Source organism: Electrona antarctica (assembly GCF_951216825.1).
Source record: "Electrona antarctica genome assembly, chromosome: 20".
NCBI lineage: Eukaryota > Metazoa > Chordata > Actinopteri > Myctophiformes > Myctophidae > Electrona > Electrona antarctica.
Window position 1 is genome coordinate 21,445,760 of NC_136801.1, and position 72,089 is coordinate 21,517,848.

Sequence of the window (72,089 nt, forward strand, 5' to 3'; positions counted from 1 at the left end):
ACACTTGGAGCTTGTAGATACACGGAATGACAATAAACATTTCACAGAATATATACCACTTTGAATTAAAACAATTGGTTGTGCTTGTGCATAGGCTGAGTATATGGCACAAATGAAACTATAGCCTAGATGTATTTTGGGGATGTGGAGGACTTTGGTGTTGCGCTGTTGTGAGGTGGTGAGGCCACGGTGAGTGGTGAGCGGAGATCTGCAAACTCAACATGCTGTATATATAATAATATAAATGAGGCTGACTAAATTTGCAAATAAAAGCCCATGGGCGTTTATACGGACGAGGGTGGTTATTTGGACGAGGCAATTATTACGCAAAATGGTGTCAGAACCTGGGCTGTTATTTTGTAGTGGGCGGCTATTTGAGTAAGGGCTGTTATTTTGAAATATACGGTAGTATCCATTTGAATTCGGCACGGTAATGACATGGTGTGAAAATAGGGAGGGAGAGGGGGGGGGGGGGGGGGGACTTGGTTGGTGCGTCTTGGAAAGTCTGATGAAAGCTAGGTTAGGTGCGTCTTCTCTTGAATCTATGAAAGGTTTTGTTCCCTGCGTCTGGCCCTGCATGACCTTGGGGGAAGACAACATGTGTACAGGCAGAGTCCAGAGTCCAATGTTTAGGTGTCCACTCGTGGTGAACCCAGATGTCATGTCACACATCAGAAGTGAGTAAATGACATTGACAAGGGAAGCGGTGAGAGCATTGTCTACATCAGGGGTCCTCAACTAGAAATGCTGAAGGTCCACTAATATTTTTTTAAAAGACTAAGGTCCGGTCCCATGAGCGCGACGCGGGCCGAAAAGTTTGATTAATTAATTAATTAATTTGATCAATTCATTAATTAATTTAATTAATTAATTAATTTGATTAATAAATTAAGATTAATTTGTATTATTGCTCTTGTATTGCTATTGGAGACACTGGGGGGACCTGGGGACTTCAGTGCAATGTACTTACATATGTTGCGACCTTCGGTCGCAACATATGTAAGTGTATGTAAGTACATTGCAAGGAATGAGTGCATTCGCCATGTACTTGAAGGAAGCCTAATCCAATCACTCTTAGATTTTCTCCAGTTTATCCCTGAGTTTAAGTTTACCCTATTGTTGTAGGATTTTTGGTTTATTTAGCCTTATTGGGGTTAATTCACCCCATGGCTCCATTTCAAAAAAGAAAAATGTACATGTGTTTCTCTTTTGTTTCCTGGGTCCGGTGTCTAATGGCCCATTTGGTGTCAGTGACACCTCTTTGCTTCTTGTTCCAGGTTGGTTTGGAATGTGCTAATGTGTCCCCTATTCAAAGTCTGATTTCCATTGAGTGTTGGCTTTGTCTATGTGTCTGTGGAGTTTTGGTACAAAATCAAAACAACTTGTCTAATATTTTGGCATGTTTAAACCTCCAGGAAAATCCGTGTTGAGGTTCTTGATCCACTGTCTTTCATTAAAACGTCTTTGTCCTACTGTCCAGTTGGGATTGTGTTGAAGTCCAGACACTTTTAGATCTGCAATGCCATGTGCCATGAAATGTTGGACAATCCTTGTAGTTGTCTTTTTTGCATTGTTAATATTGTACCTGTGTTGTCTCAGCCTTGCAGCTATTGTTTTACTCGTTTCTCCGACATATTGTAAGCCACATTTTTCACATGTGATTAAATAAATACAGTTGCTGGTGCTGGCTGTTATCTGTTGTTTAATCTCCAGCACGCGTTTTGTAGTTCTATTTTTAACTATTTGTTTGGGTTTGAAGTATTCTGGTCTCTGGCGTGCTGGTGTGTTGATTCCTTTTAGCTTGCTCTGTACCAGATAGTCTTTAAGATTTTTGTTTTTTCTGTAGGCTGATATAATTTTATATTCCTTTAGAAGATCATCTGTTCGGTTCTCAAAATTCCTTTTTAATCTGTTGTTGGCTAGTCTGCTCTGTGTTGAATAACTGGTTACTAGGGCTATTTTTGGGCCTTGATCCCGTACTCTTACCTCTAAGAAGGTATTGTGAGCTTTCCGTAGGAATGTGGAGGCACTGGGTAGACACTGGGGAGGCACTCGGGGAGACACTGGGGAGGCACTCAGGGAGACACTGGGGAGGCACACAGGGGGACACTGGGGGGACCTGGGGACTTCAGTGCAATGTACTTACATATGTTGCGACCGAAGGTCGCAACATATGTAAGTGTATGTAAGTACAGTACAAGGAATGAGTGCATTCGCCATGTACTTGAAGGAAGCCTAATCCAATCACTCTTAGATTTTCTCCAGTTTATCCCTGAGTTTAAGTTTACCCTATTGTTGTAGGATTTTTGGTTTATTTAGCCTTATTGGGGTTAATTCACCCCATGGCTCCATTTCAAAAAAGAAAAATTTACATTTATATTTCAAGATGTCCCTGTCATGTGTTTCTCTTTTGTTTCCTGGGCCCGGTGTCTAATGGCCCATTTGGTGACACCTCTTTGCTTCTTGTCCCAGGTTGGTTTGGTGTGTTGAAGTCCAGACACTTTTTGTGGGCAACCTAAAATATAATAATAATACTAATAATGTGCTGCGGGGGGGGGGGGGGGGGGGGGGGGTGCGATGCGATGTGAAATGATGCGTAGCGCTTCATTGTACCAAATGCGTCTTTGAACTGTACCTAAGCGATCTGAAAGTAAAATATTCAATCAATTGGCATGTTTCACTTTCAATCATTCTGTATCTGTGTATCTGTAGGACTGCAGCCTGCAGGCTATCAGAAATGACTTTGGACAGATGGAAAAAACTTTAGTTAAACTTGCAGAGTGACAGATTACTTTACCTGGGTTACATCTGTGGTGTATTTTGACACCCAACTAACCCTAAACTCACCAAAGTAGAGAGATAAATGAACACTCTAGACTAAAGCAAACTGTAGTCATCAGATCGAAGAGAAACAGGCAGAGAGGTGAACTGGAATCCCTCAGAGTAGTATTTATTGCAGAAGTACAAATACAACAGAGTCTAGAACAGAGCTTCCCCTCAGACCCTGAGCATGGAGCCCAGGGCCCCTTATGACTGACCACCGCGGCCAGCCCAGACTAGTGATTCTTACATTGACAACATGACAAGATATAGTACAGAATTGAATTCAGAGGTGGAGTCAAGATTTACATATATCTCAACAAATGGCCTTTGGTTAGCAGATGGCTGTCTCACTGTGTGTTTTGATTCACACCTAAGAACGAGCTTCAAACAGTATAGAACAAAGCCTAGCCACAGGTACTTCCCTGAGAAATCCTGAAGTGATTGCTTCTCAGACTCCAAACTCTTCTGACCAGACAGTGTGTCTGCACTTCTCAAATTAGCAGTCAAATAAACAGTGACCTAAATGTATAGTATAATTATTGACAGAATATTGCAAATATGGCTATGGACTATATTTTACGAGACCACATTCCCCCCTTTAGACCGTGAGCCAGGGGGGTTGGTCGGTACCATCGGGCCGACTAAGGCTCATAGTGATTTTTGTGAAGGTATACATGTCTAGAGTTAGAAAATATGTGATAGCATTGCACCAGTGGTAGCTTTATCAGTGCTATCATGCATTTTATTTTATAACACTAGGCGAAAATGACATGGTCAATATGAAAAACATATAGTAATACACCGCCAAAAAAAATGATGAGAAAAGGTTTTTCCAATTGGTTCTGGTACATCTAGACATGCTTAAGAATATACTGAAAATCTAGGAGGAATATATACATATGTTCCGGAAAGGCGCCATTTTCAAGATGTAATCCAATATGGCTGCCAGGAGCTTAAAATGGCTACATAAAACTAGTACTAATTAATCATCATTTGGGGTTTTAGGGCTAAAGGAATGTGGCTGAATCAGTGAAAGTGAAATTATCATCAGGTAATTATGTATTGCCAAATCCAAGATGGTGTCCATACCAAACCCAAAGTGATGTTCTATTGTTGAATAGAGGAAAGAAGCACTGCCGTGGTCCTTGTAATGATGATGGATACTGCATTTGGTCATGATGAGGCAGGCATCATTATGTCCCTGATGCAGGGTGATACGCATGCTCAGTGAATAAACTGATGTGCTTGTCTTGTTGGTGTATTGGGGTGTATCGGGTGGACCTATAGTATAAAGTACAGAGCATTAGAATGGGACAGTCCTGTGCAACCTCATATCCAAGTGGAATGTGGCAGACCACCAAGCTCAACTTGAAAGTTAATTTGGCTGATGTCACACAATTTGGATGGGACATCCACATTTTGCTAAGGGTGATCTGACACCTGATGAAATGTTCAAGCTACAAATGAGAAATGTTGATAAAGAGGATTTTAACGATGAGGTAGACCAGGATTTGGGAAAGATAATGCTGCCAGTCAGGAGGGCTAGGGCCATGTGGTGGGTTGATTTTATGATCCTGATTATGAGTTGAAGCTTACAGATATTGAATGTAGTTGCAAAAGATAAATATTATCATAGTGTGTTAAAGGAGCATTCAGTGATTTGGAAAAAAAACCTGGTCCGCCCCGGTAACAAGATGTTCACATGCACGCACTACAGTGGGGGGACACGCGACAGGCCAACAGCACGCGCACTAAGGCCCGCCCCGCTCGATCCTGATTGGAGGAAGGACCCTCTCATCCTGATTGGATGAAGGCTTTGCCACCCAAAGCCCAAACTGAAACTAGGGGTTTTTGACCCCAGGGGCTCACTGGGGACAGGGAGGAACTTCTTATATGGTCAGCACACTTTATAGTAGGGAGGATTATCCAAAAAATAAGAAAAAATAAGTGATATTTGAATTAAGTGAAATCACTGAATATACCTTTAACTCATCCATCGCCACTAGGGGGCGCCAAAAGGCCCTGACCGCCACTATATATCTTTTATTTTATTTTATATATATATATTTTTTTTTTTTTTTAAAGTCTAAAAAAAAATAATAAAAAAAAGTTTTTTTTTTTTTTTTTTTTTTTTACCATGTTATAAAACACGAAAAACACGTCCTTGGCGCTCCAGGACATCATGAAAAAGAAGTTAAATAAGTCCTTGGCGATGGTTAAGGCTCATTCATAGTCTGGATTTCCAGTGGTGGGGTGACCACCGCTCCGGTGGTGAGGTGACCACCGGAGCTGAAATAATGTTGAGCGGTGGTGAGTAAAAACAGAGAGAAGGGCTGGGGCGGTGGCGGTGGTTTTGTCTTCACCGCGGCTTGTGACATTATGTTGTAGTTCGGTGGTCACCTCACCACCGAAAATCCAGACTATGAATGAGCCTTTATACTATTATTACAAATACCAGTTCTTGTGATGTTTTTGACAGGTTTTTTTAAGTGAATCATGAACGCTCATCAAGTTGTTTCTATTTGTTGTTCTCCCATAGGTCAAATTTAGCCTTGACCTGACCTCAACATGTGAAATTGACCTGATATTTAAAAAAATAGCTTCAGGAATGCATCTTACTTATACAACAGAAAAGTGGCATTAACCCTTTCGGGAGCGTTCCTCCGTTAACATCCTCTGTGTTATACACACCGACACTCTACACTCTTTGCGCAGTGAAATCCTTACAAAAAAAACACTGCAACTGGCGTACAGTACAGTACAGTACAGTACAGTACAGTACAGTACAGTACAGTACAGTACAGTACAGTACAGTACAGTACAGTACAGAACCGTAGAGTAGAGTAGAGTAGAGTACCATGCAGTAGAGTACAGTACTGTACAGTAGAGTACAGTACCATACAGTAGAGTACAGTAGAGTACAGAGGAGCACAGTACAGTACAGTACAGTACAGTACAGAACCGTAGAGTAGAGTACCATGCAGTAGAGTACAGTACTGTACAGTAGAGTACAGTACCATACAGTAGAGTACAGTAGAGTACAGAGGAGCACAGTACAGTACAGTACAGTACAGTACAGTACAGTACAGTACAGTACAGTACAGTACAGTACAGTACAGTACAGTACAGAACCGTAGAGTAGAGTAGAGTACCATGCAGTAGAGTACAGTACTGTACAGTAGAGTACAGTACCATACAGTAGAGTACAGTAGAGTACAGAGGAGCACAGTACAGTACAGTACAGTACAGTACAGTACAGTACAGTACAGTACAGTACAGTACAGTACAGTACAGTACAGAACCGTAGAGTAGAGTAGAGTAGAGTACCATGCAGTAGAGTACAGTACTGTACAGTAGAGTACAGTACCATACAGTAGAGTACAGTAGAGTACAGAGGAGCACAGTACAGTACAGTACAGTACAGTACAGTACAGTACAGTACAGTACAGTACAGTACAGTACAGTACAGTACAGTACAGTACCATACAGTAGAGTACAGTAGAGTACAGTACAGTACAGTACAGTAGAGTACCATACAGTAGAGTGCAGTGCAGTGCAGTGCAGTACAGTACAGTACAGTACAGTACAGTACAGTACAGTACAGTACAGTACAGTACAGTACAGTACAGTACAGTAGCGCAGATCAGTAGAGTACAGTACAGTAGAGCAGTACAGTAGAGCAGTACAGTACAGTACAGAAGAGTACAGCATGAGTATGCCCCCCTTGGCGACATGTGCAAGCTAGGATGAGCTGGCCGAAGGCCCGTGAAATTATAGTTCTATACATACAGTATGAAAATGCAATGAGCTAAAATTGTTCTATGTCCCCAAATACAAATCAAAACAAACAAAAAACAACATTATTAGGTTTAGTATTGAACAGACTAAAAGGTAATATTAAGGTACTGTATGTATTGGTGAACGGAAAGTTATCGTATGCATTACTTACACTGTACACTTGCACTATATTTAGGTTATTGAATTTCATAAAAGATAAAACATTTCCTTAGAATTTAGTTTATTGAATTTCATAAAACATTTCCTTAGAATTTATGTTAGGAACCTTTGTGCTACATCTTTCATGAAAACAGAAGTACGTCTCATGTTGTCTCTCCTGTAATAGATAATTACAATATTTCTAGATATGCTAATTTTAACAACTTTTCAGAGAAATATATTGTCTGAGCTGTATCCCAACCATTCTTCAAAGATAAATGATCAATAATGAGAGAGAACCATCAGTTTGAAGTAGAATACTTCATTCGGATTTTGAAAATTGTGTTTTGGCATGTGGTTATAAACGGAGTGATAACACACAGAAAGCTACCACCACTGCAATGCTATCACATATTTTCTAATTCTAGACATGTATACCTTCCCAAAAATCACTATGAGGCTTAGTCGGCCCAATGGTACCGATGACCCCAGATTTGGGGTCCTGGCTCACGGCCTACTTATGACAATCACAAGATTGGCATACAAAAAAATACATATAGTCCATATTCAACTGTAGTACGCCCCCCTTTGACTCCATCACAGCCTACCGAACATCAGGAAAAACAACAACAAATGACAACATTACACAAAGTTCCCAAAATGATTACAACTGGTTCAAATTACATGTTTACGTTCTTCTAAATGATTCTTCTTCTACTTACAATTTCATCAATGTACACCTAGCATCACTTTTCGACACATTAAAACACTCACAATACCGCTATCTGTAACTTTAAATCATTTTTTAAACGAATTTCACATAACCTTATCGATCAATGATAGAAATGAAACTTTACACATACTGACATTAAATGATTCCCGTTACAGTAAGTTACAAATACAATTTCGTATCAGTGGAGAATTCATAAATGATTTCCATTACAGTAAGTTACAAATACAATTTCGTATCAGTGGAGAATTCTCTTTGCGTTATTTCAAACTCTTATGGCTAAAAATGTTACAGCTCCTTCAAAGGCTTGGTAAGCGCGATGCGGGGAAGGGAGGGAACAGACAGTTGTCTCGGTAAGCAATTCCGATCCCAGCCAGAGGCCACCTCCTGCTTCAAGTCCCTGACTTACCTCACAGTTCAACTTAACCAGGGTACGGGTTACTCCCTTAACTTAACTGCAGTTCCCCAACCAGCCAGGGGGCTGAGAACGCTAACTCCCTCACGTTTAAAGGCAAAAGCATTTTAAACCCTAGAGAACCACAAAGAGTCAAATTAAACCCTCTTTAAACACTGTCGGCACTACACGACTGCCAATTGCCCTGCAATTTAATCACTATCCTGACTTTAAACACTGTCGGCACTAAACGGCTGCCAATCGCCCTGTAATTAAACACTAGACACACTTTTTGAATACAGATAAAGACTAAATGAATCTCTCCATCCGTTATTAATAAACTTCTTATAATGTCGCACTTTTCATTGTCTCACCTCATGTCCGTACAGCCATGCTTGGGTCAAACAGAAGCTGCATGAAAGTTGCTGTTGAACTCGCGCACCGCCGTCGCTCTGCTTCCATTGTCCCATCCAACACAGCACCCATTCTCCCCCCTTCCAGACATTATATGAATATGAAACATCACATAAATGACTGGAAAGAAAAACATGAACGCATGTGTAGCTACAGGCCTCGTCGAAACAAAGAAACGCCGCAAAACGAGCTTGCAGATCCGCTGCTTCTGAAGAATGAAATGAACGTGGTCGCCGTTCGTCCGTGACCACCTCCGCTGATGAATTGAGCCATGCGCTGATCGCTCCCCGCTCGCCGTCCCCCGCGCCGAGTTGATGATCGAAGGCCCCTCCGTGTGGCTGTCCGCTCCGTCGAATGCACCGCTGCCCTCCGGCCGGCTGAAAAGTGACGCACGTCGCCGCTGCGCAACACTCCTCATCGGTGGTCCGCCGTCATCATCATCGGTCCGCTGCTCGGTGAAGGCCTTGAAGATCAATCGCCTCCCACGGGTTGGAGATCCGCTGCTCCCCGCCGAGACGTGAAGAGAAGCACGTTTCCCGTCGACGCGTCCGTCGCCGAGTCCAGGTCTGCACTCCGCCGTCCGTCGGAGATCCGGAGCGCACCGCTTGCGCCGTTTTCCCCCATCTTCGCCGAAGAGAAGACCACTTCTTCTCGCTGTAGACGAACGCCGTGTCGCCGAAAAAACAAACAAACCACCGCTTGCCGAAAAACAGACCAACCTCCAACCGCCAAAATTAGACTGAATTTGTCCAAAAGTCCCCGCTGGTTCTCTTCTGCCTGGCGCTGTCGCACCAAAGACACCGGGTTTCGGTCAACATCTATGTGGTGTATTTTGACACCCAACTAACCCTAAACTCACCAAAGTAGAGAGATAAATGAACACTCTAGACTAAAGCAAACTGTAGTCATCAGATCGAAGAGAAACAGGCAGAGAGGTGAACTGGAATCCCTCAGAGTAGTATTTATTGCAGAAGTACAAATACAACAGAGTCTAGAACAGAGCTTCCCCTCAGACCCTGAGCATGGAGCCCAGGGCCCCTTATGACTGACCACCGCGGCCAGCCCAGACTAGTGATTCTTACATTGACAACATGACAAGATATAGTACAGAATTGAATTCAGAGGTGGAGTCAAGATTTACATACATCTCAACAAATGGCCTTTGGTTAGCAGATGGCTGTCTCACTGTGTGTTTTGATTCACACCTAAGAACGAGCTTCAAACAGTATAGAACAAAGCCTAGCCACAGGTACTTCCCTGAGAAATCCTGAAGTGATTGCTTCTCAGACTCCAAACTCTTCTGACCAGACAGTGTGTCTGCACTTCTCAAATTAGCAGTCAAATAAACAGTGACCTAAATGTATAGTATAATTATTGACAGAATATTGCAAATATGGCTATGGACTATATTTTACGAGACCACACATCTTCTGATAGTGCTGACATGACATAATAATCCCATCTAGTGTTTCATTAGCGTGACGGAACGTGACAGAATAGGCTACAGCTGAGCTATGTTGTGCTGCTGACAGGCAGCGCATGAACACAAACACACACGTTGAAACAAGGTGGTAAAAATACCAAGAAGGAGTGGACAGTGATGTCACTGTTATGCAACACGGAAGTAGTATGGACTTGAAGCTGTTTATAAACCAGCAGTCAGTGACATCACTGACGAATCCTTGGTGTTATGTTACTCTTCCTGCGACCGATAGCCCCTGAAACCAGGCTTTCACCGTCGTCCTGACTCTTTTATTTCTCTTTTTCTTCCCCTTCATGGGCCCCATGGGGGCGCTGGGCCCTGCACCGTCGATATTTACGCCACTGGATCTGTCTCAGAGACCCAAACTTGAAGACATTAGTAATTCATTGCTTGAACAACTGTGAAAACAAGATAAACTCACAACACCTCACATCATGACGAGTTTGAAGAGCTGCTATTTTCATTATTCTTTTGAACATTTCTGGAAAATCTTTTGAAAAATCTTTGATTTTAACTATCGCATTATGAAACTTGCAAATGACGCTCATTTACAAACGACAGGAGCTGTGTGGTTGTAGTTTGACACTTCAATCAGGTTGTGGTCAGGGTCACGGACGTACAGTGAGGTGATGGCTCCCACAGCTCCACTCATTTCAACTGGACCTTCCTCTATATGCACCCCGCAATCCTGAAGACAAGAATGTGGTGCAGCGCTTAATCAAACTAATTGACAATAAAAATTATCGATAATAAATGAATCAATACTTTTTCGAAGGCATTTGTTTAAAGGGATCCATGTGATATGTCTTTGTTAAAATAGTGTTAAAAATACCTAAAAATACCTTATATTCCCATAGTAATTTATATCGTGTTTGTTCAGTAACAGAGGTCTCTCCATCTCTCTAAAAACCTAATGAAATGAAAGGGCATTGTTCTGAAACCCAGGGTCATCACAGACACATTTTTATGGGTCACACAAATAACCTTTTATGAAAGGGCATTGTTCTGAAACCCAGGGTCATCACAGACACATTTTTATGGGTCACACAAATAACCTTTTTTATTTTGTGTGTTTACATCACACATTTTTCAAAAGCTTTGGGATAAAGGAGCATTCAGTGATTTGGGTGATTTGGAAAACCCCCCGGTCCGTCCCGGTAACAAGATGTGCACATGCATGCACTACAGTGGGGGGACACATGACAGGCCAACAGCACACACACCAAGGCCCACCCCGCTCGATCATGATTGGCGGAATGCCCCTCTCTATCCTGATTGGATGAAGGCTGGGCCACCTAGCCAAAAACAAAACCTAAGGTTTTTTGACCCCCAGGGGTTAACTGGGGACAGGGAGGAATTAACTCCTTATATGGTCAGCACACTCTATAGTAGGAAGGATTATCACAACCAAACAAAAAAAGTGAAAGTGAAATCACTGAATATACCTTTAAGTAGGTACATGTGGTGATACAGTGTTGACCAAAGTTGTATAAGCTACTGTAGTCACTATTCATTGATTCACCAAAATAACAAAATCCATTTGAAAATATATATCACTGTTCTCAGGTCGAATATTGATATGCGATTAAAATGTGATTAATTTAGATTAATGAATTACAAGCCTCTAATTCGATTAACATATTTAACCCAGCCCTATTTTTCACCTGGGAGCATTTTGATTAAATCAGTGTATTTTCTCTATCTACAGAAGAAACATGAAGCCAAACAAATAATGTACTGCATGTATTGTATTTCTATTACAATAGGAATACAGTTATTAATTTCGCAATTTGAGTGGTGCTTTTTTTTACTTTTTTTCCCCGGGACTGTATAAATTTACTTTGGGACGGTTCAAATTGTATTTTGGGACGGTTCCGGGACATTGGTGAAAAAATCACACCCGTGTGAACCGAGTGGTGTAAGGTCTTATATAGCCTGTCTGACGTAATGAAATCATGTCTGACGTAATGAAATCACACCCGGGTGAACAGGGTGAACATAGCAACCATGCTAATTTTTTCTGCACAGAAAAAAAACCCTGTTCACCCGGGTGAACAGGGTGAACATAGCAACCATGCTCATTTTTTCTGCACAGACTAACAAAGCCAGTTGTAGGAGTGGTTTACACCACTCAAAAAAAGTTAGTCTGGAGCCCTGATGGGGCCACGACCTACATGTCCTTTGTGAATGTGTGATCTAAATAAGGGCACCAAAACTGTGCCCTTATTTAGATATGTTGAAAAAAAAACAGGTATAGTTTTAAGGTCTTCATATCTGTCATCGTCCCATATCAGCACCCCATTCATTCAACATCCATCCCAGTGCATGTATATAATGGCATGTTTCATGTACATTTGCAACATTGTAGGTGAGGTGACCGGCCGCTATATTCTTTTTCTTTTTTTTTCTTTCTTTTTTCTCCTTGTGGTTATTTCCAAGCTTTTTGTGGGTGAGTTCATTATTCATTACTTTTATTTTTATTTAATTATTAATAATTATTTTTTAAAATCATTTCAATGTACTTTTTTAATCACAGGGCTAATTTTTAGGATAATGGATTATACTCTAGCCAAAATATAGTCATACATTAATTTAGGAAAAATACTGCAGCACATGGATCAACCTAAAAGCAGTCATTTAAGAAGTAATCATTTGTTTAAGTAATAAAGTAAGTACTGTACAAGTTCGGTATTCACAATTTACTTGAGTAAAAGTATAAAATAATTGACATCAAGATGTACTTAAAGTAGGCTACCAAAGTAAAAGTACAGAGTTTGTATATTGTCTATTTTCAAACTGCCAAAGTGGTTTTGTAACAATAGAAACTAACTATTGTTACACCACCACTGCTACCCAGGGCTGGGATGCTGCATTCTTATTGAATTCTTTCAAGCCAATATTAAACATTTTAAAGGCAATTACAGGACAGTAAAACCCAAAACTCTGTTTGATGTAAATGTCACATGACTCAGAAGACCATTTCTAATTTGGTGAATTGAAAAGTAATGTTTCTGCAACAAACAATGGCATTCGTAGAATCTGTGGCACCAATATGGGTGGAAGTGAAATCACTTTTGTCTCTGTCTCTGTGCATGCAATGTTAGAAGCTGATTGTTCCAGTAGTGTCCGGGATTAGCTGCACAAAGACACACACGGACAGGGGTGGAAACATAGACATAATTAAACATACATGAACTGTACATATAAGCATGTTATTAGTTGCACTGTGTACATGTTGATGTGTGTGATATGCAGTTTGCGAGAAAGTGCTATATAAGCAGAACCTTTACTGTAAGGTAAAGCAGACACAATCTCAGATATAGGCATGTAACTAATGCCACAAATTATGTCAGTCTTGTTTTAGAAAAGATGGAAGAAAACAATAATGTAGTGGACATGAACCAAATGGAGACCCAAACTGAACCAAACAGCATAAACCAAATGGAGGTCAAGATCCAAACTGACCAGAGCACCATACAGATTTCAGACAACTCCAGAGAGGCTGCAGAAAAGGTACAGATTCTGGCAGATTCTTTTCTTTTTATCCCACAATTTTGTAACCCATTTCTTCACCCGGTGCTGATTTGCCTAAACTGTAGTCCTGGCCTGGGCTCACCTGACGGGGTGGAAGGAACACCAGTTCCTTTCCCTTCCATCAGGCGCCCTGGCTGATTAGGTGGAGGCAGAATAGAGACCAGATTTATTGCATGTTTTTTGCGAGGGTACCTAGGGGACACGGAGAGACCATGCAAACTCCCCACAGCCCTTTCGCCAACCCCACCTATGGTATTGGCGCTGATGACGTGGAGGAGAGAACACGCCCACCATGACCCGCAGCGTCCCCAGTGGGAATCAAACCCTGGACCATTCTAGCTGTGAGGCGGGCGACTGCGCCACCGTGCCCCTTACAGTATCCTGACTTGAACCCCTTAAAAAATCTCTAGTGGTAATTGAAGAAACCGGTTGCAAAACTCAAACACAGGAATAATAATGACCTGAAGTCATTGTACATCAACGTAGGACTAGGATTCCTCAGGGTTGTGGCCAGAAGCTGATGTCTGGCTCTGCATCATGTTTGCAGCAGGTCATACAATGCTCTAAGTGCTAAAAAGGATTTAAAAAAATAATAATGTTTAGACTGCAGTAGTCATTGAATGTGGCATTTCTGTTGAATTTGTTTCATTTGTTTGATCTCCATGTGTTATTATTTTTTTCCAAATTAATTTAAAGGTGCTTGATAAAACAACAAACAAACCACGGAATTCTTGGGAAAAAGGTTTCCACTAGTAACGTCACGTTAGTCAATAAGCTTAACATGCCTGACCACTGGTGTGTCTCCTAGAAGCAGAACCACACAGTAACTCTGTGGGTGGCAGCCTTCATTTCTACCATGGGCTCAGCATTTCTCAGCGGTTATTACCTCACAGTGGTCGCCAGTTCATCTAAGGTGAGCCTATGTTTTTTATTATTATTTCCTGCATGGATTCTACCTACCATGTAGTTGGTTTAAAACGTAGGACACACTGTCACACACAGGACTATACTTGCTGGAGTAATCCACAACATAATGGCCAGAATCCAAATGCCTCTGCAATCGTGGGGTTGCAGGTAGCAAGCTATAGCCCCATATGTGACTTCAGTCCCTACGCTCATTCTGTAGCTCTGAGATGAAGTCACACCGGGAAAGCCTTCAGCCGCGTTGCAGAAACGGTGCATGGTTTCCACTGTGAACGTTGCTTACCCTTTTCTGCACATCAAAAAGTAAAGGTCTGTACAGGAGCTAAACTAATTTTACTTTACAGGCGCACAAGAAAATCCAAATTTCAGGTTGAAACGAGCGTTTAGACTGCGTATTTAGTCAGCCGGTTCCATGTTTTTCAAGGAAGTTGAAAAGCATTAGCGCCTCCCCGACGCCTCTCCTGGTCGAATGTGGAATTAGATTTTCCAACTGCCTTCAGTTCAGTCGACATGCACATGCACAACTTCCTTGAAAAACATGGAAGCGGCTGACTAAACAAGTGATTTAAACACTCGTTTCAACTGGTAACTTGGATTTTCTTGTCTGTAAAGTTAAATTGGATGTATGGGTTGTCAAGGCCAGAACGTATGTTTATGGCGTTCCTGCATAACATCCGGGTTTGATGATGATGTCACGTGCATAACCTCTATTACACACATAAAAACGTTTCCTGTGTCCTAAACATCATTAAAATAAGCTCTGGTTGCAAAATGGGTGAAGTGGCCCTTTAAAGGCTATGCGTAGTAGCAGCCACAGCCCTGCATAGCCGAGATGGACAGTGGTGTACTTCTGTGATGACTTGTAGATGTCTTATATGTTGTCGATTTGATTAAGTTTTCTCTTGTTGCAGTATGTACATGAGTTCTATAATACCACCTGGATAGAACGATATGGAGAGCACATTGGAGCTGACACTATAACCCTAATCTGGTCCATAACGGTCTCTATATACTGTATCGGAGGTGCAACTGGAACTATCATTGGCTCTGTATTAGTCGAACGCCTTGGAAGGTACTGCACACGATCCATTAATGCTCATTATTGGATGGTGAACATCTCTCTCTCTCGATCCAGTTCTAATGCCATACAATGTTGTTTCCCTTTCTATTCAGGAGGAACACCTTGTTGGTAAATAATTGCGTCACCCTGGCAGCTGTTCTGTTTATGGGTGTGTCTGAGAGGGCAGGTTCTTTCGAGATGCTCGCCATTGGTCGTTTTATCTCGGGGCTAAGTACAGGTGAGTGTATACCTACCACCCACCTGCATTTATTGGATCTGAACTGCAACAAACCCTGGGAGCACATCCTCCACTAAACACATTCCCCTGCCTTTATACTTCATCCGTGGCTACAGTAACATGATCAGTGCCAGTTGGCTTAGGAAGTCAATCCCCAGATATTTTTCACATTTTGTAAATTCATAATCTCATATCCACTGTCCCATATCCCGGACATATGTGGGCCTCTTGGCTGCTTTTTACAAATGATATAGTGTCCTTTACATCACGATGACATTGACGATGATGATGATGATTTTATCGTATGTCATTATGCATTTCAGGTACTTCAAACATTGCCATAATGATGTACCTGATTGAGATTTCTCCAAAACATATACGGGGTTCTGTTTGTTTGACACGGCCCATCATTATTGATTTGGGCATAGTCCTTGGACAGGTGCTGGGCCTTCCAGAGATCCTTGGGCAGGTCAGTGTTGTGAGGGATTGGTACATTTGAAGCAGTGCCATGCACTGCTTCCAATTTTGAGGGGCAAGGTGTTCAAGTGAAAAAAGGGCACCTTGTGCGGAGCGTGGAACCTCCGGCTGGTTTCACCTGCAACACCGTGAGATTGATAGATTTTGGGGCATAAATAATATATTTGCAGCTTTTAAATACATAATTGGTCGATGTCTCCATGTGCCACATACTGTACTCTGTACAAAACAAAAATGAAACTTTCTGTCCAGAGGGCAAAAGAGCAGGTGCTCTTACACTACCTTGTGTCTATCTGTGCACAACCCTGACTGGAAGCATAATAGGTATAGGTAAGCTAAGGTAAATGTATTTATAAAGCACCTTTGAAAACATATGTTTGTGCTGTATAATAAATAAAATGAATAAAGCAAGAACATCATAGATCTAAAATAACCTACAACATTACGTGTTACAGAGCAGCAATAAAATATAAATACACAGTACATAGATATTATAAACAATATTACAAACCAAAATGTTTGTGAAACAAATGGGTTTTTAGCAGCTTTTTAAATGAATCGACTGACTCTGCCCTCCTTAGGGACAGAGGTCATTCTATAGAGTAGGGTTTACGAACGAACACAAAAACGATCAATCACCTTTTGTTCTCAGCTTCGTTTTAGGAACATTGAGAAGGTCCCTGCCTGAAGACCTAAGTGATCTCACGTTGACCTTGGGGGACAGTAGTTCAGTTAAATAAAGTGGGGTCAGTCCATGAAGAGCTTTATAAGTGATTAACATATTTTTTAAAACAATTCTGCAGTCTGTTGGAAGCCAATGTAAAGCAGCATGCACTGGAGTGATATGAGACCTTCTAAAAGTATTTGTTATTAAGTCTAGCAGCCACATTTTCAACCACCTGGAGGCGGTGAATTGAGGAGCGACTCAGGGTAGTAAATAAAAAATAATATGCATTAATTGAAAAGTCATGAAGTAGCTATTTATTTATGTTTCAGACTGAAATGAGAGTTATGTGCGTGTAAAGGTTAGTCACTCACCATGCAACTCCTTGGGTCCAAACGGTTGCAAGGAGTTAACACTAAAACCGTCTTGTCCCTTTGGTGTGGTTTGGGCCATTGAATTCCATGTGTTGAATCACTAGGGTCAACGTTGGTCAACGTGCAACAAGACATATCACACTGCAGGGACAACGCTAAAACCGTCTTGACCCTTTGGTGTGGTTAGGGCTTAACGGTCATACGAAGCAGATGCCATGTGTTTTATTTTATTTCAGTCAGACAACTCACAATTATATTTAACCAATATTTATTACAAAATGAGAATACAAGTGTGCATATGGTATTGATCTTGGCGTTCGGCTCTGCTGCATTTTCTCCCTGCTCGGCACGATTAAACACCATCATAAAACATCAAGAGAAGGGAGATAGATACAATAGAAAACCCCATGGGGAACATAAATAACAGAGCCCACCGGTGGTGCTGGGAGCAAACATCACAACAACCAAGGAAGCTCTGAGAAGGAAGTGAAGTGGTCACGTGACTGGGCTGCGCCATGACACTTTCATGGGAGCCAAACTACCCGGAAGTTTGGCAGAATGCACTGGAGTCAAAAGAGAGCTCAGTGACCAGCTCATGAACAAACATTATTTATGAACAATTGAGACCTTTTGTAAAGTAATCACTTCTGGAAAATAACAGAAGACATGTAACACATTATTGTCTGCTGTGTTGTTATTCGATGTGTAGGCCTACGCTGTGTAATTTTTATAGAGGTATGGTATCTAAAGAGCACGAAGTACCTTTCTGAACGCACCAAGTATCGCAAGACTTCCCACCATTTCCTGTCTGGCAGCCAAATCTCGCGATACTTACGGAGCCAGAAACAATACCTGCTGCTGTTTAGATCCTCAGATAAAATTATATACTGTGCACTCTGTGCACATCGAAAAGTAAGTGATTAGAAAACAACCTGTGATATGTCTTCTGTTATGTATTTTCCAGAAGTGATTACTTTACAAAAGGTCTCAATTGTTCATGAATAATGTTTGTTATGAGCTGGTCCAGCCAGCTCCATTCACTGCAATGTATTCATTGCACTTCCGGTGTGAGTTTGGCTCCCATGAAAGTGTCCATGAAAGTGTCATGGCGCAGCCCAGTCACGTGACCACTTCCCTTCCTTCTCAGAGCTTCCTTGGACGAAGGCAGGAAGAGCATGCAGTCTAGTGAGCTTAAGTAGCCCGCCCAATTGGTCACATTAGCGAATGACGTGTGGGTATTGCACACACTTGTACACCCACATAGTAATGTAGCATATTAACCTCTTGAGTATATGTATGCGCCCTTGAGCACGGCATGAAACCCCTCGAGTATATCTGACTGAACTAACTCCGCAAGCTATGTATCATTTAATTAAATGTACCTCAATTTTGTTTTGTTTTTGGCTATAGGAGTCCAGGTGGATCTACCTGTATGTTTTGATCTTACTGCCTGCTGTTCTGCAGCTGTTGTTGCTTCCCATCTTTCCTGAAAGCCCTCGATATCTGCTGATTCAAAAGAACGATGAGGCTGGAGCTAAGAAAGGTTGTTCAGAGTCAGACTGTATGATGGAAGCATTTGAAAATATATTAAAATATAAATATATTAAAATGATATTAAATCATCAAAATATATTAAAGTACTATGGCAATTATACTGATTTCAACATGAAATTTCACAAAAACCTAAAAACAGATATTATGGGGAGGCAAAATTGTCCCAATCGGCCAATTCCTGAGACATGTGAGAATGGTCCAGTGTCCCATGGTGGGAGTATGGGATTTTATTTACCCTCTATATCACTGCCTATGGACCGATTCCGTAACGGGTCTCATGGTACTTTATACCTCATACTTTAATGCTTAGTATGACTTGAGGTATAAAGTACAGCAGCCTTGTGTTCCTTATAGACATTTCAAAAAGTATTTATTTAAAGACGTTTACGCCGCGGAAAAAGCCAACTCGAGTCGTGACAACTCATGACAACAAACACCATTTTTTGGGCCGAACAAATAATTAGAAAGAAGAAAAAAACGGTAGGTTACAACACTTTTTTTTGTTGTTTTTCTTCTTTGTAATTATTTGTTTGGTCCAAAATATTGTGTTTGTTGTCATGAGTTGTCACGACTCGAGTTGGCTTTGTCCACGGCGTAACCGTCTTTAAATAAATACTAATAGAAATGTCTATGGGAAAAATGCATTGGGGGCGGGACTGCGACGCTCTATATGGCTCTGGTCTCAGCCACCGCGGTAGATATTTTGACATTCCGTTATTTATTTATTTTTATGTTGCCACTGCTGTTGGAGCAGCCATAAACTACACAGGTTCATCCCGATGTTCTGGGCATCTTTGTAATGTTAGTGTTAGTAAAAAGTAGGTAAAATAGGCAGACTAACATCAGTCACTTTTCCATTCACTGTAGTAGAAGCTTGGTGCGGGGAAACCGCAGATGTGTCGTCTCCGCCTACAGGAAATACGTAGGCTGCGACCATGAGACCCGTTACGGAATCGCTCCATAGAAAAACAAGCGTGTGGGCAGTCTATGTCTATGAGGTCATTGAGCATCAAAGCTACCCAAGGACCCACCCACCTCAGACATCAGCAACATTATGAAAAGCACATAAACATAATTGTCCGGGTGAAAATCATCCGTGTTTTAGTGTTCCAGGGTTAAATTCATTCCTGACGGATGGCTTCACATTATGTGTGTGTCGCAGCACTCCAGATGTTCCGAAGGGAGGAAGATGTGTCTGAGGAATTGGAGGAGATCAAGGCTGAGGAGCAACACGAGAGAGACGTCAAGACTGTCTCTGTCAATAAGATCCTCAGAAACCCACATGTTCGCTGGCAGATCATTGTTACCTGCTTCATCGCATTCTCCGAATATTTCTGTGGGACAAATGCTGTATGGTAACATTGTTGTACATCATATTATCACTGTCAGGAATAAACCTCGTATCTCCATAGTTCAGTCAATTAAAAATTTGAATATTTTCACCTACTGTATACCAGGTTTAAAGTGGTTAACTGTGTGGGTTTTTAGAAATATTGAACTAATGAAAGATATTAACAAGCTTGTGAATATACAGTATAGCCTACCTACATTGGATCTGTTACTATTTCATCATTTATCAATTTAAATGTTTTAATTTCATACAGTTTTGCATAACCAGGTTTCTTCCCGACAGCAACAAATCCATAGTCACCATATTGATGTATAATATGCATGTGTTTTCTGTCTTTTTCTTGTCTTTACAGCTGTATTACTACAGTAACAGGCTGTTCACAGCTCTGGGCTTTGATGTTGAATTGATACCCTATGTTGCCCTTAGCTTAGGTGCTATAGAGCTTATAACTATCACGATTGTGGTAAGTACGATAATTTTATTTTATTTAAAGGATAAGGCAGTTTTTCAATATTTGGGTCCACCAGCGTAATCCACAGTTGTCAAAACTTTACAATGGCTAAATATACAAGCTGTATTGCATTAAAGATCATGCTATATCAATTCATGTGATTGTCTACTGACAACTTTGGTTGCATACTGTCGTAAACTTAGACCATAATTTGCATGTAATGACTGTATGTTTTGATATTGCATGTACTAAGTTATTTAAATGTCACCGTACTTATAACAAAGCACCACTCAGGTTCAGATCAGGGAGAATGTTCCTCCCAATCATGCCCCTCCGCCCAGTAGGACTATGGAGTTCCTAACCGGAGTGATTCTCAGTTCCTTAGAGAGGCGGGTGGTGAAATTCATGGTTAGATCGAGAGACATGGCTTGTGTTATGGCTCAGCTAAGTTCAGCTAATCAAGGCCTACATGTGACATAAAGAGCTGGACCTGGTCACAAATGTTGAACAACTTTAATTTAAATCATCCATTGATGCTGACAACTCTTTGCTTGATGCTATTAGTTAGTTAGAGTGCTTTGACGTTTGTCTTCCATCCTGTTGATCTGTCTCTGTTCAGGGGACGGTGATTGAACTTACTGGAAGAAGAATCCTCCTCATCGTGGGATATGGTGGAATGGCTGTGTTCTATATTCTGTTAACAGTGACGCTCGTTTTACAAGTACACTTTTTTATTTGTACATAAGCAGTGGTATAGTTTTGGTACTTTGTATATCGCCACTGTCTGGCAGAAACCAAAAATGTTCCTTTAAATTTGTAAATCAATGCTATTGATTGAACATCCTTAATGTCCATGTGGGTTGGTCAAAAGAATATTGGAGCAATGAAGAGCATTAAAAAGCGCTTCTGACAAAACTAACTCCACTCCAGAACTTACTATTTAATCAATGTCTACTGTGAATTTCCTACAGGACAAAGCATCATGGATGCCCTACCTCAGTTTTGCCTCTGTATTGGCTGCTATTGTCTTTGACAGTATTGGTCCAGGTAATTAATACATTACTTAATATGTTGGCCTATGTGTTGAACTGTAAGTCCTAGAATTTAAATTGAATTAAATTAAATTAATGTCCTCCCTCATTGGGCCATCAAGACCTACCTACCTATACAGGTCACATATGGTTTTCCTTCAAAATATTTGTTTATTCATCATCATCATACATGATCTCTGGGGTCATGATAAAAACTTAGTAAACTTCCTTTTGTTTTTCCACCATTGTTTTAGCTATACTTGGCTTCCCAACTTTGAGGGATTTGGCTATATTATTAAAACAGGAATCTTGAACATACAGTTTTGACTTAATTATTGTACCTGTTCGAGTGATGTATTGAGGGGCCTCAATAGAGTTCCCCACCAGAATTGCTTTCTCTTCTGCCTTATAGCGCCTATACTGCACAATACAAATGTGAAAAGTATGACATAGAATCATACTGTACTAATGTATGTTGACTAGGCCTATAATTCCTAGGGTTCTCATGGCTACAAGCCATGACTTGTGTGAGGGTAACCACATCTGTGTGTCTGTGTGTGTGTGTGTGTGTGTGTGTGTGTGTGTGTGTGTGTGTGTGTGTGTGTGTGTGTGTGTGTGTGTGTGTGCGTGTGTGTCCGCCCCAGGTGCAGTTTCTTCTACTGTGGTCAGTGAATTGTTTGAATACTCCTTCAGATCTTCTGCCCTGATGATTTATGACATTGTAAAGTGGATGTCCAACTTCATCCTTGGAATGATATTCCCTTACCTTCAGGTAATTAAATGACCAAATGTCCCATATCTTGACTGACTTATTAGTTATTACTGACTTTTTTTTCCCTTCTTTTTGTATGTTTACTCTACAGAATGCCCTGCAAGACTATGTGTTTCTGTTCTTTATGGTGATCTGTGCAGCGTCTGCCATCTTCCTCTTCTTTGTTCTCCCAGAGACCAAAGCCAAAACCTTCATAGAAATCAGCCGAAGTTTCTATAAGTTAAACAAGACTCCAGTCATTCTGACTGAATGATTGGTGTCAGCCATACCCAGAAAGATATCTCCAATTCTAATCTAATTTGGTTACACTGGTGGCTTATGTTGTATTTTTGTTTGTTCAAAATCAAATATTTTTTGACTGGTGCTTGCCCCTCCAATGCCTCACTTTTTAAATTACATCATATGGAAGCCAAGTCTATGGACTTTTAATGTTTGTTTAGGACACATTATATTTATATGTGGCCAATATACATCTCGTGACTGGTTTCGTATTATACTGTAGCACATGCATTCATGTCTTGTAATGTATTGGCATTGAATCTGCAATGAATGAAAGTGACTCTGCCACATACGTGCATGCTTCATTTCAACATTAAAATGCGCCCTGCAATTCACACGAGTGTGATTTTTACATTATAATTGATAAGCAGTCATCATGGACATGCATGGGAATGTACAGCAGTTGAGAATGGCAGTGATACCATTACCACTTGAGGACCTCCTCTTTTACTAGATTCATTGGTGAATGCATTTCAACAAGTGATTTTTACTTGTATGTGTTAAACATTGAGAGCCCACGCAATACTGCCCAAAATCACTTTCACCTAGGAAATCCATTCACATTTTTTATAATTCAGCTGACTGTGGAGACACATGCTGGAACTTTTTACTTTGAAATGTTTTATAGTTTCTGAGTTATTTAATTTAAACGCCAAATGCATTCTCAATGGCGAAAACACAAACTTTGGCACCACGTGTTAAAAGTGTTTAGATTTTTCTGATTTTTTTTAATAAAAAAAAAAAAATATATATATATATATATATTTTGAAAGACGTCCACAGACGTCTTGGGCTATGCACGTGCGGTAATACCCAGGACGTCCACAGACGTTTTGGGCACAGATTGTCCATTGTTAATCGCAAATTAATCACATATTTTTATCCATTCTAAATATACCTTAATTCAGTGGTTTTCAACCCTTTTCATATCAATATTTATTCTGCATTTGAGCCACGGGCCGCCATTTGATGAGATTGTTGTTGTATTGAGTTGTACTTGAAATGTACTGTAATTCTGCAAACTGTTAATAAATCAATCAATCAATTTAGCCTTGCAGACCCAAACTAAAGAATATGTCCACATTTGCATGCTGTATTGATGTTGGTAAATTAACTTAAGTAATGCAGATGTTTAACAATAATTCAACTGTTGAGAGTGTAAAATGGAACCATGGTATAATTTGACATGCTCAATATTTAAAAAATCTACAAGGGTCAATTTGGTTACCAACTCTCCATCATTTAGCTGGGGATCAGCTGTTTTTAATATCTTTGTAAAATGTCAGTTGTGTATAAACTACTTCAGACATAATGCAAAGTTGTAATGCTGGAATCTAATCATCAACTGCTTTCCTGAATGTTTGAACCCAATAAAAGCAGTTGTAGATTTTGGGACCATTTTCCCTCAAAACTAAAAGTAGCTGGCTAACCATTGTGAGGCTAAGTTGACAATCAAAGGCCCATGGGCATGCTAGGTGTTAATGTAAATCGCTCTGGATTAAGAGCGTCTGCTAAATGCCTAAATTGTAAATTGTCTCTGCTAACGAAAAAAAGAGCTACAACAATAAACTAAAGTTTTTTCCAACCCTGTCTCCTCTTGCATTATGTTATGTTCCTTCACCCTAGACGAAGGTGCGTAACAGGTGCGCCGATGCGTATGTCCGTAGCTGCGTATGACGTAATGATTAATTTGTGCTTGATATGGCATTGGTTTCAGATTACATACATGTATACATAGGGGCATTACCTTTAATCCTCCCGACACTGAAACATATCATTATTACGTCACCATCGAGGGCCAGTTATACCCTGGCATTGGTACATATCTTCATCACGTCATATGCAGCTACGGGACCTACGCATCAAACGACCCAAGTAACTACTAATGTGATGGTATCTGATGGATTAGTCAACAGTATCAGAGGCTTCGTTGAATATATTGACTTCCAGAACAACAGTGACTATGCTACAGTAATACTTGTTAAATTCGAAGACAAAGATGTTGGAGTTAATGCAAAGTCTAATAGTAGCTACAAAACAAATTATCCAGAAGCAGTTCCAATCTATAGACACGAAACCATCATTTACCATGGAGGCAGAAGAACAACAAATAGGTTTCAATTCCCATTGACATTAGCTTGGGGATTAACTATTCATAAAGTTCAAGGTTTAACTATAACCCAAATACACATATATCATGTAGCCTATATCATGTGGAACCGGTACGATGGTAACTCCAGACAGCCTGAGCAAGGCTAGGAATCACCCCTTCTCCCTCCCCCTGGTGAGATAATGCTATGCTGTGATGTATGTATGTATTGCAAACATGGCGTTATACCATTTCACAAATACACATTCTTACTGCAGAACACACGCATCGCACCCACATCATAACACAATCCTGTTCACATACTCCATGACAATATTGCCATAAATAGTTTGATACTGAGATACACAACGGTTATATAGGTCATATAAAGTCATGCAGTTTAGGACCCAGGCTAACTGCTAAGGTCTATCAATGGAAGGCCTATAGCCACGTTGACTAATAAGAAGCACACATAAAGTACACAGGTCGGTCCCATGACTCTACACATAACACAGGTAAACATATATTATATCTCATGACTCCACACATAACACCTGACATACAGTTGACAAACAAGACAGCACACATACAGTACACAGGTTTATCGCGGGACTTCACACACACACACACACACACACACACACCCCCACACACTCGCATACATGCACATACAAGCACGCACATACACATTTCACTACTACACGCACCCCAAGGAACCAAATCAATCTGTTCAGCAGAACACAAACCTTGTGCCTTCTACCTCGTGCATCTCATGGTATGGGCACAGCACTTGTATATATACTGTCATGTCTTGTCTGTACTTGGCTTTCAGAGGATCTACTGCTGTTGGTCACAATTTGTTAATCTTTGGTTAAATTGGTTGTCCTTAAATAAACACTAAATTCGAAATAAGGACGACGCCTTGGACTCCCTCTTCATAATTAATTGCTTGGTCTACTCCTATATTATCAACATCCACGAGATTACAATGGACATGTCAATGTGTTCGGGTGTCAATCAAACCAACTGCGTGCTGTCAAGTGGAAACATCATACTCATAGTAGCCAATTTGAATGCAATCTGATACTGATACAGTCAGATATATTGCTGTCAGGTGAAAACCTTGTATGACCAAAACCATTCCTTTACAAAATATATAATAATCAAAAATACATAAAATAGCCTATCTACAAGCTCACACTGCATCCTATTCATATCTTCACACGTTGGGAGCTTGTAGATCTGCTAGTTTTTTTTTTACTGTGGACCACCGCCGCAAATATAAAAGCTGCTGGTAATATGACGAATGTCATCATTTCTTGTTTATTATAGTATTTCCAGTAGTTTTAATTCTACTCCATTACATCTCAGAGGAAAATATTGTACTTACTATTTGAAAACTTTAGTTTCTATTTACTTTGTAGATCTTTATTGTTACAAAACCACTTTGGCAGTTTGAAAATAGACAATATACAAACTCTGTACTTTTACTTTGGTAGCCTACTTTAAGTACATCTTGATGTCAATTCTTTTGTACTTTTACTCTGATTACTACTGATTACTTCTTAAATTACTGCTTTTAGGTTGAGCCATGTGCTGCAGTATTTTTCTCGCAGTTTTTTCCTAAATTAATGTATGACTATATTTTGGCTAGAGTATAATCCATTATCCTAAAAATTAGCCCTGTGATTAAAAAAGTACATTGAAATTATTTTAAAAAATAATTATTAATAATTAAATCAAAATAAAAGTAATGAATAATGAACTCACCCACAAGCTTGGAAATAACCACAAGGAGATAAATGAAAGAAGAAAAAAATATATATAGCGGCCGGTCACCTCACCTACAATGTTGCAAATGTACATGAAACATTCCATTATATACATGCACTGGGATGGATGTGGAATGAATGGGGTGCTGATATGGGACGATGAGATATGAAGACCTTAACACTACCTGATGAGTGATGACGTGTTTTTTTTCAACAGATCTAAATAAGGGCACAGTTTTTGGTGCCCTTATTTAGATCACACATTCACAAAGGACATGTAGGTCCAACGTCCCGGAACCGTCCCAAAATACAATTTGAACCGTCCCGAAGTAAATTTATACAGTCCCGGGGAAAAAAAGTAAAAAAAGCACCACTCAAATTGCGAAATTAATAACTGTATTCCTATTGTAATAGAAATACAATACATGCAGTACATTATTTTTTTGGCTTCATGTTTCTTCTGTAGATGTAAATACACTGATTTAATCAAAATTCTCCCAGATGAAAAATAGGGCTGGGTTAAAAATGTTAATCGAATTAGAGGCTTTGTAATTAATTCATCTAAATTAATCACATTTTAATCGCATATCAATATTCGACCTGAGAACAGTGATATATATTTTCAAATGGATTTTGTTATTTTGGTGAATCAATGAATAGTGACTACAGTAGCTTATACAACTTTGGTGGTAGGCTGCTTGATCAAGACCAACAGTAGTATAGGTAGTCTATGAATACTCAAATGTCTATTACATGGGTGGCATGAGAAAACAAATACAAAACTTTATTAGGGGGAACACTAAAGGCTCATACATAGTCTGGATTTCCGGTGGTTAGGTGACCACCGAACTACAACATGACGTCACAAGCCGCGGTGAAGAGCAAACCACCGCCACCGCTCCAGCCCTTCTCTCTGTTTTTACTCACCACCGCTCAACGTTATTTCAGCTCCGGTGGTCAGCTCACCACCGGAGCGGTGTTCACCTCACCACCGAAAAACCAGACTATGAATAGGCCTTAAGACGAAGGAATAAAATCAATACAAACTGTGGAATGAGAGCGTTTTGGGGAGTGCATTCTACAGTGTTGGGGCAGCAATTCCAGAACAATCTGAGCATTGGAAAACATCTGTTGCTTCAGAGGATACTAACATATTATTTAATGTGCTGTGACCGTTTTATCTGGTCAGGTGTGGGTTGGACCGACGTGGGCCCAACTCCTACTTGGAGTTGACTTGGACCCTTTAAGGAACATTTCACCATTTTCCAAAGTGAACAGATCACACTGTTCTTTTCATTCATTTTGTAAATACATTCTCCTCTCTTTTAACTACAGGAGGGAGATTGATTATAGAGCCCATTTTCATTTCTTTCATTTGAACACTTTCATACCGGCATTTATTCCTTTTTTTTAATGATTTTATCTTCTTTTATTTAATCTTTCTTGAATTTCCGGCTATAAGGCAACTAATGCCTATTTAGCCATTTATGGGTACGTCGATGTCTTTGACATACCAGTTAGCACTGGGGGAATGAGCGTTGAGGGTAGCCATCTCTTCACTCCCGTATTCCATTCTGATTCGTGAACTATTGCCACGCAGGTGTGTTTAGATTTTTCCTTGCGCCAGAGACAATTTGACACCGTGTCTATTATGGGCCATGAAGTGCTATGGGCTGTTTATCGATAGGCTTAACCTGTCGTGTTTTTGTGTAGGGTTGTCTGATTTTCTTCCTCTGCGAGGAACACCTTTCTATGACCTTTGTGAAGGTCAATTTATATCCGGTGCCAAATATTTATTTAAATGTATCATTTTATTAGTCATTTTTGCCCCTATTTAACCTGTCACATCCAAATGTGTTTATGATCTAGTCTTTCTGTTATTCTACCTCCTGATGACAGTCTGACCTCCCAACTACACAGTAAACCCTCAAGTATTGTATTTTTCTTTTTTTTAAGTTACATTGTTATTATTCATTCCCACCTGATTTTTTTATTTCTGATATTTTCCCCTGTATAATTCTGATATTTTGTTTTCTGTATGGTTCAGACCACTATCACTGGTGTAGACGTATCGGGTGGGGTTTCAGAAGATCAAGGTGAGTGATATATGCTATCATGATGCACTCTCTTGTTCTCTCTGAACCTCAGCCTTGTATTGCCCAGTGATATGTGAGTCTTGGAAACCCAGCCTTATCTCATTATTAATTATTGGTTATGTTTTCCACCTTTAAGGTTATTTTTATTTTATTTTTTATTTATTTTTTACACCAACCACACCCATCCTCGTACAGTTGTTTCCCCCCCTCCCCTCACCCATTGTCCTTCATTTTCTTATTTTCTTTTATTTGTTTTTATGTTTTGAGAACACTTGCTTCTTTGTTATATAAACAGCTATCTAATCACCACCGGGTGCATTCCTATCGGGAACGTTCCCTTCCTAACTCAAGGTTAAATTTAGTCCATTCATGATACTCAAGGTTAATTTTATACCGTTCAGGACACTCTCAGTTTTAGTGTGTTCACCCATTTTTTTACCATGGACAACCACTGTCATCCTCACCTAAATGTAATTTGTTTTATTACTGTTATTGATTTGATATTAATGTTGGCTATTGGCCAAAGTATTTCTTTCCCTCCTTTCTGGGCAGAATCCAAAAGATCCGGCCGGCCCACCGGCCGCTTCGATAGGCCGGCCGGTCGGTTGAAAGGCCGGTCCGTGGATGGTCGGTCAGTCAGCCATTTCTCAACCGTTTTGGACGGGGGTGGGCTCGTTGGAATCGTGCCGCCCCCCCTGGGGGCGTTTTTGGGGGTCTCAAGGTTTGGGGACCCCCAGGGACCCCCACATGGTAACTCTGTCATTTCTCAACCGTTTCGGACGGGGGTGGGCTCGTTGGAATCGTGCCGCCCCCCTGGGCGCGTTCTTGGGGGTCTGGTCTACAAAAATAAGTTTTTGCGATTCAGGTCTGGTGACTCTATGGCAGCCTCGGTTGAAAATCTGATACCGCGGCTACGGACAATCTGCGCCGTTTTCAACTCGATGACATCAAACAACAAACATGGCTGCCCCCACTGTGGGAACTTGCGACCATATCGATCTGGCTATTAAATCGCCCTATGATAACATCCTCTGGCTATGAAACATCATCCCACATATTTTACCGTGTTTGTTTATATACTAGTAGCACTCGTTTACATGTTTGTTTGGTTAGCAAACGGCTTATAACCTGACTCCGCCAGATGGGGCAGCAGAGAGTACACTGGAGGGGGGAACCCAGTGTACTCTCTGCTGCCCCATCTGGCGGAGTCAGGTTAAACGGCTTAGCCACATTGACAAACATTTTGATGGGTTGGTGTGAACCAATGAAACTGCAGCCGTGGGAAAGGGCTTTCAATCTGACTACTGAAGTGAAAGGAAATGAAAATTCAGGTGAGAAACAGTGACATAGTTTGGGCCCTTAGTGATAATGTTGGCTATAAAGCCCAAACTGCACCAATTGCAATTTGCAACCATTATCCCCAATGGCAGTTGCAAGGAGTTGCATTGGTGTGACATAGTGAGACTAGTGTGGTTTGGGCTTTAGAGACAAGAATGCTTCGCAAAACCTAAGGGTTGAAAACATCAACTGGACGAGAGGACAGAATAGAGAAGAAAATCAACAGCAGCGTCAATAGGTGGAGCCGACCTTGAAATGAACACAGATAAGTACGTTGTGCACGGTGTATTGGTGGCACAGCAACATTCTGATCCTGGGCCCATGATTTACACCAAGATAGTATTGAGAGAACTAGAGATAGCGCATGGGTGACTTCATGATCCTGTGCCTGATTTGCACCAAGATAGTATTGAGAGAACTAGAGATACAGGTAGGCAGTGTTGCATTGGTGATTTAATCTCTGGTAGTATGATCAGGTCACACCAGAGCCTAGGTATCATTGGACCCATGATATGCATACATAGGGCTCATTCGTTCCTATTTTAATTCACGCTGTGTGACACTAGTCGGCAGCCATTTCTGTAAACTATGTTGTTTTTAATCAATGCATGTGCATGCTAACCTGACTCCGCCAAATGGTGACAGTAGAGCAATGCTGCACCATCTGGCGGAGTCAGGTTATATGCGTGCATGTGTGCTCCTGAAAAATCTTTGGGTGGACGGTGTGGACGTGTTGTACCTCGTGCAATGACCAATGCAACACTGCAGATGCATGGGTGACTTTACTGCAATGAATAGAACACCAATAAGCACACTGGCTGTTTGTTCGTTTGTGTTGCAGCAACATTCTGATGAGGATCCTCAGCTCAATTCTCCTGATCATTACTGTCTGTACTGTACCATCACAAACATTTCTGTCACGTCAATCTAATCAGATATAAAGGTTTAATAACCAGTAAGATGCCTAAGGGCGAGAAGCCTGTGCACACATCCGCCTCGTTGACGGCAGACTGCTGGGTGAACGCTGGCGCTTTGGCAATGGGGTGTCAGATCAACATGGAATTAATTCTGTACTGGCCATATAAGGAGCATGTCTTGAGTGTACAGGCCAGGGTTTGATGAGGTCAGATCAACATACATGTATGGAATGTCAGAAAAGGTCAGCTCCATAATGGGGATGTAAGGGTGGTAGCGGGGACATTCTCTTGAGTGCACTCAACTTCTGTGACTACACTGTTGTTGACCAGAGTTATGCTTACTCTATTACTCTGATTGCACACTTGTGAGTCACTCTAGAATCTAGATAACTAAATGCCACAAAGTACCTTTGCTCTGCTATATTATCCCCCTGTGAAAAAGGCATGGTGCTGGATCAAAGTGTAGGTAGCTTGTCGCTGTCCATCAGTGGTGGTGCTGAATCATTCACCAATAATGCGTGTACTGTAGAGTGGACTGGAGTTCCAGCACTTCCATGACCATGGAGAGCAGATGTTCATTTCTCAGTGGATCTGTCCTCTATGAAGGTTAAATAGGGCCTTTGTGAATGTGTGGGGTAAATATTGGCACCAAATATAAAATGGCTACCATCAATGTATTTTCATTGCTTTGGCCAATGTTAAGAGTTAAAAATTCCTGTTCACAATCAGTCTTGTAACCTCAAATCTATAGTGCCTATAGTGTTAAGGCATTCTTCAGATCCGTCAGATTATCATCCTCCCATATCATCACCTATACATTCCACATTCTTCCCAGTGCAGAGTAACGTGTATATAGCAGCATGTTTCAGTACAGTACAGTACATTTGTCACATTGTAGACTAGGTGACGGGCCGCTCCAACTTTGGAAACAATAGTAACACTGGAATACATATCGTTTTATCTCCTTGTGGTTATTTCCAAGCAAGGCCATTTTCATTGAGGTGCATTATTACTGTCCATGAGGCGCATGTTAAGAGTACAACCAGAAAGAAGCTTTTTGTGGGTGAGTGCATTATGGATCTTACTTTGTTAGTTTACGTGTCTGTCTGTCTGTTTGTCTGTCTGTCTGTTCGTACCAAAAAATTAGCATGGTTGCTATGGTCACCCAGTTCACACGGGTGTGATTTCATTACGTCAGACATTACGTCAGACCACAGCTGATCAGTCTATATAAGACCTTACACCACTCAGTTCACACGGTGTGATTTTTTATTTAATTATTAAGAATTATTTTAAATCATTTCAATGTACTTTTTAAATCCCAATCTCAATTTTGGGGATACTGGATTATAGTCTAGCCAAAATATAGGTATAGCCAAGGCTACATTTATTTAGAAAAAAATAAAAGCAAGACCACTTTAAATAATGTGTAAATATATGTAAATGTGAAATGTATAAAAGAAATCCTTACAAGCTTACAACGCGTTGCTTTGCGACATGTTGTGAGCTTGTATATCATCTATTTTCGCGGTTGATTCCGCTATATATATTTTTTTCTTTCATTTATCTCCTTGTGGTTATTTCCAAGCTTGTGGGTGAGTTCATTATTCATTACTTTTATTTTGATTTAATTATTAATAATTCTTTTTTTAAATAATTTCAATGTACTTTTTTAATCACAGGGCTAATTTTTAGGATAATGGATTATACTCTAGCCAAAATATAGTCATACATTAATTTAGCACATGGATCAACCTAAAAGCAGTAATTTAAGAAGTAATCATTTGTTTAAGTAATAAAGTATCAATACCCCTGCTACAAGTACTGTACAAGTTTGGTATTCACAATTTACTTGAGTAAAAGTATAAAAGAATTGACATCAATATGTACTTAAAGTAGACTACCAAAGTAAAAGTACAGCGTTTGTATATTGTCTATTTTCAAACTGCCAAAGTGGTTTTGTAACAATAAAGATCTACAAAGTAAATAGAAACTAAAGTTTTCAAATAGTAAGTACTATATTTTCCTCTGAGATGTAAAGGAGTAGAAGTAAAACTACTGGAAATACAATATAATAAAAAATTGATACCTCACAATTGTACTTATACAGTACCTGATGTTACTTTCCACCACTGCTACCCAGGGCTGGGATGCTGCATTCTTATTGAATTCTTTCAAGCCAATATTAAACATTTTAAAGGCCATTACAGGACAGTAAAACCCCAAACTCTTGATGTAATTGATGTAATTGTCACATGACTCAGAAGACCATTTCTAATTTGGTGAATTGAAAAGTAATGTTTCTGCAACAAACAATGGCATTCGTAGAATCTGTGGCACCAATATGGGTGGAAGTGAAATCACTTTTGTCTCTGTCTCTGTGCATGCAATGTTAGAGGCTGATTGTTCCAGTAGTGTCCGGGATTAGCTGCACAAAGACACACACACGGACAGGTGTGGAAACATAGACATAATTAAACATACATGAACTGTACATATAAGCATCTTATTAGTTGCACTGTGTACATGTTTATGTGTGTGATATGCAGTTTGCGCGAAAGTGCTATATAAGCAGAACCTTTACTGTAAGTAACAACGTGTTACTTACAGTAAAGCAGACACAATCTCAGATATAGGCATGTAACTAATGCCACAAATTATGTCAGTCTTGTTTTAGAAAAGATGGAAGAAAACAATAATGTAGTGGACATGAACCAAATGGAGACCCAAACTGAACCAAACAGCATAAACCAAATGGAGGTCAAGATCCAAACTGACCAGAGCACCATACAGATTTCAGACAACTCCAGAGAGGCTGCAGAAAAGGTACAGATTCTGGCAGATTCTTTTCTTTTTATCCCACAATTTTGTAACCCATTTTTTCACCCGGTGCTGATTTGCCTAAACTGTAGTCCTGGCCTGGGCTCACCTGACGGGAAGGAACACCAGTTCCTTTCCCTTCCATCAGGCGCCCTGGCTGATTAGGTGGAGGCAGAATAGAGACCAGATTTATTGCATGTTTTTTGTGAGGGTACCTAGGGGACACGGAGAGACCATGCAAACTCCCCACAGCCCTTTCGCCAACCCCACTTATGGTATGGGCGCTGATGACACGGAGGAGAGAATACGTAGCCTGGCTAATAAGCCAGACTAATATCACACAACACTGTCGCGGTATATCAGTCTGGGCTGGCTCCACTTGGATTTAATTTCCCGCGGAACATTTTCTCTTTGACGCAATTGGTCAGAGCTACTGTCAGTCAAAGGTCTCAAGCATTGAACGTCACTGCACCAAAGCCCGCCTATATTGCATACCGTGTCCCGATTGGTCCGACCTGTTCTCTGCTGTAGGAAAGAGGCGTGCTACTGAGCCTCGCCAGACCGTAATCCGCTGGTAGGCAACTTTTTTTTGCCAACGGCTGATTCGGTCTGGTTTATTAACCAGGCTAGAGAATACGCCCACCAGCACCCGCAGGCCGCAGCGTCCCCAGTGGGAATCAAACCCTGGACCATTCTAGCTGTGAGGCGGGCGACAGCGCTACCGACTGCGCCACTGTGTCCCTTACAGTATCCTGACTTAAACCCCTTAAAACATATCTTGTGGTAATTGAATAAACCGGTTGCAAAACTCAAACGCAGGAATATTAATGACCTGAATTAAGCCATTGTACATGAACGGAGGGTTATGATTCCTCAGGGTTGTGGCCAGAAGCTGATGTCTGGCTCTGCATCATGTTTGCAGCAGGTCATACAATGCTCTACTAAGTGCTAAAAATGCATTTTTGTAATAATGTTTAGACTGCAGTAGTCATTGAATGTGGCATTTCTGTCGAATTTGTTTCATTTGTTTGATCTACATGTGTTTTCCAAATTAATTTAAAGGTGCTTGATAAAACAACAACAAACAAACCACGGAATACTTGGGAAAATGGTTTCCACTAGTAATGTCACGTTAGTCAATAGGCTAAACATGCCTGACATGTGTCTCCTAGAAGCAGAACCACACAGTAACTCTGTGGGCGGCAGTCATAATTTCTACCATGGGCTCAGCATTTCTCAGCGGTTATTACCTCACAGTGGTCGCCAGTTCATCTAAGGTGAGCCTCTGTTTTTTATTATTATTTCTGGAATGGATTCTACCTACCATGTTGGTTTAAAACCTAGGACACACTGTCACACACAGGATTATACTTGCTGGAGTAATCCACAAAAGAATGGCCAGGATCCTAATGCCACTGCAATCGTGGGGTTGCAGGTAGCAAGCTAGCCCCATATGTGACTTCAGTCCCTACGCTCATTCTGTAGCTCTGAGATGAAGTCACACCGGGAAAGCCTTCAGCCGCGTTGCAGAAACGGTGCATGGTTTCCACTGTGAACGTTGCTTACCCTTTTCTGCACATCGTATCCAAAAAGTAAAGGTCCGTACATGAGCTAACTAATTTTACTTTACAGGCGCACAAGAAAATCCAAGTTTCAGGTTGAAACAAGCTTTTAAACCGCGTATTTAGTCAGCCGGTTCCATGTTTTTCAAGGAAGTTGAAAAGCAATAGCACCTCCCCGACCCCTCTCCTGGTCGAATGTGGAATTAGATTTTCCAACTGCCTTCAGTTCAGTCGACATGCACACACACATCTTCCTTGAAAAACATGGAAGCGGCTGACTAAACAAGTGATTTAAACACTTGTTTCAACCGGTAACTTGGATTTTCTTGTCTGTAAAGTTAAATTGGATGTATGGGCTGTCAAGGCCAGAAAGTATTTTTTACCACTCAGTATAGGCGTTCCTGCATAACTTCCGGGTTTGATGATGATGTCACGCGCATAACCTCTATTACACACATAGGAAAGTGTTTCTTGTGTCCTAAACATCATTAAAATAAGCTCTGGCAAAAGGGGTGAAGTGGCCCTTTAAAGGCTAAGGGTAGTAGCAGCCACAGCCCTGCATAGACGAGATGGACTTCTGTGATGACTTGTAGATGTCTTATATGTTGTCGATTTGATTAAGTTTTCTCTTGTTGCAGTATGTACATGAGTTCTATAATACCACCTGGATAGAACGATATGGAGAGCACATTGGAGCTGACACTATAACCATCATTTGGTCCATAACGGTCTCTATATACTGTATCGGAGGTGCAACTGGAACTGTCATTGGCTCTGTACTAGTTGAACGCCTTGGAAGGTACTGAACACGATCCATTTATGCTCATTGGATGGTGAACATCTCTCTCTCTCTCTCTCTCTCTCTCAATCCAGTACTAATGCCATACAATGTTGTTTCCCTTTCTATTCAGGAGGAACACCTTGTTGGTAAATAATTGCGTCACCCTGGCAGCTGTTCTGTTTATGGGTGTGTCTGAGAGGGCAGGTTCTTTCGAGATGCTCGCCATTGGTCGTTTTATCTCGGGGCTAAGTGCAGGTGAGTGTATACCTACCACCCACCTGCATTTATTGGATCTGAACTGCAACAAGCCCTGGGAGCACATCCTCCACTAAACACATTCCCCTGCCTTTATACTTCATCCGTGGCTACAGTAACACGATCAGTGCCAGTTGGCCTAGGAAGTCAATCCCCAGATAGTTTTCACATTTTGTAAATTCATAATCTCATATCCACTGTCCCACGTCCCGGACATATGTGGGCCTCTTGTCTTGGGTGCTTTTAAAAATTGATATAGTGTCCTTTACATTATGATGACATTGACGATGATGATGATTTTATCTTATGTCATTATGCATTTCAGGTACTTCAAACATTGCCATAATGGTGTACCTGATTGAGATTTCTCCAATACATATACGGGGTTCTGTTTGTTCGACACGGCCCATCATTCTTGATTTGGGCTTAGTCCTTGGACAGGCGCTGGGCCTTCCAGAGATCCTTGGGCAGGTCAGTGTTGTGAGAGATTGGTACATTGCAAGGCATGCACAGACATTTTGAGGGGCAAGGTGCTCCAGTGAAAGAAGGGCACCTTGTGCAGCGTGGAACCTCCGGCTGAGATTGATAGATTTTGGGGCACAAATAATATATAAGCAGCTTTTAAATACATAATTGGTCGATGTCACCATGTGCCACATACTGTACACTGTTCAAAACAAAAATGAAACTTTCAAAAGGGCACATTGCTGTCCAGAGGGCAAAAGAGCAGGTGCTCTTACACTACCTCGTGTCTATCTGTGCACAACCCTAACTGGACGCATAATAGGTATAGGTAAGCTAAGGTAAATGTATTTATAAAGCACCTTGGGAAACAAATGTTGTTTGTGCTGTACAATAAATAAAATGAATAAAGCAAGAACATCATAGATCAAAAATAAAATACAACAACATTACAATGTGTTACAACAGAGCAGCAAATACAATGCATATAAATACACAGTACATAGATATAAACAATATTACAAACCAACATGTTTATGAAACAAATGTTTTTAGCAGCTTTTTAAAGGAATCGCTCCTTAGGGACAGAGGTCATTCCATAGAGTATGGGTTACGAACGAACGCAAAAGCTTGATCACCTTTTGTTCTCAGCTTCGTTTTAGGAACATTGAGAAGGTCTCTGGCTGAAGTCTTAAGTGATCTCACGTTGACCTTGGAGGACAGTAGTTCATGTTAAATAAATTGGGGTCAGTCCATGAAGATTTATAAGTGATTAACATAATATTAAAAACTAGTTTAAAAACTGCAGTCTGTTGGAAGCCAATGCAAAGCAGCATGCACTGGATTGATATGAGACCATCTAAAAGTATTTGTTATTAAGTCTAGCAGCCGCATTTTCCACCACCTGGAGGCGGTGAATTGAGGAGCGACTCAGGGTAGTAAATAAAGAATAATATGCATTAATTGAAAACTCATGAAGTACCTATTTATTTATGTTTCAGACTGAAGTGAGAGTTCTGTGCATGTAAAGTAGGGGTGTGCTGAAATATCGATATGGCGATATATATCGATACGTCCTCCCGCGATAAATAATCGATATTGATTATTAAAATATCGGTATTCTTTTTTTTTTTTGAAATTTGAAATGTTGTTCATAATGAAGTGATGAACAACATGTTTAGAAAAGGAGGAAATGACAGCTAAAATACAGCAAATCCCACTCAGATTCCACAGCAACCAGAAGTACTGAATTACTGGATGGTGATTTGTCCAAAGTCTCCTAACAGCTTTGTGGGAATACAAAATGCTGCATTTTTTCAGTTCCAAGTATTTTGTAGTTGCAGAGATCGTGATATATTGTTGATGAAATTTCATACAATATATCGATATATCGCAAATATCACAATATATCGAATATCGTGATATTATCGTTATCGAGGGCCTAATATCGCGATATATATATCGTATCGTGAGGAACCCATATCATCCCACCCCTAGTGTAAAGCCCTAACCACACCAAAGCTGTGGTTAGTCACCATGCAACTCCTTGGGTCCAAACGGTTGCAAGGAGTTAACGCTAAAACTGTCTTGACCCTTTGGTGTAGTTTGGGCCATTGAATTCCATGCGTTGAATCACTAGGGTCAACATTGGTCAACGTGCAACAAGACATATCACACCGCGACAACGCTAAAACCGTCTTGACCCTTTTCTGTGGTTAGGGCTTAACGGTCATACGAAGCAGATGCCATGTGTTTTATTTTATTTCAGTCAGACAACTCACAAATAGATTTAACCAATATTTATTGTAGAATGAGAATAAGTGTGCATATGATATTTATCTTGGCGTTCGGCTCTGCTGCATTTTCTCCCTTAAACACCATCATAAAACATTAAGAGCAGGGAGATAGATATAGGCCTACATAAAACCCCCCATGGGGAACATAAATAACAGAGCCCACCGGTGGTGCTGCCGGTGGTGGTGGGAGCAAACATATATCACATAACAACCAAGGACTATTTAAAGAGGACGCAAAGCAAAGACCGTACGGTGGACTCCATGTTGCTCCCTGGAAGGAAAGAAACATGTGCAGTTGAGACCAGGAAGTTGTACATAACAAATCATAGATATGGCACAAATGGCCGAGCAGATGGCGTGAGGCGACTAAGACCTTGCTGAAAGTAGGGACGCTTGTCATCTCACTCTTCTGCCAGCCATGCTGAAGCCAGCGGTGGCTCAGTGCTCACTGCTCACCATTGATTGATTGATTGAAATATTTATTAACAGTTTGCAGAATTACAGTACATTTCAAGCACAAACTCAATACAAAGACTGTTAACTGTGAGTGGACGACCCAATTAAGCATTACACTTGTTTACAAGAGGGTCCACCATGTTCAATTCATCAAAACATTTAGAGACGTACAAATAGACACTTCTATATAGTCAAAGAACAGAACAGGAATTCATCATAGAGGTAAAAAGGGAAAAGAGACATATACAGATTTTTACGGGGGCCAGTTTCGAATTGCAGCCGTCCGTAGGTGCCCTTTGAGAGCGGTTTTGAAGGAGTCAAGGGATTTGCATGTCGTAATGACTGTTGGTAGGGCGTTCCACATTTTGGTGGCATAGGAGCGAAAATAATTTAGTCCCTTGTTTGTGCCAAATCTGGGTTGTACATGGTTCGTTGCACTCCCTCTGGTGTTGTGGGTGTGGACTTCGTTAACATTAAGGAAGTATCTAGACAGGTACATGGGTATCTTGGTGGAGTATCGAATCTTGTGGACCAGACCCATTGCAAGATGCTGTACTCTGTCGTCGACCCTAAGCCATTCCAGTCTGTCAAAGTGGGCAGGGGTGAGGTGGGTACGGGGGGTGAGGCCAAGTAGGAGCCTGACCAGTTTGTTTTGGGAAGTCTGGAGCCTAGTTTTATGGGCCTTTGAGGTGCTGTGGTACCAGGAGGTGCATGCATAGTCAAAGAAGCCTTGTACGAGGGCTCCTGTTAAGGTCTTCAAGGTGTTTTTCTTGACCAGTGAGGAGATCCTGTAAAGGAATCTTGTTCTTTGGTTGACTTTTTTGATTACGTTGGTGGCCATTTTATCACCGGAAAGATTAGCTTCCAGGATGGAACCTAGGTAGGTAATTTCATCTTTACGTGTGATAACATTGTCACCCACTCTAACCAAGAAGCCATTTGCCTTGCTGAGATTACTATTAGATCCAAAGAGAATGGATTCAGTTTTTCCCAGGTGTAAAGATAGTTGGTTATCAGCGAGCCAGGTGCAGATTCTACCGAGTTCAGAGCTGAGGGCATTTTCAACCTGCAGTTTGTTCCTGTCCGAGACCAGCAGTGCCGAGTCATCTGCAAACAGGAACAAGTTGCAGTCACAAGCTGAAGTCATGTCGTTTACATATATTAGGACGGACTGACTGAGACAGCCGTGTCATGAGTGCAACTATAATATCTATATAATAGAAGAATCAATTAAGGGACAAGAGTGAATCAAAACGTATGTTTAGGAATATAATATGTTCAGTATGCCAGTCCCGGACACCCTCAAACCGAACTGTATGCCCGATGAATAAATCAACTTGAATGGCCCATTGGGGCGGGACCACTGGTTGAAAAACACTGTAGGCTATAGATATAGTTGCACTCATCAGTCCGTTCAGCACTGAGCCACCGCTGGCTTCAGCATGGCTGGCAGAAGAGTGAAGCCCAACACACACCGTCTGTGAACGCAGCGCTGTTTTGACGCGCGGCGTTCACAGACGGTGTGTGTTGGGCTTTAGTCGCCTCACGCCATCTGCTGGGCCATTTGCGCCATATCTATGATTTGTCATGTACAACTTCCTGGTCTCAACCTTCCAGGGAGCAACATGGAGTCCACCGTACGGTCTTCGCCTCCCGTCCTCTTTAAATAGTTCTTGAAAACAACCAGGAACAATAGAGCGTCGCGGTCCCGCCTCCTACCCTGGCCCAGGAAATGAAACCCAATGCATTATTCTCATAGACATTTCGTAAAGTATTTATTTAAAGACGGTTACGCCGCGGACAAAGCCAACTCGAGTCGTGACAACTCATGACAACACAAACAATATTTTGGACCAAACAAATAATTAGAAAGAAGAAAAAAACGGCAGGTTACAACACTTTTTTTGTTGTTTTTCTTCTTTGTAATTATTTGTTTGGTCCAAAATATTGTTTGTGTTGTCATGAGTTGTCACGACTCGAGTTGGCTTTGTCCGCGGCGTAACCGTCTTTAAATAAATACTTTACGAAATGTCTATGAGAATAATGCATTGGGTTTCATTTCCTGGGCCAGGGTAGGAGGCGGGACTGCGACGCTCTATATGCAGAGGAAGGCAGGAAGAGCATGCAGTCTAGTGAGCTTAAGTAGCCCGACGTGTGGGTCTTGCACACACTTATACACCCACATAGTAATGCAGCATATTAACCCCTTGAGTATATGTATGACTATGCGCCCTTGAGCACAGCATGAAACCCCTCGAGTATACCTGACTAACTCTGCAAGCTACGTATCATTTCATTAAATGTACCTCTCCATTTTGGTTTGTTTTTGGCTATAGGAGTCCAGGTGGATCTACCTGTATGTTTTCATCTTACTGCCTGCCGTTCTGCAGCTGTTGTTGCTTCCCATCTTTCCTGAAAGCCCTCGATATCTGCTGATTCAAAAGAACGATGAAACTGGAGCTAAGAAAGGTTGTTCAGAGTCAGACTGTATGACGGAAGCATTTGAAATTTGTGGGAGGCAACGGTCTGGCTTGAGAAAATACTTACTGTATGTAGATGCATTAGCTTCTTAACCCTAGAACACTAAACCCAAATTTTGCCACACCATCACTAACCCTGCATGGGTATATATTTAACCCGATAAATTCCATAATATATACATATTTCTCATCAAAACATATTAAAGTACAACAATACATGGCAATTATACTTATTTCAAAACCTAAAAACAGATATTATGGTGGGGACACTATTATGGGGAGGCAAAATCGTCCCAATCGTCCAATCCCTGGGACGTGAGAATGGTCCAGTGTCCCATTGTGGGAGCATGGGATTTTATTTACCCTCTATATCACTAAACCCGGGTGAAATTCACCCGGACACTTGCCTATAGAAAAACAAGTTTGTGGGCAGTCTATGTCTATGAGGTCATTGAGCATCAAAGCTACCCAAGGACCCACACACCTCAGACATCAGCAACATTATGAAAATCACATAAACATTATTGTCCGGGTGAAAATCATCCGTGTTTAGTGTTCTAGGGTTAAATTCATTCCTGACGAATGGCTTCACATTATGTGTGTCGCAGCACTCCAGATGTTCCGAAGGGAGGAAGATGTGTCTGAGGAGTTGGAGGAGATCAAGGCTGAGGGGCAACGCCAGAGAGACATCAAGACCGTCTCTGTCAATCAGATCCTCAGAAACCCACATGTTCGCTGGCAGATGATCGTTGCCTGTGTCCTCGGGATGGGCATCATTTTCTGTGGGATAAATGCTGTATGGTAACATTGTTGTTCATCATATTATCACTGTCAGGAATAAACCTCGTATCTCCATATTTCAGTCAATTACATTTTTTAATATTTTCACCTATACCAGGTTCAAAGTAGTTAACTGTGTGGGTTTTTAGAAATATTTAACTAATGAAAGATATTAACTAGCTTGTGAATATATACCTACATTGGATCTATTTAAATGTTTTAATTTCATAGAGTTTTGCATATAACCAGGTTTCTTCCCGACAGCAACAAATCCATAGTCACCGTATTTAAGCAATATTACACGAGAGGGTGTGGGTTAACGTGATTATTGCCACGACAGTGATGCGGTAAGGAGCGAGACGAAGTCGAGTTCCGCAAGCATCACTGAATTGGCAATAATCACGTTAAACCACACCCTCGAGTGTAATATTGTAATTATACAACAGTTACCCTTAAAACTAAGAAAAAATATATTTTTTTAATGACAGAATGACAGATGTAGTCACTACAGCCACAAATGTCCCAAGAAACTAGCTAGCCTAGCCACCGAGTTTGCTAGCGCCCTGGGAGAACTGAGCAGCTGAATTCTTTGTTTTGATTAGGTGGTGAATGGTGCTGGTTTAACCCACGGCTAGAAGGCTGTTTCAACCAATCAGATTGCTTCCTCGAAACGACCTGTGGTATAATTAAGTATAATATACATGTGTTTTCTGTCTTTTTCTTGTCTTTACAGCTGTATTTCTACAGTAACAGGCTGTTCACAGCTCTGGGCTTTGATGTTGAATTGATACCCTATGTCACCCTTAGCTTAGGTGGTATAGAGATTATATCTACCATGATTGGTGTAAGTACGACAATTACATTTTATTTAAACGATACGGCAGTTGTTTTTCAATATTTGGGTCCACCAGCATAATCCACAGTTGTCAAAACTGTACAATGGCTAAATATACAAGCTGTATTGCAATAAAGATCATGCTATATCACTTAATGTGATTGTGTCTACTCACAACTTTGGGTGCATACTGTCACATACTGTCTGAGTGATTCTCTGTTCCTTAGAGAGGCGGGTGGTGAAATTCATGGTTAGAGAGACATGGCTTGTGTTATGGCTCAGCTAAGTTCAGCTAACCAAGGCCTACAGTACATGTGGCATAAAGAGCTGGACCTGGTCACAAATGTTGAACAACTCTTTAATTTAAAACATCCATTGATGCTGACAAGTCTTTGCTTGATGCTATTACTTTTAGTGCTTTGACGTTTGTCTTCCATCCTGTTGATCTGTCTCAGGGAATGGTGATTGAACGTACTGGAAGAAGAATCCTCCTCATCGTGGGATTTGGTGGAATGGCTGTGTTCTATATTCTGTTAACAGTGACGCTCGTTTTACAAGTACACTTTTTTATTTGTACATAAGCAGGAATAGTTTTGGTACTTTGTATATTGTCGCTGTCTGGCAGAAACCAAAAATGTTCCTTTAAATTTTTAAATCAATGCTATTGATTGAACGTACTTCCATGTACGTTGGTCAAAAAAATATTGGAGCAATGAAGAGCATTAAAAAGTGCTTCTGACAAAACTAACTCCACTCCAGAACTTACTATTTAATCAATGTCTACTGTGAATTTCTTACAGGACAAAGCATCATGGATGCCCTACCTCAGTTTTGCCTCTGTATTGGCTGTTTTTGTCTTTTTAGGTATTGGTCCAGGTAATTAACACATTACTTAATATGTTGGCCTATGTGTTGAACTTTAAGTCCTAGAATTTAAATTGAATTAAATTAAATTAATTTCCTCCCTCATTGGGCCATCAAGACCTACCTACCTATACAGGTCACATATTGTTTTTCTTCAAAATATTTGTTTATTCATCATAATCATACATGATCTCTGGGGCCATTGTTTTAGCTATACTTGGCTTCCCAACTTTGAGGGATTTGGCTATATTATTAAAACAGGAATATTGAACATACAGTTTTGACTTAATTATTGTACCCGCTCGAGTGATGTATTGAGGGGCCTCAATAGAGTTCCCCGCCAGAATTGCTTTCTCTTCTGCCTTATAGTGCCTATACTGCACAATACAAATGTGAAAAGTATGACATAGAATCATACTGTACTAATGTATGTTGACTAGGCCTATAATTCCTAGCGTTCTCATGGCTACATCCATGACTTGTGTGAGAGGGTAACCACATCTGTGTGTGTGTGTGTGTGTGTGTGTGTGTGTGTGTGTGTGTGTGTGTGTGTGTGTGTGTGTGTGTGTGTGTGTGTGCGTGTGCGTGCGTGCGTGCGTGCGTGCGCACGTGCGTGTGTTTCCCCAGGTGCAGTTTGTTCTACTGTGGTCAGTGAATTGTTTGAATACTCCTTCAGATCTTCTGCCCTAATGATTTATGGAATTGTATTCTGGATGTCCAACTTCATCCTTGGAATGATATTCCCTTACCTTCAGGTAATTAAATGAACAAATGTCCCATATCTTGACTGACATATTACTGACTTTTTGTTCTTCTTTTTTTATGTTTACTCTACAGAATGCCCTGCAAGACTATGTGTTTCTGTTCTTTATGGTGATCTGTGCAGCGTGTGCCATCTTCCTCCTCTTTGTTCTCCCAGAGACCAAATCCAAAACCTTCATAGAAATCAGCCGAAGTTTCTCTAAGTTAAACAAGACTCCAGTCATTCTGACTGAATGATTGGAGTCAGCCATACCCAGAAAGATATCTCCAATTCAAATCTAATTTGGTTACACTGGTGGCTTTTGTTGTATTTTTGTTTGTTCAAAATCAAATATTTTTGACTGGTGCTAGCCCCTCCAATGCCTCACTTTTGAAATTACATCATATGGAAGCCAAGTCTATGGACTTTTAATGTTTGTTTAGGACACATTATATTTATATGTGACCAATATACATCTTGTGACTGGTTTCGTATTATACAATAACACATGCATTCATGTCTTGTAACGTAGTGGCAGTGAATCTGCAATGAATGAAAGTGACTCTGCCACATACGTGCAGGCTTCTAAAAGTCAATATGACGCTTAATTTCAACATTAAAAGGCGCCCGCAATTCACACAAATGTGATTTTTACATTATAATTGATAAGCAGTCATCATGGACAGTATGACTTTAGCTGAAGCACAAATAAACATAATTGCCACCTGGCTACTATACCATTAGACTGTTGAAACTATATGCACACACAAACTCCCTGTAACCCCCCCCCCCCCCCATTCCCTTTGAATTTGTGCCCGAATAGTTCCCTTTGAGATACACATGGCAGCTGTGTTCTAATTATTATATATTTTATTTATCAAAGTTGTTTGCATTACATACATGTTTCCAAAGACGCTACATTTAACATAATTGAAATAGTATATTGCACAGACAGAGGTCACCAATTATTGTTCCATTACATTTTTATATTAATAGTTAATATTAATTTACTTCTCTGTCTGACACCGCCGTCCCTCACCTGCTATGAGCGAGGCTTTTTACAGTACATGCCGGTTTCCCCCATGGACAAGTCTATAAATAACTAGGGTGCCAGACCCTGGTATTTACTTCCCATTTTGTGTTATAGATTGTGGAATAAAATATGTCAGTAATGTACCAGTGTCAGTGTCTCATGTACTCACCAGGGACGTTCACAAGGTAATTTGAAGAAAACCCTAATTACGTCCGTTAAACACTTAACTAAAATAAATCCAGAACAGTATTCTTTGGAGTTTACGCTCCTTTTATGTCATACAAAATAGGTGGCTTACAGGGTATTACAATTTAATACAAAATATAATATAAAGTTTTACTTATAGAGCGATGAGACTGGTAGTAAATTTGGTATTCTTTTTAAAATAAGCCAAATCGGTACGAACTAGCTCACACAAACTCTCTAGGTGTCGGTGGTAAAGAAGCATTTACAGCCTGCAAATAAACCAGTAAGATGCCCTGAGGGCGAGAAGCGACCGTTTTTTGGTTTCCCAAGTTTTTCTGTCTCAAAGCCAAATTGCACTATTAGTCCGAATGACTCCTCGGGGCGGATGAGCACAAAGGTGCTTGCCTCAGAAAGTGGCTCTATGGAGAAGTGAATCTGAAATGCGGAACCAGCCCTTTTAATAGAAGTATGGTAGTATGGCTCCAGCACCTGAATTGCTAGCCACGCCCATTAAAATATAGGTTCTGGCGATTCAGGTCTGGTGACTCTATGCAGCCTCGGTTGAAAATCTGATACCGAGGCTACGGAAAATAAGCGTGGTTTCAACTCGATGACGTCAAGCAACAAACATGCATGGCTGCCCCCATTCTGGGAACGTGAGACCGTATCGGTCTGGCTATTAAATCGCCCTATAATAACATCCCCCATGAAACATCATCCGACATATTTTACCGTGTTTGTTTAGCATTCGTTGACCTAGGTATCAAGGTATCAAAGGACCCATGATATGCATACATAGGGCTCATTCGTTCCTATTTTAATTCACGCTGTGTGACACTAGTCGGCAGCCTTTGTAAATGATGTTGAGGGACTGTGAACTTAAGGTTGTTTTTAATCAATGCATGTGTGAGTGTGCTCTTGTTGGCATTCTGATCCTGTGCTTGATTTACACCAAGATAGTTAATGTTGCATAATTGCATTGATGATTTGATCTCTGATGGTATGCCATTGTAATGTCACGCGCATGTTGCTGAAGGCACTGAAGCTCGAAGGGCACACCTGCACATGGGGAAAAAAACAAACCAGTTTTTTTCTTTTTATCACAGTTACTATGAAAACATGCAGGAAGCACTTCCTGTACTCGCTTTGCCTGTAGTGCTTGCATAGCTTTCTATGGGCAAACATAGAGAGTGCTTGCTTGTAATGCACTGCCGTTACGCTTGCCTGAAAAGCTAAGCTGTCACACTGTACTAGCTTTGCCTGTACACACGCACGCACACACACACACACACACACACACACACACACACACACACACACACACACACACACACACACACACACACACACACACACACACGTGTGCTTTGAAGATCATTGGCTTGTATGTTTTCATGCTTTAGTTGTACTTATACTGTCACAATCAACTGACTGAGAGAAAACACTAATGTTACTGCCATCAAATTATTAAAAAATGTGCTATAAACAGACGTTATCAAATATCACTGACTGACTATTGTGACGACACAGAGACACCTCCCTGACAATATCGCTGAGACAGTTTATTTATTTTTGGACCACAATGCTTATATGAGACAATTTAAAATGAAACTTCTACGGCCCTGGACCAGGGGATGAGCGAGAGACATCAGGACTTTTGACTTCATTTTTAGACATAATTTATATCATTCAGATTAGTGGGGGAAATTGAGGGCCCCCTGATATCCCAAGGGCCCCTGGGAACGTGCCCAAAGTGGCCATATGATAGATCCGGGCCTGGTTGCGACGTAGCCTGAACCAATCAAATATCCAATAAATAGTAGCGTGTACTAGATCTCAACCAATAAAAGTGTTGGGGGGCGAGAAACCTCGCTCAAATAGAGACTCTGCAAACAAATATAGGAGGGGTGGACGACGTCACTGAGCGGCTCGTTGTATGTCAGGACAGTCTCATTGCAAAACTATGTTTTGCAATGAGATTCTATTCTAATGGGATTTCATTGTTTGCTCGCTCGCATCGCTGGCAGTGTAGAGGTCACACCAGAGCCTAGGCGTCTCAGCGTCTGCGTCACACAATGGACCCCTGATATGCAATTATGCATACAGGCTCTTTCATTCCTATGTTAATTTGCGCCCTGTGAAAAAGGCATGCTGCTGGGTCAAAGTGTACGTATACCAGTGCTTGTCGCTGTCCGTCAGTAGTGTTGCTGAATCATTCAGTAGAGTGGAGTTGGGTTATATCCAGCACTTCCATCATGACCATGGAGAGCAAAAATATAAAATAGCTACCATCAACTATGTTAAAAAATTGTCTTTTCATTGCTTTGGCCAATGTTAAGAGTTCAAAATTCCTGTTCACACAGGGTTGGCTTCAGGGTCCAGCATTCACTGCCGTATAGGAGAACAGACTCTACCGTTGCATAGAAGAAGCTGAGTTTGGTTTGGCGGAGTTCCATACGCTGGCCAATTGGCCATGCCGTGCAGGGCCCTCCATGCAAGTGCCTTCCTCACATTAAGATCTTGTTCAGTTGAGTTGACCCATGAGCCCAGGTACTTAAAGTCCTTGACTTCCTTCAGAGCAGTGCCTCCTGTTGTTGTCAGAGGTGGATGCTCTGATGGGATGTTATAGGTGTTCAGTCTTCTTTGCGTTCAGCCAGAGGCCAACCTTGGCACACTCAAACTCCACTTTGTTTAGGAGCTCCTGAGCTTGTTCCACGTGGTCAGAGAGCAGGCTGATGTCGTCCGCGTAGTCCAGTCAGGACTACTGTGGGGTGTCGTCTCGACCTCCTTGGTGTTAGGCTAAGGCCAAGATCCTGCTCTAGTCCATTGATGACCTTCCTTAACACATAGTCCAGGACTGTGATGAAGAGCAAGGGGGCTATAGGGTTTCCTCTTGCAGTACCCCATGCAAGATGTCAAACTCCTCACTGACTACTGAGATTCTGGCTTTGTCCAGCACGGGCACACAGAGCCTGGTCGCCTCCTAGTTTGCCACAATGAAATGCCTGTATGCACCGCTAGGATCCGCTCCCTCATCCAGCAGCTGAAAGTGCCTCCTGACCTCCTCCGTATACCTGGCTTGCAGGCCAGGGTCCCCATCCCGCAAAAAAAGTTATTTGTTCCCCACTTAGAATAAACCTAAACCAGAAATCTAACCTATTAATTCTAGTAAGACTAAAAGTATTTTAGCAATTTAGTCTTACTTTTAGTAGCAAATTCTGATTTAAGCTCAGTCTTTCAACAATCCATTGAACTTTAGGCCTGCATAGGCTACTTAAACTATCTAGTCTTAGCCAACAAAAAATTAACACTGGCATAAAATAAAATAAAACATAATTGCTCAGTCTCTTCTTCAACAAAGATGGCAAAAGCAAACATTAGTTGTTCTGTACATACAATTGTATGGTACAAAACACTGAAGTCCTTAAAACCTAAAGCTAATAAACCCTAAGTTAAGTGGGGAACATAGAACCTGGGGAACATATAGGGATGACCCCGTGTGCCATTGCGCACAAATCAGATCATCAGGTCAGTAGTGTCATTCTTCAGATCCGTCAGATTATCATTCACCCATATCACCACCTACCATTCCACATTCTTCCCAGTGCAGAGTAACATATATGTGTGTATATAGTGGCATGTTTCATGTAGGCTACAGTACATTTGTCACATTGTAGGCTAGGTGACGGGCTGCTCCAAATTTTGTAACATCAGTAACATTGGAATACATATTGTTTTATCTCCTTGTGGTTATTGTCAAGCAAAGCCATTTTCATTGAGGTGCATTATTACTGTCCATGAGGGGCATTTTAAAATACAAACAGAAAGAAGCTTTTTGTGGGTGAGTTCATTATGGATCTTACTTTAAGAATTATTTTAAATCGTTTCAATTAAGGATGTATCGGCCACATATTGGTATCGGACGATATTTGCTGTTATCGGTCCATATCGGTATCAGGAAATACATTTGACATTAACTGATGGTAGTAGCCGATATTTATCTGTTGCTCATAAGCATGCATTTTGCATTGGCTATGTTGGTGTGTTATCTGTAGTCTACCAAGCTGTAGATTCTGAAGATGAATTTCTTGTATTGAAGATGTATTTGTTTCCCTGGCACAAAAGGGGGAAATAATTAAAAACAACAAAAACTAAATAAACCTAGAATCGGTAATATCGGTATCAGTATTGGCTATCGGCTAAATTGTTATTTTAAAGAGTTTCCATATTGGTGCACCCCTATAGTTTTAATGTAGGCTACTTTTTTAATCTCAGGGGCAATGTTGGGGATAATGGATTATACTATATAGACAAAATATAGTTATACATTTATTTAGGGGAAAAAAACAAAGGTAAGGTAAGGTAATTATTATTTAATGTTTATTATATTTTCCATTTGACTGGAGGTTACCCATGGCTCCCTCGTAAAAGAGATCTTGTATCTCAATGGGACTCTCATAAATGCCACAAATTTTGTCAGTCTTGTTTTAGAAAAGATGGAAGAAAACAATAATGTAGTGGACATGAACCAAATGGAGGTCAAGACCCACACTGAACCAAACAGCATAAACCAAATGGAGGTCAAGACCCACACTGAACCAAACAGCATAAACCAAATGGAGGTCAAGATCCAAACTGACCAGAGCACCATACAGATTTCAGACCACTCCAGAGAGGCTGCAGAAAAGGTACATTTAAAGCACCACATAGATTCCAGACTGGCAGATTCTTTTCTTTTTATCCCACAATTTTGTAACCCATTTTTTCATCCGGTGCCGATTTGCCTAAGCTGTAGTCCTGGCCTGGGCTCATGCCCTTCAATGCATGAGGAGTGAGCAGGCTGCTTCCTATCACTTGACGGGGTGGAAGGAACACGTTATTTTAAAAAAATCTCTAATTGAAGAAACCGGTTGCAAAACTCAAATGCAGGAATATTAATGACCTGAAGGCATTGTACATGAACGGAGGGGTAGGATTCCTCAGGGTTGTGGCCAGAAGCTGATGGCTCTGCATCATGTTTGCAGCAGGTCATGCACTCTACTGAGTGCTAAAAATGCATTTTTTTTTATAATGTTTAGACTGCAGTAGTCATTGAATGTGGCATTTTTGTTTAATTTGTTTGATCTACAGTACATGTGTTATTATTTTTTTCCAAATTAATTTAAAGGTGCTTGATAAAACAACAACAAACAAACCACAGAATACTTGTCACGTTAGTCAATAAGCTAAACATGCCTGACCAATGGTGTGTCTCCTAGAAGCAGAACCACACAGTAACTCTGTGGGCGGCAGCCTTAATTTCTACCATGGGCTCAGCATTTCTCAGCGGTTATTACCTCACAGTGGTCGCCAGCTCATCTAAGGTGAGCCTCTGTTTTTTATTATTATTTCCTGCATGGATTCTACCTACCATGTAGTTGTTTTAAAACGTAGGACACACTGTCACACACAGGACTATACTTGTAATCCACAAAAGAATGGCCAGAATCCAAATGCCTCTGCAATCGTGGGGTTGCAGGTAGCAAGCTAGACCCATATGTGACTTCAGTCCATACGCTCATTCTGTAGCTCCAAGATGAAGTCACACCGGGAAATAGTGGAAACTATAGTGGAATAGTGGAAACTAACTAATAAAAATTGTGGAAACTTTCCACTATGAACTTAGCTTACCCTTTTCTGCACATCATATCCAAAAAGTAAAGGTCCGTACAGGAGCTAAACTAATTTTACTTTACAGGCACACAAGAAAATTCAAGTTTCAGGTTGAAATGAGCGTTTAAACTGCGTATTTAGTCAGCCGGTTCCATGTCTTTCAAGGAAGTTGAAAAGTAATAGCGCCTCCCCGACGCCTCTCCTGGTTGAATGTGGAATTCGATTTTCCAACTGCCTTCAGTCGACATGCACACGCACACGCACAACTTCCTTGAAAAAACATGGAAGCGACTGACTAAACAAGTGATTTAAACACTCGTTTCAACTGGTAACTTGGATTTTCTTGTCTGTAAAGTTAAATTGGATGTGGGCTGTCAAGGCCAGAAAGTATTTTTTTTACCACTCAGTAGCCTATAGGCGTTCCTGCATAACTTCCAGGTTTGATGATGATGTCACGCGCATAACCTCTATTACGCCAGGGCTCCACCGGACGCGTTGCGTCTCCGTCGCGTGCGTCAAAAAACGCACCGGTTCAATTTTAATGCACGCGTCGCGTCTCCGTCAACGCAACGCAACGCGGGCAGTGGAGCCACCCTTCATTGATTAAAAAGGGAACATTCCCTGACGGTGACGGAGACGCGACGCTGACGCGCCCGGTGGAGCCCCGGCGTAACACACATAAAAACCCCAGGAACGTGTTTCTTGTGTCCTAAACATCATTACAATAAGCAAAAGGGGTGAAGTGGCCCTTTAAAGGCTATGGGTAGTAGCAGCCACAGCCCTGCATAGACGAGATAGACTTCTGTGATGACTTGTAGATAGATGTCTTATATGTTGTCGATTTGATTACGTTTTCTCTTGTTGCAGTATGTACATGAGTTCTATAATACCACCTGGATAGAACGATATGGAGAGCACATTGGAGCTGACACTACAACCATAATCTGGTCCATAACGGTCTCTATTTACTCTATCGGAGGTGGAATTGGAAGTATTATTGGCTCTGTACTAGTCGAACACCTTGGAAGGTACTGCACACGATCGATTTATGCTCATGGATGGTGAACATCTCTCTCTCTCTCTCTCTCTGCCTCTCCCTAGCTCTCTCTCTCAATCCAGTTCTAATGCCATACAATGTTGTTTCCCTTTCTATTCAGGAGGGACACCTTGTTGGTAAATAATTGCATCACCCTGGCAGCTGTTCTGTTTATGGGTGTGTCTGAGAGGGCAGGTTCTTTCGAGATGCTCACCATTGGTCGTTTTATCTCGGGGCTAAGTGCAGGTGAGTGTATACCTACCACCCACCTGCATTTATTGGATCTGAAGTAGATCGTATGGATGCTGAACTGCAACAAGCCCTGGGAGCACATCCTCCACTAAACACATTCCCCTGCTTTTATACTTCATCCGTGGCTACAGTAACACGATCAGTGCCAGTTGGCCTAGGAAGTCAATCCCCAGATATTTTTCACATTTTGTAAATTCATAATCTCATATTCACTGTCCCACGTCCCGGACATATGTGGGCCTCTAGGTTGCTTTTTGTTTTTCATTATACAGTGTCCTTTACATTGACGGTTTAATCATCCATGCATGTATTGTTGTTGTTGTTGATGATGATGATGATGATGATGATGATGATGATGATGATGATGATGATGATGATGATGATGATGATGATGATGATGATTTTATCTTATGTCATTATGCATTTCAGGTACTTCAAACATTGCCATAATGATGTACCTGATTGAGATTTCTCCAAAACATATACGGGGTTCTGTTTGTTCGACACGGCCCATCATTCTTGATTTGGGCATAGTCCTTGGACAGGTGCTGGGCCTTCCAGAGATCCTTGGGCAGGTCAGTGTTGTGAGGGATTGGTACATTGCAAGCAGTGGCATGCACAGACATTTTGAGGGGCAAGGTGCTCAAGTAAAAAAAGGGCACCTTGTGCGGAGCGTGGAACCTCCGGCTGGTTTCACCTGCAACACCGTGAGATTTATAGATTTTGGGGCATAAATAATATATTTAAATACATAATTGGTCTAAGTTAAATGTAATTTATAAAGCACCTTTAAAAGCAAATGTTGTTTGTGCTGTACAATAAATAAAATGAATAAAGAAAGAACATCATAGATCAAGAATAAAATACATTACAATGTGTTACAACAGAGCAGCAAATAGAATACACAGTACATCGATATAAACAACAATATAAACAATATTACAATCCAAAATGTTCATGAAACAGTTTTTAGCAGCTTTTTAAAGGCATCGACTGACTGCCCTCCTTAGGGACAGAGGTCATTCCATAGAGTAGGGGTTACGAACGAACACAAAAACGATCGATCACCTTTTGTTCCCACCTTCGTTTTAGGAACATTGAGAAGGTCTCTGCCTGAAGACCTAAGTGATCTCACATTGACCTTGGGGGACAGTAGTTCAGTTAAATAAATTGGGGTCAGTCCATGAAGATTTATGAGTGATTAACATAATTTTAAAAACTAGTTTAAAAACTGCAGTCTGTTGGAAGCCAATGTAAAGCAGCATGCACTGGAGTGATAGGAGACCTTCTAAAAGTATTTGTTATTAAGTCTAGCAGCCGCATTTTCCACCACCTGGAGGCGGTGAATTGAGGAGCAACTCAGGGTAGTAAATAAAAAATAATATGCATTATTTGAAAACTCATGAAGTAGCTCCTATTATTAAGGGACCAAGAAGTCACAAAGTGACTTTGGTCACTTATTGGTTTTGTGGGTTTTTTTCTCCTTCTCCTTCTTCTTCCGCCAAAAATAGCTGTTCTGGCTAAACCGTGCAGTCGGTTTTCGTGAAACGCAGGAATCTGGTAGAGGGCCATGCCAAACGGTGACTATGCGAAGCCCATGACCATTGGCCAAAAGGTGGCGCTATAGCACTGAATTGAAAATGCAAACTTTGGTGCATAGCTCATGAACCGTTTGACCGTTGGCAATGACACTTTGATACACATATGTGTCTCCTCATGCCGAACAACTTTCATGTTCTGACTTTTGACCTCTGACCTTTAGATCGCCTGCCATTTTGAATTATATGAAAAACAGTTCAAATGTATCTCCTCCCAGGTTCTTTGATCAAAATGCACAAAAACGTCTACACGTGAACTTTCGACCTATACGGACAAAAAAATCGCCAATGAAATGAGCCAAATGAGCCAATGAAAATGGCTGTTTTGTGAAAATTCTCCTTCTGCCTCTAATACATACATGCAGCGTCATATGCTTATGTCACTTTACAGTATAGTAGAGGATCATGCCAAATAGCACTGAAAGCAGTCTTACTCCAATTGGCCAAACGGGGGCGCTATAGCAATTTTTTGAAAATGAAACCATGCTTTGTTTGGTCAAAATTCCTTGACTCATGGGGAAAACATCTGTTACTTTGACCAGTAAGCTCCGCCCCCAGATTTTCCGCCATTTTGAGCAGTTTAAAAAACGCTTGTACCTGCGTGGTTTTTTGAGCAATTTGTGTGAAACGTTCTACACACAATGTATGGACCATTACCTGAAATCCCGGTTGAAGAGAAGTTTGTGCGTGAAAACATGAATATCGAACACACTGTAGAAATGGATAATGATGAAATGAAAAACACATACTTGTCACCAAAAACACTGAATTATGTTACTGTTTAAAATATATTAACTTATTGTCTCTGTGTAGCTCAGTCAGCTCTTGCCTTTGGACCACAAGGTTGTGTGTTCAAATCCGGGCACTGACAAGTCAGCTCGTCAGTCTTATTTGTGCATATTGTTCTTATTGCGTATTGTCTTCTTTCTTGGTCCCGCCTTATCGCTGCTTGCAGCTATATTTTATGTTTCAGACTGAAGTGAGATTATTTTATTTCATTAAATGTACCTCTCTATTTTGGTTTGTTTTTGGCTATAGGAGTCCAGGTGGATCTACCTGTATGTTTTCATCTTACTGCCTGCCGTTCTGCAGCTGTTGTTGCTTCCCATCTTTCCTGAAAGCCCTCGATATCTGCTATTTCAAAAGAACGATGAGGCTGGAGCTAAGAAAGGTTGTTCAGAGTCAGACTGTATGACGGAAGCATTTGAAATTTGTGGGAGGCAACGGTCTGGCTCAAGAAAATACTTACTGTATGTAGATGCATTAGCTTCTTTACCCTAGAACACTAAACCCAAATTTTGCCACACCATCACTAACCCTGCATGGGTATACCCGATATAATAAATTCCATAAAATAGGCTATATATATATTTCTCATCAAAACATATTAAAGTACAACAATACAATTATACTTATTTCAACAAAACAGATATTATGGTGGGGACACTATTATGGGGTGGCAAAATCGTCCCAATCGTCCCATTCCTGGGACATCCAGTGTCCCATTGTGGGAGTAGGCTATGATGATTTTATTTACCCTCTATATCACTAAACCCGGGTGAAATTCACCCGAACACGTGCCTATAAAAAAACAAGTTTGTGGGCAGTCTATGTCTATGAGGTCATTGAGCATCAAAGCTACCCAAGGACCCACCCACCTCAGACATCAGCAACATTATGAAAATCACAAACATTATTGTCCGGGTGAAATCATCCGTGTTTTAGTGTTCCAGGGTTAAATTCATTCCTGACGGATGGCTTCACATTATGTGTATGTCGCAGCACTCCAGATGTTCCGAAGGGAGGAAGATGTGTCTGAGGAGTTGGAGGAGATCAAGGCTGAGGAGCAACGCCAGAGAGACATCAAGACCGTCTCTGTCAATAAGATCCTCAGAAATCCACATGTTCGCTGGCAGATGATCGTTGCCTGTGTCCTCGGGATGGGCACGAATTTCTGTGGGATAAATGCTGTATGGTAACATTATTGTTCATCCTGTTGTCACTGTTAGGAATAAACCTTGTATCTCCATTGTTCAGTCAATTACATTTTTGAATAGTTTCACCTACAGTATACCAGGTACAAAGTGGTTAACTGTGTACATTTTTAGAAATATTGAACTAATGAAAAGATATTAACTGTAAATATATACCTACAATGGATCTGTTGTAACTATTTAATCATTTATCTATTTAAATGTTTTAATTTCATACAGTTTTGCATAACCAGGTTTCTTCCCGACAGCAACAAATCCATAGTCACCGTATTTAAGTATAATATGCATGTGTTTTCTGTCTTTTTCTTGTCTTTACAGCTGTATTTCTACAGTAACAGGCTGTTCACAGCTCTGGACTTTGATGTTGAATTGATACCCTATGTCACCCTTAGCTTAGGTGCTATAGAGCTTATATCTACCATGATTGTTGTAAGTACGACAATTTTATTTTATTTAAAGGATACAGCAGTTGTTTTTCAATGGGTCCACCAGCATAATCCACAGTTGTCAAAACTTTACAATGGCTAATTATACAAGCTGTATTATCATGCTATATCACTTCATGTGATTGTCTACTGACAACTTTGGTTGCATACTGTTGTAAACTTAGACCATATTTGCATGTAATGACTTTGTTTTGATATTGCATGTATTTACGTTTCTCCAACGTTATTTAAATGCCACCGTACTTACTTGAATTTATTAGTCAGTTTTGGCTTAACATCATTTTATGGATAATAATTCATGGTTAGCAGCGAAGTCCAATAACAAAGCAGGTTGTCACGGAAACGGTCGACAGCATGACGTTAGGCCATGACGCCACGTCACCCTATAAAGTATGGCGCACAGAGCATTAGTAGGCAATTAGTGCTTCATTAAGAATATAAGCATAAGAAAGGAGGTATCTAGAGACAGGTTTTAGCCTCAAACGTGACCATCTCTGTTCCCTCCCCAGCTCCTAAGAAGAAATACAGATCCTTTGGCTATAAGGCCTCCCCGAATACGAGCCCTTATAGACTCCTCTGACGGTCCCCTATAAATAGGAGATCTCGGTTACAAAGCACCACTCGGGTTCAGATCAGGGAGAATGCATAGATATTAAAAAATCTAGATGCCTCATTGGCCGCTGCAGTTCATTGGAGCGACGTGTCTCCATTGAAGGCAGGAAGTCATAGGGAAGTGCTGAAGGCACGCTGCGTTACTTCCAAAGTGATGTCACTCATGCGACTCCTCCATGTCTCTCGCTGTCACTCGACTGACTACTGGCCAATCCCAGCGTGTCTTTTCCGGGACTTCCATTATGCACGTGATGCTTCCGGATGATTCTGCTATGCTTCACAATTAAGGAATCTCAGGAATATTGTGCCTTCAATTTTGACACGGGCCCCAGAGCCGGAAGAGGCGGGAGTTAATGTTCCTCCCAATCATGCCCTTCCGCCCAGTAGGACTATGAAGTTCCTAGCCGGAGTGATTCCCTGTTCCTTAGAGAGGCGGGTGGTAAAATTCATGGTTAGAGAGACATGGCTTGTGTTATGGTTCAGCCAAGTTCAGCTAACCAAGGCCTACATGTGGCATAAAGAGCTGGACCTGGTCACAAATGTTGAACAACACTAGCTCTATAATTTAAAACATACATTGATGCTGACAACTCGTGCTGTGTGTGTGCTGTGTGTTGATGTTTGTCTTCCATCCTGTTGATCTGTCTCTGTTCAGGGGACGGTGATTGAACTTACTGGAAGAAGAATCCTCCTCATCGTGGGATATGGTGGAATGGCTGTGCTCTATATTCTGTTAACAGTGACGCTCGTTTTACAAGTACACTTTTTTATTTGCACATAAGCAGTGGTAGTTCTTAGTACTTTGTATATCATCACTGTCTGGCAGAAACCAATTTATTTCTTTAAAAAAATAAAAAATAAAAAATAAATCTATACTATTGATTAAACATCCTTAATGTCCATGTGCATTGGTTAAAACAAATATTGAAGCAATGAAGAGCATTAAAAAGTGCTTCTGACAAAACAACAACAGAGCTTACTATTTAATCAATGTCTACTGTGAATTTCCTACAGGACAAAGCATCATGGATGCCCTACCTCAGTTTTGCCTCTGTATTGGCTGTTATTGTCTTTGAAGCTAGTGGTCCAGGTAATTAACACATATACACTTAATATGTTGGCCTATGTGTTGAACTGTAAGTCCTAGAATTTAAATTGAATTAAATTAAATTAATTTTCTCCCTCGATTTCATTGGGCCATCAAGACCTATCTATACCTATACAGGTCACATATTGTTTTCTTTCAAAATATTTGTTTTATTCATCATCATACAGATCATCACCATCATACATGATCTCTGGGGTCATGTTAAAAACGTCCTTTTGTTTTTCCACCATTGTTTTTGCTATACTTGGCTTCCCAACTTTTCAGGCTAACTTTTATTAAAACAGGAATCTTGAACATACAGTATTGGCTTAATTATTGTACCCGCTCGAGTGATGTATTGAGGGGCCTCAATAGAGGGTATGCGCGTGACATCGCGTGACATCGCTCTGGATTAAGAGCGTCTGCTAAATGCCTAAATTGTAAATTGCAAATTGTAAATTGTACATAATCATCAAAACCGGAAGTTACGCAGGAACGCCTACTGAGTGGCAAAAAACTACTTTCTGGCCTTGACAGCCCATGCATCCTAACATGACATAGAATCATACTGTACTAATGTATGTTGACTATAGGCCTGTAATTCCTAGGGTTCTCATGGCTACAAGCCATGACTTGTGTGAGAGGGTAACCACATCTGCATGTGTGCGTGCGTGTGTGTGCGTGCGTGTGTGTGTGTGTGTGTGTTTTCCCCAGGTGCAGTTTCTTCTACTGTGGTCAGTGAATTGTTTGAATACTCCTTCAGATCTTCTGCCATAATGATTTATGGAATTGCATTCTGGATGTCCAACTTCATCCTTGGAATGACATTCCCTTACCTTCAGGTAATTAAATGAACAAATGTCCCATATCTTGACTGACTTATTACTGACTTTGTTTTCTTCTTTTTGTATGTTTACTCTACAGAATGCCCTGCAAGACTATGTGTTTCTGGTGTTTATGGTGATCTGTGCAGCGTGTGCCATCTTCCTCCTCTTTGTTCTCCCAGAGACCAAAGCCAAAACCTTCATAGAAATCAGCCAAAGTTTCTCTAAGTTAAACAAGACTCCAGTCATTCTGACTGAATGATTGGAGTCAGCCATACACAGAAAGATCATTCCAATTAAAATCTAATTTGGTAACACTGATGGCTTTTGTTGTATTTGTGTTGGTTCAAAATAAAATGTTTTTGCCTCGCTTTTTAAATTACGTCATATGGCAGCCATGGACTTTTAATGTTTGTTTAGGACACATATTGTATGTGGCCAATATATACAATTTGTGACTGGTTTCGTTATACAACACACTGCATTCATGTCTTGTAACGTAGTGGCAGTGAATCTGCAATGAATGAAAGTGACTGCCACACGTGCAGGCTCCAAAAGTCAAAATGATGCTTCATTTCAACATTAGCAGGCGCCCCTTACTTCACAAGAGTCCTTCCCATTGACAATGAATGGAGAAATTTACGTCTTAGTGTCTGAGCAAATCGGCTTATTTTTGTCCTATACACAAAGATTAAATTCCCATTGACAATGAATGGACAATTTTACGTCAGTGTCTGAGCAAATGTGTTGAGCAAATTATGTTACGTCATGATGGTGTACGATGATAAGAGCGCCCCTCACTTCACACGGGTGTGATTTTTACTTTATAATTGATAAGCTGTCATCATGGGAATGTATGACTTTAGCTGAAGGACAAAATACATATAGGCCTACATATGCTGTTCTTGGACTACAACTCAGAATTCAACACGATAGCCCCAGCCATGCTCGACTCAAAGTTCAGAGACTGCACCATCATGTAACAACGGAAATCTCTACTACAAGAGGGTAGTGCAGATGACCCAGCTCATCATGGGAGTGAGCTTCCCTTCCTCCAGGAATTATATGAGAAGCGGTGTGTAGTTAAAACTCAGGATATCATATTTTACCACTGGATTTGTGAACAGTTTCCACCTGGCTACCACCATTAGACTGTTGAACTAGGCCTGTGTGTGTGTGTGTGTGTGTGTGTGTGTGTGTGTGCGTGCGTGCGTGCGTGCGTGCGTGCGTGCGTGCGTGCGTGCGTGCGTGCGTGCGTGCGTGTGTGCGTGAGACCAACTCAAAACCGAGGAAGAACTGCCACCAGAAATATTTCTGGTGGCAGTTCTCAGGGAGCACCCTTCATGGTGCTCCCTGAGAAAATAAACAAGCTAAATTAACAATTAACGTTTATTTTTAAGTTGAGTGCATGAGCCTATAAGCACCAGCTGAGATTCACTTTCCTTTACGACTGTTGCTAGGGCGTTCCACATTTTTGTGGCATAGGAGCGAAATTACCACAGTGGTCAGAAGGGTAAAGAAAATTCCACATACTGTATAACTTGACAGACATACTTCCAATCGCTGTACATTCATGTTTAAGTAGTGTTAAGTGGTCTTTGGCATTTTGAAATCTTGAAAGTGAAATTGCCTGCAACAACAACTTTGAAACACAAGAGGGCAGTGTGTGTTGCAGAGTTCCTACAGTGCATAATGGTTACAGGAGTGTAGCCTACAGTATTTAGATTATTTTATCCCATTGTTCTAATGCGAGCGACAAGATTAAATTAGTCATTTTTTCCCCCAACATCACATAAGGAAATTGACAAGGGATGCATGATTCTCACTCTGTGTGTGTATTTGCTGTGTAGGCCTATATTAGTATTATATATTAGTATTAGTACATAAGTCAAACAGTTTACCAGCTCATTTTCAATGCATATTACTTGATTGATTGATTGAATACTTGTATTAACAGTTTGCAGATTGTGCAGAGGTTTACAAAGATTGCTAATAAAGGATGATGTATATTTTGATAGCTTATGCCTCTCAAACTATGTCATAATTGTACACATAACACTTTGGCTTATAGGAGGTCACATTGAGTCCCAATGAGCAACAGCTGTGAGCCCATCCTGCCTAGGGACACTTTAGGATAGCAGTTTGTAGACGCAGTGACTTTTACCACCCAAGGAATGCTTTCAACAGAAAGACCCCTGTGGTGACTGATTGCTGACCCTGTGGTGACTTGTTGACTGAGCCTTGAGGGTCAACACACACACACACACACACACACACACACACACACACACACACACACACACACACACACACACACACACGGTGACACCCACATGCTAGAAATGTATAAAGACATGCAGGGAATCAGTAAGCAGAGAGAGAGTGAGTGAAATACAGCAGAGAGAGAGACAAGGGGGGACTAGGCATTCTGCCTGAGACGAAGGCCTCAATATGCTGTAACGATGGAAGATGATATCTGTAACCTGTCTGTAACTGATTGCTGACCAATAAATGGAAAGAAGGATTATGTGCCTGCTTGGATCTCCATATTCATTTCAACAGCAACTTAGTAAAATCTCCACAGAACCCTGAAGAAAAGATACATCAAGGATGACACAAAATAGCCCTGGCTTGTTTCCATTGTGTTCCAGTCTGTCTCAATCGGTTGCTTGTTAAAGCTATGCAATAACATTTAGATTAATGTTCATATCAAGCAGTGGTTCTCAAAGTTGGGTCCGAGGAACCAGCCCAGGAGGCCCAGGATCCCTACTTGAGGGGGTTCCAGGGGGTCCCTCAGCAAAATGTGTTAAGAAGCAGCCCAAACACAACTTTGACCCTATTTTCGGCAATTTGAAAACAGCCTATCTACAAGCATTGTGAGCTTGTAGATCTGCAATTAGTTTGGATATTTTCAAAATATTTTGAAAACATTTAAAATCTTTTCATATTTTTGAAACTTTTTTTTTAATGACAAATCTTGTACGAATCTTGCACAAATTACATTTCATTTGAGATATTCACCGCTGCTGTAAAGTAATGCTGGAATAAAGCCGGATCAATCACAGAGATAAGTCACTACTCACTACAGATGCAGCTGCTTCAGAAATGCCCTGGGGCCAAAACATCACTGAGCACCTGGAAGGGGTGTGATTGATTGATTGAAGTATGTATTAACAGTTTGCAGAATTACAGTACATTTCAAGCACAACTCAATACAAAAACTGTTAACAGTGAGTGGACGACCCAATAATAAAGCATTACACTTGTTTACAAGAGGGTGCACCTTGTTCAATTCATCAAAACATTTAAAGACGTACAAATATACACTTCTATATAGCCAAAGAACAAAACAGGAATTCATCATGTAAAAAGGGAAAATAAACTAATATATAATATAATATATATATAATATACAGTGAGGGGAAAAAGGGGTGGATGGGTGGGGTGGAATTCAGATTTTAAGGGGGCCAGTTTCGAATTGCAGCCGTCTGTAGGTGCCCTTTGAGAGTGGTTTTGAAGGATTCAAGGGATTTGCATGTCTTAATGACATGCAAAAGTTAAGTTTCACCAACATCTAAATCTAGAGTATAATATTTAAGCCAAATGCATCATTAATTTAGTGAAGGCATTTTTGTTATTAACCAGCCACTGTATTGTGTTTGTTTCCTAGAATGTTTCATGTAATTTTGTTAACAATTTTCGTTGTGATGTTTGTTTGCACAGCATAATCTTTTAAAGTTTAAATGTACAGACCGAAAGAACAAGTCTTGGACATAATTTAAAAACATGTTTTTGTACAATCCCCCATCATTCAGGAAAGGAAATAAGAACAGTTTATTTTGAAGCCAAATACTCAACATTTTAATGCAGGACTTTTACTTCTAAGTATTCTACATTGTGCTATAGCTATAATAACCTGTAAAACTTCAAGGGCGAGTAGGGCGAGCCGGTCGTGTGCACGCATCCGCCTGGGTGACGGCAGACTGCTGGGCGAGCGCGGGCGCTTTGGCATGCGGGGTCAGAACAACATCTATCTATAAATGCACCATGTCTCTGTACGTCTGTCTGTACATGTGTACGGCTGTACACACGAAACAGCCGTACACACAGTGAAAATAGTTGATGATCTACAAGCTATGTTGTGAGCCTGTAGATAGGCTATTTGCACTAGTTTTGTACAACGCCTCCATACAACAAAGTATAAAATAGGGATTAACTGATTAGGGAGACTTTAAAAACATACCTGTATAGGCTACACTAACCTTTTAGTCAGTGACTACGAGGACATGGTTTTCTTTTAGTTTATAAAAAGGTATTCATCTAGTACATGGCCAGTAGGCTACTATAACCAACGTTATGTTATTGAAGGTCTCATGTCATGTTTGACGTGTAATAATTGCTCAATTAATTAATTTTTATCATTTCATTGTTATCCACACTGACACTTGAGGTACAAGAGTTAACACCTTGAACCTTGTATTTAACCTGTAGGTTTGCTGACAGTTATGTCCGACAGCTCTATCCGACCATAAAGATGAAGAGATTGACCAAGGAAAATGACCTACTGGCCAAGTACAGTTTGCTGGCACGACGGGTCAGTTTGTGCGTGCATGCATGCATACACAATTAAACATACAGTGCAACATTGCACATACATACAAACATAAATACATAAATACGTACATAATACGTACATAACATATACAAAACCGTTTTAAGGTCAACAACACCAATGCAACTCCCAAGAGTTTCACTGGTGTGGTTGACCTTAAAACGGTTTTGTTGCAAGGAGTTGCAACTGGTGTGGTTTGGGCTCATTAAGGCAATCCTCCTGTTCTCCAGATCGTTTCTGCTCATTCTCATCTCTCCTTCTGTCTTACAGGCTGTCCTTTCTTTAGTTGGCGAAGCAGAATATTTCAACAGCTTCTTCTCCCACTTGAAGAACAAGTTATGTTCTGCAGGGTCCGTCCTCGAAATGGTTCCCCTGGAAAAAGAGCAGGTGAGAGATGTTCTCCTTGACACCAAACTCCACTCCAGGGTCAGCTACCCGGCGGGTCCATCATTCAAAACTGGCAGCCGCTGCGGCCAGTCGAAGGCAACCTGGAGATCCTGGCCAGGCGGAATCTCACATGGTTGGCTGACAGCGAGGAAGCTCCTGTTTTTCTCAGTTTCTACACGCCTCCGTACCCCGTCGGAAGTAATGGAGGGTCGGTGCGGCTGAACATTGACATGTTTGGGACAGACCACGTCCTGGCTCAGCGCGCACTGATGGGCCTCCTCGAGAGGGTGTCTGAGAAGGGGGAGCTGAAGGGGACAGTGGTGGTTTATGTTTACATGGCCTTGTCACTGTCGGAGACGCTGCAGGGTTTCTGCGAGGGCCACACAGGTACTATACAGGAACAGGGACTATAGGGAACAGTTGTTCATGGAGAAAGAATTTGTGGGATGAATGAAGGGAGGTGTTGAATGTGCCTTCAAAAGTGACCATTATCGGCAATCTGGTCTCAAGGCCTCAATGACTTAAACACGTGAAACGTTTACCTATGTACTTCAGTTGACCGGGGTCCCCTGTGGGGTCTATACAGAGCTCTATAATTGGTTCCCACTTTTATTTCCCCCTCTACACCAAATCACTTCAATTATATATATATATATATATATATATATATATATACACATACTAGGTGTGCCCTGGGATTTTTTGGCTATGAAAAGTGTGCCCTGGCAGAAAAAAAACACTGGTGTAGAGGTCACACCAGAGCCTAGGCGTCTGCGTCACACAATGGACCCATGATATGCAATTATGCATACAGGCTCTTTCATTCCTATGTTAATTTGCGCCCTGTGAAAAAGGCATGCTGCTGGGTCAAAGTGTACGTATACCAGTGCTTGTCGCTGTCCGTCAGTAGTGTTGCTGAATCATTCAGTAGAGTGGAGTTGGGTTGTATCCAGCACTTCCATCATGACCATGGAGAGCAAAAATATAAAATAGCTACCATCAACTATGTTAAAAAATAGTCTTTTCATTGCTTTGGCCAATGTTAAGAGTTAAAAACTCCTGTTCACAATCAGTCTTGTAACCTCGAATTACCTCAAACCACCTCCAATCTCTAGGTCATCCTCATACAGGTTTTCATTGGTAACGTATACTCTTGCTGATGTTAAGTACTGCATGCAGCATTCTGGTGTAGCATCCATCTAGAGACTTCTGCAGGGTTGGCTGCACTGCCGTATAGGAGAACAGACTACCATTGCATAGAAGAAGCTGAGTTTGGTTTGGCTGGGGGTTCCATACGCTGGCCATGCCATTCAGGGCCCACCATGCAAGTGCCTTCCTCACATTAATATCTTGTTCCGTTGAGTTGACTCATGAGCACAGGTACTTCAAGTCCTTGACTTCCAGACAGAGGTGGATGCTCTGATGGGATGTTATAGGTGTTCAGTTTTCTTGGCGTTCAGCCGGAGGGCAACATTGGCACACTCAAACTCCACTCTGTTTAGGAGCTCCTGAGCTTGTTCCACGTGGTCGGAGAGCAGGCTGATGTCGTCCATGTAGTCCAGGTCTGTCAGGACTACTGTGGGGTGTCGTCTCGACCTCCTTGGTGTTAGGGTAAGGCCAAGATCCTGCTCTAGTCCATTGATGGCCTTCCTTAACGCATAGTCCAAGACTGTGACGAAGAGGAAGGGGGCTAGGGTTTCCTCTTGCAGTATCCCAGCCAAGATATCAAACTCCTCACTGTTGCCATCTGGGGTCACTACCTTGGCCTTTGTTCCTGCATACATGGTCTCTATTGTTAAGTTGGGAGGGATACCGTAGGGCGTAGGCCTTAAAGATCTTCATCATTGTGCCTCTGTGGATCGAGTCAAATGCGTTTTTGAAGTCGATAAAGCACAACACGGCGGTCAGATTGTTATTTTTAACCACCTCGATGATTATCCTTAGGGCCAATATTTGGGCAACGGTAGTTCTCCCCTCTTAAGCCATTTCGGTTCTCCCTCAGGTGAGGGTCGATGGCATGCCGTATCCGGTTCAGGATCATATGGTTGTTAATGTAGACCTTAGTGGTGATGCATGTCAGGCTGATGCCTTTGTACTTGTCTGGATTTGAGAAGTCCCCAGCGGTAGGCATCGGAATGATGTTGGAGAGAGACCACATGTCAGGCTGCTTGTTGCTTAGAAGGGCAAGGTTACAGAACTGTAGGATGATGTTGTCGAGCCCGCAGTTCTTTAGGACTTCTGGGGGTATGCCGTCCGGCCCAGCACTTTTGCCCTCTCTCAGCGTGGCTTTCGCCCTGGCTAACTCACTGACCGTGAAGGGACCATTGTTGATGTTGAGGTTCTGGAGGAATGGTGGTATGCCTTCCTCCTCTCCATCTACTGTTGTACCCAGAAACCTTCGGAAGTGGTTGAACCACGTCGTCACCCTTTCCTTGGTCCTATTCCGTCCTGTCATGTTATTGATGACCCTCCAGGCCTCCCCGTACTTCTCCTCACCATGCGCTTCCTGGACTCTCTGTACCCTCTCCATAAGTTCCTTCCCTTTGATGTTATCGTAGGTGCTGAAGAGAAGCTGTTTGGCTTCATTCAGTAGCCCACGTCTCTCCGCAGTTGGCTCTTGTGCAAAGCCGAGCCGTGCTTCCTCCACCCTACCCCGTGCTGCCACGACCTCCAGGTGTCTGGACTGCAGGGAGATTTTGGCTTTGTCCAGCACGGGCACACAGAGCCTGGTCGCCTCTTCGTTTGCAACAAAAAAAAATACCTGTAGTCACCCTTAGGATCTGCTCCCTCATCCAGCAGCTGAAATTGCCTACTGACCTCCGTATACCTGGCTTGCAGGCCAGGGTCAGTCGAGAATGGCTTCCAGTCGTACCGGATCTTGGGGCTTGGCTTGGGTACTCTGAGGCTCAGTCGCACCCTCATGGAGACCACACGGTGATCAGAGCCAGCAGAGCTGAACGTGCTGTATGGCTCACCGTTCATGATGGAGTTCTTCCACTTTTGCCTCACTAGTATGTAGTCCATCTGACGTAGAAATACCTCAGGCTCAGTCATGGAATGTCCATCTCTTGCCTCAAGTTCTTTTCTGGAATATGGTGTTCGCTCCAAGTAGCTGATGATCAGACACAATTATCTTTTATCAAGGTAACAGCCTATATAATCATGTTGCTTTGTGACATAATGCCTCAGCCATCCTGGCTGCAGCCTGTCAGTGTCACACACTGTAGTGGCAAAAATGCATATAAACACTATGGTATTGATTCATTGAATGTAGCCTACTAGTAGATGATACTTAACACTCTAATTACCACCTGTTCTTCACTGACCAACTCATTAGAGACTGCTGACTCATGTAAACCTATTTCAAACTGTGTGAGTTAACTATAGAATAGAGTCCATTTAAGGCATGACCATCTCTTGTTACTCCTGAAACTCTGTACACTGCTGAAAGTATAAAATATGTGTGGGACATGTGTGTGGGGAGTGCTGGGGGAAGCTCTGGAGGGAGACACTAGTCTCTCTCTGGTGTGATGACATATACAATAAAAGAATGGAGTTCGAATCCTGATGGTTGAGTCCTGCTTCTTCCTGATGATGTTTACTTACTAATAGTAATATCAAAAGCTGCCATTACAATTTTGGCGTCACGAACAGGATCATTATTTCATCTTCACCATAGATGGATACTTGATCAAAAAGAATCTTAAGATGGGAGCGAAACAAAGCAGAAAGAAGTTGAAGCGAGAACTCAATGACCAACAGGAGAAAGAAGTGACGTTACTGCGAGAACTCAAGGACCAACAGAAAGAAGTGACGTTACTGCGAGAACTCAAGGAGCAACAGAAAGAAATGACGCTATTGCGAGAACAACTTGTGGAGCGACAAATCAATGACCTGCAAGAACAACTTGACAGAAATATGCAACAACAACTCAACAACCAACAGAAAGAAGTGATGCTATTGCGAGAGCAACTTGACAGATTTGTGTTGAAATTAGCAGATCTACAAGCCAACACTACGCCTGATGACTACAACAATATGAGGCAGAAGGAGCCAAACCACAGCGGAGACACACAACTGACTGTTACTACACCCAAGGAACAGCCCGCAGACAACAGCAACAACCATGAACAACCTGAACCCCTCAAAAACAATCAAGGACCGGGGGGAGCAGTTGTCACAGCGACACTTTGTCCAAGGAAGCTATTTCCATTCATTCCATATCCAGAACCTCATCCTCATCGGGGGACTGGGGCACAGCACGCAGAAATATACACATATTCTGCAACAGTACATGTGCAGCAACGCTGGACACCTGATGAACTGAAAGACATCATGAAGGACCTTCCAGACCACAAAGTCAACGTGGAGCGCTGGTGTGCAGCTGTGTTAGACTTGATTGAGATGTATGAGCCATCGGCAAGAATGCTCGAATCTGTATTTCGCAAAGTCTTTGGATTAAAGTGGCTACATCTCAGGGAACATTTTGATGTGAATGGAGCACAAAATCACATTGTCACTGGACAGCTGCTGAATCACGGTGGTCTTTTTGACAGCATCAAAGCAGCATTTCCAGTACCCACTGATTGGCCAAAAATTCACAGCACTAAGCAATGGCCTGATGAAACCTGTGACACCTACAGAAATAGACTGGAAAACTGTTTTCAGAAGCACTGTGGTGTGCCACTAGACAACCCCGCTTTCAATGACTTGTTAAAAGCGTCCTTGATCAATGGCTTGCTCCCTGCTATCTACAAGTGTGTTATGACTTCTTGTATTGGCTGGGAAACCCGACCTTTGACTGAGGTGTGGGGTCACGCATTGCATGCTGAGAGGAACACACTCTCACAGGACTTCATGAAAAAGAAGAAACTGGAGGCAGCACAGCTGATGTTCTATGAGAACCTGCACCAGCCACAGGGAGAACAGCGACAACAACAAAATCATCAGTCACATAGGAGTATCAGGAGCCGTAAATGGAAACAAAGACAAAGAGGAAACAGTGACCCATATGACAGAGCAGACCAGTATGGGACAGGGCCTGTTCCATGCAACTATGAGCCAGGTGGCAATGCAGCGGCCTACGATCCACAACGGGGTAGACCACATCCACTGCATGGCCCCACAGCAGGCTCCATGGGCCCCATGGCAATATGGACCAGGTGACAGTGTTAATACAACATGCACCAATCCATGACATGCAGAGTGGGATCCATGAAGGTTCATGTCCTTATGTCCTAAACGGTTTGATTTGCTTTATACAGTAAGTTCTATTCATTGTCATTTAAAAAAAAAAAATAGGTTAATAGTGATCATATGACTATTTTAGATAACTTCCTTAAATATCACAGTGAAATCCAATCCAAAAATTATATTCTAATTAATAATACAAATGTTGTTTAATTGTTAGTTAAAATAGGCCTAAATTAGGAGAATAACGTCAGAAAATGTGAGTAAGTTGTTATTGGAACCTGTATATCTGTATATCTGTATACCTGTATATATATATATTGTGTGTGTGGGTGAGACAGACCAAAATACTGAACATTACCAAATACCAAAACATTTATGATGGCTTTTCCACAAGGTTGGATGTCCAATATTACTTTGTCTCCTGTCCATTATTCTGCTATTACTAGGTATAGATGTTAAGTAAGTCTCGGTTCTAAACGCACCACGTGAGGAAAAAATGCCATGTGGCAAGTACTTATTTTTATTTCCATGTAACAAAATGCGAAAGCAAATTCCACGTGATGATATATAAAAATAAAGTTAAAGTAACCCGTAGGCTTTAGGTTATCGAGTAATATATTGCAGAAAATGTTGAACTGATGGACATAGTATTAATACGGATTAAACCTCACCTTGAGTATTACTGTACATGTTTTAGCTCTTGGTTTGTGTGCGGCTTTCCAAATCATGGGTTTTGATGGTGGTTTCTGCAGGGCTATTCATCTAACCATTATTCTGTGAAAGTTACTCACAAACTAAGGGGGGGAGAAGGGGATATTTATTGGGAATATTAGATTCTTATTTTATTAATTCAATATTGGAATCCACTTCCATACAAATATGAATGTCCACACAGGTACAGGGATCAGCCTCTCTCCCTTGCTCAGCTGGCAGGGGGGAAGGGGGGTCAGAGGTGCAAGGGTATTTGTGTGTGTCTGTGAGAGAGAGAATGTTGGGGAACAAATAAAAAATAGTATAGGAATTAGCCTAGGAACAGTTCACTGGTATTATACAAGCTGTCCATTGGTATTCTACTTTAATTTATTTTATCTGGGTGTGAAAACAAACAGCCAGAGTGATATTGGAACATGTATATATTTTAATTCATTTTTATCCTTCTAATTCAATTTAATTCAATTTCATTTTAATCATTCTAATTATATTTAATTCTATTTCATTTTTGAGTGTAATTCATTTTTATCATTTTTATCATTCTAATTATATTTAATTCTATTTCATTTTAATCATTCTAATTCTATTTCATTCTATTTCATTTTAATCATTCTAATTCTATTTCATTCTATTTCATTTTTATCATTCTAATTCAATTTAATTCTATTTCATTTTTATCATTCTAATTCTATTTAATTCTATTTCATTTTAATCATTCTAATTCAATTTAATTCTATTTCATTTTTGAGTGTATATATTTTAATTCATTTTTATCATTCTAATTCAATTTAATTCTATTTCATTGTAATCATTTTAATCATTATAATTCTATTTAATTCTATTTCATTTTTGAGTGTAATTCATTTTTATCATTTTTATCATTTTTATCATTTTTATCATTCTAATTCTATTTAATTCTATTTCATTTTAATCATTTTAATCATTCTAATTCAATTTAATTCAATTTAATTTTTGAGTGTTTTTGAGTGTTTAAAGTTTATTGGAACATTGAAATATTCATGTTAATTATTTAATTATGTTTAATTCTATTTACAGTTTTTAATGTTTTATGTTTTATTTGCTGTGAGGAATTCTCAAATCAGGACTTTTATGTCAAGACCAGTATGAGTCTAAAACAGTCACAGGGCCAAGATAGTTCCATTGACAAAAACAAACAAACAAAAACGTAGTCTTATATTCAGAGTTCAGACCAATAGGGTCATTGTTTAACAAAAAGCATAGCATTATCAAAAATATGCCAAAATGTCCAGTGAGTTTTAGATATGTTGGAGGTGAAATTATACTGTCAATGGTGTCTATTTAACCAAATAATTATTGTTGACTACACCGTGTGGGACTGGGTGACTGATAGCATATGCGCAATGCTATTTGTCACTGTCATCACACATGTACCTAACAATATAGTTGAATGTTTGTTCATGATTGTATCCCAGTGAATTATGATTCTAATGTTATTATATGTATTTTCTGGTGTACATGTAACTGAGGTTTTCAGTTACAACGAGAAATAGGATGGAATGTAGTGGCAAAAATGCATATAAACACTATGGTATTGATTCATTGAATGTAGCCTACTAGTAGATGATACTTAACACTCTAATTACCACCTGTTCTTCACTGACCAACTCATTAGAGACTGCTGACTCATGTAAACCTATTTCAAACTGTGTGAGTTAACTATAGAATAGAGTCCATTTAAGGCATGACCATCTCTTGTTACTCCTGAAACTCTGTACACTGCTGAAAGTATAAAATATGTGTGGGACATGTGTGTGGGGAGTGCTGGGGGAAGCTCTGGAGGGAGACACTAGTCTCTCTCTGGTGTGATGACATATACAATAAAAGAATGGAGTTCGAATCCTGATGGTTGAGTCCTGCTTCTTCCTGATGATGTTTACTTACTAATAGTAA

At 40.9% G+C, this 72,089-nt stretch overlaps 2 protein-coding genes and 1 long non-coding RNA gene across 5 annotated transcripts; all 3 read left to right on the forward strand.

The window, feature by feature from the left end:
- Positions 1-12,121: 12,121 nt before the first annotated feature.
- LOC306913205 (solute carrier family 2, facilitated glucose transporter member 9-like) lies at positions 12,122-20,820 on the forward strand (the record flags this gene model as incomplete). The annotated part of the gene is made up of 10 exons (XM_079489793.1): positions 12,122-12,229; positions 13,134-13,293; positions 14,123-14,227; positions 15,150-15,310; positions 15,412-15,536; positions 15,860-16,005; positions 18,462-18,594; positions 19,768-19,955; positions 20,309-20,419; positions 20,752-20,820. Exons 2-10 carry the CDS (start codon positions 13,150-13,152, stop codon positions 20,818-20,820), a joined length of 1,182 nt encoding a protein of 393 aa, XP_079345919.1. The 5' UTR covers positions 12,122-12,229; positions 13,134-13,149.
- A 205-nt stretch (positions 20,821-21,025) lies between these two features.
- LOC306912935 lies at positions 21,026-22,786 on the forward strand. The gene is made up of 4 exons (XR_013788453.1): positions 21,026-21,128; positions 21,379-21,454; positions 22,083-22,210; positions 22,302-22,786. It is a non-coding gene; the product is annotated as an uncharacterized lncRNA (long non-coding RNA).
- A 27,452-nt stretch (positions 22,787-50,238) lies between these two features.
- Positions 50,239-59,875, forward strand: LOC306913057 (solute carrier family 2, facilitated glucose transporter member 9-like). Of its 3 annotated transcripts, none has more exons than XM_079489569.1 (13): positions 50,239-50,291; positions 50,340-50,441; positions 51,012-51,116; positions 52,273-52,433; positions 52,563-52,687; positions 53,123-53,268; positions 55,330-55,462; positions 56,074-56,261; positions 56,604-56,714; positions 57,999-58,100; positions 58,358-58,433; positions 59,145-59,272; positions 59,355-59,875. In XM_079489569.1, the coding sequence occupies exons 1-13, from the start codon at positions 50,250-50,252 to the stop codon at positions 59,514-59,516; spliced, it is 1,581 nt and encodes a 526-aa protein (XP_079345695.1). In that variant the 5' UTR covers positions 50,239-50,249; the 3' UTR covers positions 59,517-59,875. The 3 variants fall into 3 exon arrangements, with proteins under 3 accessions (XP_079345695.1, XP_079345696.1, XP_079345697.1); XM_079489570.1 differs by having other exon boundaries at positions 59,151-59,272; XM_079489571.1 differs by lacking the exon at positions 55,330-55,462 and having other exon boundaries at positions 56,082-56,261.
- The last annotated feature ends 12,214 nt before the right edge of the window (positions 59,876-72,089 follow it).

Coding starts and splice junctions, on each gene's coding strand:
- LOC306913057 (XM_079489569.1), top strand. CDS start 50,250: ATGGAAGAAAACAATAATGTAGTGGACATGAACCAAATGGAG. Junction 53,269..55,329: donor TTCCAGAGATCCTTGGGCAG/GTCAGTGTTGTG, acceptor TTTTGGCTATAG/GAGTCCAGGTGGATCTACCT. Junction 58,101..58,357: donor CAGTGACGCTCGTTTTACAA/GTACACTTTTTT, acceptor AATTTCCTACAG/GACAAAGCATCATGGATGCC.